Source organism: Pecten maximus, chromosome 18 (genome assembly GCF_902652985.1).
Source record: "Pecten maximus chromosome 18, xPecMax1.1, whole genome shotgun sequence".
In the NCBI taxonomy this organism is placed as follows: domain Eukaryota; kingdom Metazoa; phylum Mollusca; class Bivalvia; order Pectinida; family Pectinidae; genus Pecten; species Pecten maximus.
In genome coordinates this window covers 1,330,260-1,402,348 of record NC_047032.1, presented here as the reverse complement: position 1 = coordinate 1,402,348, position 72,089 = coordinate 1,330,260, and the positions used below count along the sequence as shown (strand labels likewise).

The window sequence follows — 72,089 nt, the reverse complement described above, 5'->3', positions numbered from 1 at the left end:
AAGTATATTTGTTGTTGGTCTTGCTATGTCAATATATCATAAGCATTTCATATGGGTACATGTACATTTGTTTTTATTGTTATTCTAAAAATGTTAGGTTTTATGCCAAAAAGTGCATTAATCCATGAAATGAAATTGACTTTAGGCCTAACCCCATAGGGATGCTACAAGTCAAATATGAGTGATTTCCATTGCTAAGTCTCTGAGAAAAATTTGTGTATATCATTTTAGCTAAATTGACCCTTTTGGCACCGCCCCTCAGTCCCTCAGGGGGTCAGCCCCAACATTTGTACAATTTTGAATCCCCACCCAATAACCAGGCTACCACACAAATGTGAGTGATATCCATTGCTTACTTTCAGAGAAGTTGTTTAAACAAATTGCCCCCTTTTGACCCTGCCCTTTGCCTCCCAGGGGTCAGTCCCATCATTTGTACAATTTTGAATCCCTACCCCAAAGTGATGCTACCAGTCAAATATGAGCGACATGTATTGCTAAGTTTCAGAGAAGATTTTGATTTCAATTTAGCCAAATTCACCCCATTTGGCCCCGCCCCTCAGTCCCCATGGGGGTCAGCCCTACCATTTGTACCAGACGACGACTCAGGACAACACGGTATGGTATAAGCTCACCTTGGTTCTTCTGACCAGGTGAGCTAATAAACAGTAATACTGACTTGATAATCATGGGGAAAGGCAGCGATTCAAACCGCTGTGACAATCACATTCTTTTAACCCTTTGCCACATGCAGGTTATAACACTTCAGCACTCTGTGCCAATAGTGCAAAGATACATTGTTGCAATGCAACATTATTGCGCTGACTGAAATGTACATACACCATCTCAATGGCAGTTTTTGAGAAATTAAGCTTTGTTTTGATTAATTTTTCTAAACCTAATTTTGAAAGTGAAATAGTTGTTTTAGACATTTTTAGTAAGTTACAATTATGTTCAGAATTTCTTAAATTTTAATTCTGTGCTATTTTCTTTATAAAACCAACAACACATAACCACGAAATCAGCTGTATACAAACAGAACAGACAAATTTCAAAATATTTTGACACCGTAATTTATAATTCATTGAATTCCTGTACATGAAATGATTCAACATTAACTCCCAAATGAAACAAACTGAATTTTTAAAGTTTTCACAAGAATATTTCAACAGTTCAGGCTTAAGCCTAAGCTTATATCCGATGTCGCGATGAAGGAATGTGTATCCGACCATTTTGGGTCAAATCTTCTTTCGTATTTCAAATGCCAGCGAGCGTAGTTATTAGTGTGTCGAGCTATGGCGGAAAACTGATTCTCATTGAAAAAAGGTAGATCTAGAAATAATCAATGGGACTTGCAGTATCAACATCAAAATTTTCTGGAAGTACTGGCCCTGTTTCCCTAACAAAATTATTTACTGTGATCGGCGAAAAATCTCGAGTTCAACATTACGTAATGGCGGCAGTACTAGTACACCTGGTCGCCGTTCGTCCTCATTCTCGGACTCGTTATCTGTTGACAGTTCATTTAGAACATCGTTAAGATCAATATCTGACTCAATGTCTTCAGGTCCAAAGCCATCGAACTCTAAATCATCATCATCGTCGTCAAAAATGTCACGCAAAATCGTAGCGACAGACGCCATCACGCCTCGTTGTTGTCACACTTTTCTACACTCATGACTCACACTTTCTAGGTTAATTTATTCAAAAACTTTCGTATGAATGACGTGTACAAATCTGATTGGTCGATGCATTGATATTTACTTAAAATAGTATCGGGGATTTCCAGATAGGTGTCGCTCTCAATCACGGGATTTTCCATGTCTAAGTTTACCAAACCGGCATGGCGTCGAGAGGCGCTTACATTGAGATAACGTAGAGGCGTCGAGAAGCGCTTACATGGAGATAATGCAGAGGCGTCAGGAAGCGCTTACATGTGTCAAGGGGTAAAGGCGTCCAGAGGCGCTTACATGTGGCAAAGGGTTAAACAACAAACCTTTTTTGTAGCCTTCTTTTTCCCAACTTCATCATTTTCCTCCTCCTCTTCATCATCATCACTGTTTTCTTCTTCATCATTCTTCTTTACCTGATAACATGGTTATAATTGCCATTAGTTTGGATTCTTAACTAAGAAACTGTCATGATCTACCACAAAGTTAAGATTCTGCAAGTAGTCAAACTTTTACTCCTACATCATCGACTAGTAGTTCAACCATACAACTATTGTTTTCGGGAACTTTTTATCTATACAATGCAGCGATTTTCCTTCAATTTTTCAACTTGGTCCAAGGTCCAATGAATTGGGAATTTCTATGCCACAAAATGTGACATTGGGAAAACAAAAAATAGTAAAATTCATACAAATTTCAGTTTTTCTTTGATGAATATTGCTTTTGTAATATTTTTGATTTCATTTTGTTATCTATAGCTGTTTTTTATCAAAAGATAAAACTTACTTAATCATTCAAAAGTGACTTCAGAATTGGGAATTTTTCAGTGTCAAATTGGGAATTTTCACAAGACGTTTTTAGGGGAATGGGTCCTTTTAACGGACCCTGTTTCTATTGTAGGAAAATCCCTGCAATGTCTTCTATATCATTGAAAAAGTTAATCACAATCCAACCATTTTTACTGGCAATGAACTGGGAACAGAGGTCGCTGAACTGCCAGTATTGTAGAGCAGTTTTGAACACTTTTAACCGAAGGGTACATGTATACACAACTTCCGACTACTATTTGAACAAGAAGTCCATCGTCCTAAACGGTCATCTGACTTTAACAGACCCTATTACTACTGTAGTAAAAAAGTGGTACCGACAACCATTGGGATCATGCAATACTGCCATCTTAGATTACTGAGTGACCCGAAATTTTTTTTTATATATACTTCTCAAAATCTTTTCAGGCAAGATTGGAGTTGAAACCAACTGTTGGAACTTGAGAAGAAGTTGAAATGTGTTTTTCAAGATGGCAGCAATTGTGGCCATCTTTGGTGAATATTTATGACAATAAGAGATCCAAGAGGGATCTTGGCACCCAACATTAAATGATCTTTATTGGTTCTATGTCAAACTGATCTACTCCTTACTTTTCCCTTCTTTCTTTCTTTTCTCTTAATAATCTGACAAGAACAAGTAGAACCTACATGTGAAGTTTGAGAAACATCTCTTCAGTTTGTTTCAAGAATAAAGCGATAACAAACTTTAATTCTCAAAATCCAAGATGGCCACCTGTCAGATATTTTGTTTTTATGATCAAAAGCCTAAAGTTGATTTGGCACAAAGAGGGACCAAGGGGAACCTACTCATCACATTTGAAAAATGTCCCTCCAGTTTTTTTTTTCAAGAAACAGCAATAATAAACTTCCAAGATGGCGCCTGTCAGCCATTTTGTTTTCCTGATCAAAAATCTAAATTAAATCAGGCACAACTAGGGAACACAGGGAACCTACTTAATCATGATTAAGAAATATCCCTCTGGTACTTCTAAAGAAATAGAGATAACAAACTTCAATTCTTAAAATCAAAGATGGCTAACCGTTGGTAATTTTCTTTTCCAGATGAAAATTTACTTGAATTGGCATAACTAGGTACCAATGGAAACCTACAGATGAAGTTTGAGGAATATCTCTCCAGTACTTTTCAAGAAATAGCGATAACAAAGATGAATTCGGACAAGAGGTCCGTGGGCCTTAATAGTCCCCTGAGTTTTGATACATTTTAACAAATTCCTGTGACCTTGAATTTGAGGTCAATGTCAGATCTATGGGCCTCTTTAATAGTGAGAAGAAGTAAGGCATTTAAAAATTTTAACACATTTAACCCCAGTGACCTTGAATTTGAGGTCAATGTCAGATCTATGGGCCTCTTGAATAGTGAGAAGTCATTTAAAAATTTTAACACATTTAACCCCAGTGACCTTGAATTTGAGGTCAATGTCAGATCTATGGGCCTCTTGCATAGTGAGAAGAAGTCATTTAAAATGTTTAGCACATTTAACCACTGTGACCTTGAATGAGGGTCAAAGTCATTATATTAACAATCTTGATAGCCCTTCACCCTAACATGTTATAGGACCAATATAAGGTCTCTAGGCCTCTTGGTTATTGAGAAGAAGTTTTTTGAAGAAAAGGTAATGCTAGATGCCTGGATAGGCTATGGACACCGCACCACAACATAAGCTCACTTGTTGTTTGTTCAGGTGAGTGTAGTATACTATAGCCTATTCTGTTTTCTTGTTTTCAATCACAATTACTCTTTGTAGTTAATTAGCATCTTTAAACTTATTTATGAACCTTTTTACTAGATCCTTTCTTCCCTCCGACTTTAACTTCCTCCTCACTTTCCTCTGCCTCTTCTTCCTCTGTCTTCATTGCTGCTTTGCGGCCTCTTCCACCCTAATCACATGAAAAAACATCTTTTGTAAAATACATAGTCAAACCTGTCTATAAAGACCGCCCAAAGAGAGGCAGAAAAACGGTCACAATAGACAGGTTGCCTTTATAGACAGGTCAAGATTTTGCACTAACCTGTTTACTTGAAACTGTCATAAATAACTTGTCATTTCAGGCATTCAGTAGACCAGTCAGTTTTAACTGAAGTCACATCAATGCATACACTTTACATATATACATATATTTTTAAAATCTGAAGGGTTTAATCTTTATCAAAAAGTTTTTTCCATTTAAAATCCAAGAATAAAACATAATTTTGTCAAGGCCAAGACAAAACATAACTCAAAATGGTCAAATGGATACAAAAGTAACTTTTTTCCATTTTGTTCTAACAGAAATATTTCTATTTTTATCAACTTATTACTACTTATTCTGTTGTGACAAAAACAAATTTTTAAAAAAATTTTGTTGTTTTTCTGGGGGTTTTTTTCTGATCAAAATCCAGAATTTTGTGGCAGTTTACGACTTTTTATTAGTATTTTCCAATTAAAGATGGTAGCAGTACAAATGTCAGTACCGACAGCTACGATAACAAAAGGCATTATTGGTTTTCAAGTGAGTAAATTTCAGATATGACCAGTGTTTATACAACATTTATATTTGCAAAAGATTATGTGAGTATTTGATAAGGTTTTTTTCACAAATCAATGCAAAACAAATTTATATCTGGTGAAAAAAGTGACTTTTAGCCTATACATACTTTTCTAATGGGTGTCTTTTTGTCGTCCTGTTTCTCAGCCTTTCCACTCTGCAATGCCTCCATTGCCTCTTTCTCTTTTTGTCTGTTTTCCTGTAGGATTTTCTCAGCCATTTCACGCTGCTCATGATCACCAATTCTGGTTGATCTTCTGAAGAGACACAATAAAAAATCTACTTTAATAGCCTTACCTAGTTGTTGTTTTATACTCCAGCCATTTTGGCATAATTCAAAATGTCCTAAGAATCATTCCAATTGTGATTTTAATTCAGTAACAAAATGATGTTTGTGAAACCTGTATGTTCTGTGGCTCATGCGCTGACGGAAATGGTGCTTAACAAAACATTCAAACTAGAGTACCGCCGAAAAAATATTTGCCCACTGAATGCCATAGATACTATTTTGAATTACAATAAGATTTGCATCACATAATCTGCTGAGTCTACTTTCCCCGTCTATTCTTTAAAAAAAAAAATTAATTTTGCTTACTCGCTCCGATTTTGAAATCTCAATTTCCGAAGAACAATCTATCAAATTGGTATGGCCTAATGAATTTCTCCAGGTAGATCATCCTTGCCTAACGTTCTGTAAATTTACTGTCAATACCTAGCCTTTATAAAGATAACCCCATGACCTACCTTATACTAAGAGGAGATTGTTCCACCTTTCGCCCCTTTGGACGTCCCCGCCCCCGGCTTGGGGTTTCTTCCGACTCCTCTGCCTCTTCAACAACCTCCTCTTCATCCAGCTTCACCTCTACTGCAACATCCACAAGTGGTTGGTCAACGTCCTTCACTTCCTCAACATCATCATCTGCATTCTGCCCTTTACGAATAGCAATACGTGCACTCTTGCGTGGAGACGAGGACGGATTCCCCGAAGTTGACGCAGCTGTCTGTAGCACTATTGTAGGCTGTTTTGGCATTTGGTACGACGGTAGGGCGTAAGCATGATCAGAGAAAGATGCCGATCTGTCATCGGATTTCTGTATAACGAAGCATAGTTATCACATAGATACAGCTTCAGGATCCCTCCCAATCTCATTTCTACACAAATAAGAGGCCCAGAGGGCCTTCATCATTCACCTTAAGTAATAATGGTAAAATATAAGCTATATCACAACTATTTCCCTATTTTTGTGAGCTGCCTCTAGATCTTCCAATAATGGTTGTAACCAAATTTGGACGAAATGTTTTTTGCTTTATTTCCCCTAGTGGTGTAAATAGAGGTTACACAACGAGTGATTGTTGGATATGGAATTTATTTCACACGAGTAAGTTATTTTTTCGTGTGACCTGTTTCTACCACAATAATATATCAGCTTGAATCAAAGGGAAACGTGGCCAAGTATAATTTTGCGTATGCAAATAAAGTGTACCGGTGATGTCCGGGACTGGTGATGTGACGTCATTCGATTATTGATGACGTCAATAACAATTGCAGCTTGGGTCAAAGTTCGAATTCTTGACCAATCAAAGGACCGGAAGGTCATATACCACTTGTGGTATATAACATATATTTGTCCAACAGTCGGCACATTTATACAATGGCTTGATAGTGGAATAACACAGCGTATTGAGATAAAAAAAATAGTTCTACTTATCAATGTATAGTAAAGGAAATATTGATCGACGTTGATGCTGCACGGTGACATAAGGTAAAAAAAGTAATCATTGATCAGGGATCCCATGATATATACCCCCAACCCTCATCATCTGACAGATACTAGATATTATATGTTTTTACTTCGTATTATCCAATTCTTGTTTTTGGATCTTTATATTTTACATTATGAATGTCCTTACATCAAACATATCGAGTGCCAGGAGATCATCACTGGTGTTGGCCGAGTCCTGGCTACTGTCCAGTCCAGCCACCTGGGCCATAGTCTCCGTGAAATCACCCTCGTTGGTCTGTTGCAGAATCTTCCTCGCTTCCTCCGAGGACAAAAATTCGTCCAGCTTGCTCATGTGCTCCTCAGAAAAACCACTAAAAGGATTTTTGTCCTAAAGAAAAGTGAAAATAAAAAAGTTTTATCCCCAAAGAGGAATGTAACATGAACATCGGTGATTCATTTGGTTGGAGTCATAAAGAGCTTGGCAGTTCAGTATTCACTGTTTCTTGTGAAAGGAAAGAGAATTTACTTATTTTAACTTCAGGCTGTCTGTATTATGCTTACTTAAATTGTTACTTGTGGTGATTTCTATAAATAGGGTGACCAACGTTAACTATGGCGTACAGTAATCCACCAGGGTGGGCTTTAAGTTTGAGCTATCTTAAACATATTTTAGGTTGTTGAACTAACACAGGGCTCAAAGTGGATATTTTTAACAGGTGGTCTATTTAGCTACCAAGTCATCAAATCTAGCTATAGGCACCAATTGGAAAAGATAGTTGCTCAGCCAATTTGTCTTACATTTAAAAAAAATATCTTAATTCTTAAGTTCAGTGTAACATCTCTCTGTAACTTTTTCAACTGGGAACGTAATTGAAGAATTGACTGAAACCAATCTACACAATGTTTTAGTGGCTATGCAGACCACTTTGAGCTCAGTTATAGTAATTATATAATCTCTTTTTCAAAGTCTTATTTCCTAATCTCTGAATTTTCACTGGACACACTAAATCAATTGTGTCCTTTTTAGTAATATCCAATGTAAGATCTTGTTTTAAATAAGGCCAATCTTGGGCCAGGATTCAATCGTCACTTTGGAGTACTGCCCATAACTCCTCTCAATGGACTAACAGAAGATGTATGTGCCTCACCTCAAATCCTTCTAAATGCCAGCTGCCACCCGGCGGAGCAGGTCCAGACTGGTCTTCTCTGACTGGTTTCGTAGAACTGTTATCATTACCAACAGACACGGTCGGGGTGGGGGGACCAGCACTGTCGGGGGAGGCTTGATTACCACACACAGTCACTGCTATAGCATGACTTGTTTCTGTTCGTTCACTTTCGGACATTTCACTCCTTTGAATTTCTATAAACAACAACAAGAATCATGGCTATCATGATAAAGTTTGGAGAACTACGTAAATATCACGTTAGTATTTCACCGACATCTTTAATTTACTTATAAGGAATTATGTACTGAATTGATCTAATAACATTAACACTCATTATTTGTAATTAACTCAAAAGAAATATCTGAATAATTTAAAATCAATTTAGTAATAAAACAGAGAATATTTATGACGGGGTTCCTTTAAAATTTCCAAATAAATGGGGTCCCTCTCTAGAGTTTGAATGACCAGTCATGATCGGAGGCCAGGAAATTGTAGTCATTTTGTTGAAATATGAAACTGAGAATACGAATGTATACCTATAGCTATAGCTAGCTACATATCAAATTTCAACAAAATCGGACATTATTTAAATTTCGACTGATCAGAAGCCTGCATTTGGTGGCCATTTTGAATCCAAACTCAAATATTTTCTAAAAGAGTCCTGTCCTTTTATATATAATTATCAACCATTTCACTAAGATTCATTAAGGTTCCATAATAGAGCGAATGTTACAATTAGATATAATTTTGGCCAATCAGAGGCATTGGTGGCCATCTTGGATGGTTGATCCTTGGAAAATAGTGAAGTGTACAACTAGCCATCATAAGAACTAGTATAGAATTGCATTGCAATTGCGAGTAATAACATAAGTCACCCCGACCCCTCAACTCGTCTACAAAAACCAATCACAGGTCACCCCGACCCCTCAACTCGTCTACAAAAATCAATCAGAGGCCAGAAAATGGTGACCTTTGTCTTAAAATGTAAAAGTGAGGTTAAGAAAAAGGCCAATGTCCATTCATTCCAAGTTTCATAAAAATCAGACAATATTTGAATTTCAACCAATCATAGAACAGATAATGGCAGCCATTTTTTTTCCAAAAACGAACACCCCCAATATTTTCTTAGTGCCAAAATCAGACAATATCTAAATTTCTACAAATCAGAAGTAATCTTGCAACCATCCCTCCCACCAACTTTTATTAAATTCCATTACATAGTAATATAAATTAGTAATAACTTATTTTTAGCTAATTATATATAATCAGAGGATGTGGCAGCCAAAATGCACAACTAGGCATGCACGCATCATACTGAGTTCAAAGTTTCATGAGGATCCACAGCTGGTAGTTTTTTAAGAAAAGGCGCGCAAAGAAAAACAGCGGGAAAATAATAATAAGTAAAACATTGAACAATAATTATAACAACTTGATGAAAACTTGAATGGTTGATAATATATGGACTTTGCCGGGGTGTATTAGTTAATAACTAGCTTAGACTTGCAATTGCGAGCAATAGCAGAAGTCAACACATCCACCACCTGGCGTGTCAAAGTAGTACGTCATGACCTTTCCTCAAAATCTAAAATTTTTTGGATTTCGACCAATCAGAGACAAGAAAATGGCGACTACTTTGTTGAAATGTGAACCTGAGGTAGAGAAAGTGACTTGGTGTCCCATGGTATACTTAAGATTGCATACTGAATTTCATTAAAATGGGATATCTTAATTTTGACTTAACATATGATCAGACACCAGAAAATGGTGGCAACTTTGTTGAAATGTGAAAGTGAGGTTACGAAATTTACTGGTGTCTATAAACACCAAATTTCACCAAAATAAGAAAATATTTACATTTCAACCAATCACAGAACCTGAAGCCTCTGTATATGGCAGCCATTTTGAATCTAAACTCAAATATTTTTTGGAAAACGAGCACTGTTGCTCTATCTGATCAACCATTTCACAAAGTTTCATTGCAGGTTAATTGCATCAAATAGAACAAAAGTTATTACTTTGTTCAAGGTAACTTAATTAATGGGTGAGAAACAGAACAATAATAAGTCACTCTTTCAGGGTGATTAAGAGTTGATAACAAGAAATGGCGTTGTTTGTACCAACCAAAGTGTTAAATTAATCTGACCAGTAATTAGCTTTGATAAATCATATACATTTTATTGCCTTATATAAATATATATATATGCTGAAGATTTCAGCTACCATGAAGTTCAAATTAAAAAAAAAAAAAGAAAAAGAAAAATTTCAAAATTACAAAAAAAATATTTTCAGCATTTTAATCCTTCTCAAAATGAATCTTAAACACATACCTGCTCACTTACCAGGTATGCACAAATTTTTGAAAATATGAATGGAATTCATTATCACAGTTTATGCTATTAATTGATGTACTGATTTTGATAAACAAAATATTTTCATTCATGTTATAATTAGAATATAGTATACTAAAGGTCACCTTATACTATATTGAGACAATAGTGACTTTGAGTCCCCCCCCCCCCCCCCCCAAGCCTGAAATGCATGGCGCTGCTTCATGCCTTTTTTCCACGACGTCATGCCCCCCCCCCCCCCCCCCCCCCTAATGCTTGCACTACCTCACATGGCTTCCCCCCCGGAACAAAACAACTCATCCTGAGTGAGTGAGAAAGTGCACACAATTACTAATTATGTATTTACAAAGTGCCCTTTTCTGACCAATTACACATGCTTTGGGTCGCCTTTTCCTCACACATTACCATGCCCTTTGGCAACCCTGGGGGAAACACTACAGTTTAATTTGTGTACTAAATGCTCCTGTTACATTCATAACTGCTCACGTTGTCCCAAATCACACCTGCATTTGTTTCATATACAGTCTGTGATTCTACGCTATATGCAGTTCAAAATTTCTAGTATGAGCGGACACATTTATGATTACACTCAAACCTCAGTGATAACAAAACTTAAAATCAAATAATTCCAGGTCTTCCTACTGACTTCGTAGTTTTGTATGGCCCAACTGGAATGTCTGGTGATCGGCCAGAGTTTACAGCTAATTTAAATAAATTGTTTGTTAATTACTGCTGTTAACATTCCATTTTTAATGCAACAACAATTTAACGACAAGTTCAAATTTCACTTACTGAACACTAAAACAAGAACAAAACAAAAATTTATACTTAACCCAGTGGACGCGGAACGTTTGGAGAACGTCATGCTGAGGTTACAACGTTGTGAGAACGTTTTTGTCAAAGTCTGTGCAACGTTAACTTTTGATGTTGTGACAAAGTTGTCATAAAGATTTAATGCAAATCTTGTATCATAATAAGTTGTTTTTTAAGAAGGATTTCAAATAACCTAAATGACTTTAATCACTTTAATCGCATTAATCACTGATAATTTCAAGATCAAATATTGCTGCTATAGCTTACTTTTATACCAATAAATGTGTTTAAACTTAGGACGTTAACGCTAAAATAAATTAATTACAAACCATTATTACCCATGAATGCTACCCATTGACTGTTTGATCTTTCACATGATTTGCCAGGAATTTGAATGCATCCCATGAATTGTTGACTGGTCACAGGGGCCACGGTGGCCGAGTGGATAAAGTGTCCAGGCACTTTATCACTATAGCCCTATAGCCACCTATGGGTTGCGAGTTCGAAACACACGTAGAACAGTTGCCTGACCGGCCAGGTTTTTTTCTCCAGGTACACCAGCTTTCTTCCACCTCTAAAACCTGGCACGTCCTTAAATGACCCTGGCTGTTAATAACACGTAACGTCGTTTAACAAAATAAACAAAACCGGTCACATGCTGCGCAATCAAACGCACCTAGATACAAGTGTTCAGACAACTGTGACTTTGATTAATTACTTGAAGTCTGCTTGACAGTGTTTGTAAACATGGCCTCGATTTCCAGGTTTGAGGAAAATAACAATGACAGGCTTTTTTTTAACCCAATAGGTACATGGACTCATTGAATATTCAAATATAATCAAGGGGGCAGTGATAATTCTCCATGCCTATATATAGATATATAGCTACTGCAAATCAAAGGTGTACCAAGTGTAGTAGGAGTGGTAAAAATAACGGCCAGACCGGGGTTCGAACCCGGGACCTCCGAACACTAGCCAAATGCTCTACCGATGGAGCTACCTGGTAGCCGATGATCGACCCAGTCCAGTTCCGCTACACCAAGCAGCGAGTTCAAGGCAGCGGATATCTAATTTAAATGAAAACCATGCTTGAGGCGATTGTTAAATTATTTTTATATGCATATTAAATTTTTTAATTACAGACTTTTTTTTGTGTGTTACTTATTCACATAATTGGTCATGTAATAAATATAGGGTATGTACGACGTTGTCACAACATCTGTACAATGTGGTAACGATAAATAAAAACGTTCCCAAAACCTTCATTTACAACGTTACTTCAATTATTTATTTAATTGAACATTGCAATTTAATGTAACTGCAACGTTCTCCAGACGTTGTATGACCACTTGGAACAATATTTACCTGACGAATGCTGTATCTGAAGTAATTAATCACATGCAATTAATTACTAACAAAGAGCTGTCACCATAAATTCATAATATAAAATCGTAATAAAGAAACAATTATTGTAACCAAAACATAACTTACTTTAAATATATATGTCCAACATGTTATGTTAACAATGTATATCATGATGTCAACAAAATCACACATATACATATATATTTATTTAGTCCACACCATAACATCACTGTTTCTAAAAATAACAATGACCGGAAAACTACACGAGGTCTTGTACACGATGCATTGCATCAATTTGAGACTGATGACAATGACAATTTACGATTCTTTTTTTAAATATAATTTTTCTGATGTTTCGAGGTATAGAAATGTGTACCGCCAGCAGTGGATTTGTTTCTCCTAATAAAATCACGTGTCCCATGCATATCAAAATAGGCCTACAGAGCCTCATGCGTGAGCAAAGCGATGCTGACGAGGGGAGATGTTGGCAAAATATTTGTCGTGTCTGAAATATACCAACCTTAAGCATCCCACAAATAACGTGTTTGCAGTAGCTAATGCTCTTTTGGTTACTCCCACAGAAGGAATTTTCCATCCAGCGGCAAAATATACCCAAATAGCAGGTGCCCTTGCAACACACTACAGAATCTCATCAATATTCAAGCGCCATGTTTTCCTAGACGTCACGTGACACAGTATTTTTAAGTAAATAATTCTGACACAGGCTGTTTGATATTGAATTTAAGGATTTATACTTGCATCCGATGCTATGATAAAATTTAAAACCTAATATTGTAAAGAACATAACCGATAAAATTAAGGTTTGTTTTATTTCATCCAATCAAAATGTAATATTTATTCATGTTCTTTCGGGACTTTCTAATAATAAAAGAGGAACAATTAGAGACACTACGAATGGGGAAAACACATCATTGCGGGAAAACATGAAAACTTCCCGTTCCAACACGAGAGGTAATTCTAATTTCTAACATGACCGTTGAAGAACGGGAAGAGATGGGAGACTTTTACTTCACATTCCAGCATCGAAAATCCATGTAGGATTAGAAAATCCATTGCCATAGGGTAAGTTGGGTTTAGAAAATAACAATTTACAGTCTAGTTATTTAATTCAATTTTAATCACGAGCTTATCTATCCAATATAAATATAAGTGTTTAAATACCTAGATATCGAGATATTTACTTATAAGCTGAACAATATGATTTGTATAATATCTAGGCCTGATGCCAACTGGATATCTTGCTATAATGTTCACTTTTTGTCTTTTTCCCGTTATGTATATTTGAAAATACTAGATTATATATAGACGCGTTATAGTATTTTTTTATGACTTTATTTGAAAGTAGATTTTGATGAAATTTTATACCCACGGCAAAATTATTCCGTGTATCTACAGTAGCCATCACACAAAAATACTGTGATAAATTAACTAGCATATTCGTGTTACAAGTGCAGGAACGGATAAAGTTCTATATAATTGTCCGAAATTAGTAATATTAAACTTCGGCCTATATCTGTCCTATTATATTGTAACCCTGGTAAATACTAGCCGCAATTTACCGCACGGCTAGAGAGATCTTCTCTTTAGCTCGATCGGTTTAGCGTAAGATTAGTAAGCCAGAGGTCCCGGGTTCGATCCCTAGCGGAGGCAGTGATTTAAATTTAATTAATCTCTGTTACATTGGCGCCCATGTAGGGACCCGGGGAAAATACTCAAGATTGCTCCACAAGCATCGCTGTTACCCCCTGGAAACTCGAGGACGAGTTCTTTCCTGGAGTGTGTAACCCTGGTAAATACTAGCCGCAATATACCGCTCGGCTCGAGAGGTCTTCTTATCGGTTGAGTCTTACACTAGTAAGTCAGAGGTCCCGGGTTCGATCCCTAGCGGAGGCAGTGATTTAAATTTAATTAATCATGCGCTCTGTTACAATATTCTATTGCTAATACTTTCACAGCTATAAATAACTTTCGTATACTATTGATGTCCAAAATTTCGTCAAAATGGGACGTAAAACGAAGTGAGAAAAAGTTTTGAAAATAGTCAACATGAGTTTTTAGCGTTAAACCATTAGTTTATGCGCTATTTACACCGCATTATGAAAAATTCAGAATATGCTGGGGTAGTATTTTACCCCTCCTGTTTCGTTTTTTTTTTTCGAATAGCCAACATATTTAACACTACTATTATCAATCTTAAATCTTGAAAAACTATATACGTATGTATTCTTTTGAAATAAATTGTGACGAGGTAAGGATGCTGGAACAAGTCAAGAGTAACTTAATTGGGATAGCAAACAAAAACGCGGTGTTACATCAGCGACGTATAATTAATCATAATATTTTTTGTTTTAATATACATTGGAAACTGATATTGTGCTATATTTGAAGTAGAGATGATACTTATTGGAGCGAGGTTTTACCGAGTCGTTGATAAATCAGTTGGGTTTGTGTATCATCCATACATTCCCTTGTCAGTAAACAGTTTTACAATAATGATAATAATATGCAACATATATACCACCAGTGACCTTATCAAATTTGCAAATCTATTCTTATGCGCTTCACATTATCATTAAATCTATAACTACAAATGCCTGTGATATAAGATATCAACGTGACTATAACGTACACATGTAACACTATCAATTCTGACAATAGCATTATTAAAGCTTGAGCGAATTGATGAAGCTGCTACGGCCGAATTTGTAAGGAAATGGCGGAAAAATATGACCAGGGCCACTTCCATAGGTCGGGGCGCGGAAGCGATAAACTGTCAAGTTGTAGGAAATTCCAAACTGAATATTGTGAAATATATCTGAAGTGTCAGGTACCCTAGACATGGCGGAGAGAAATTTCGGTGTGGAGTGATGCCGTATTGAGACAGGGATGTGTTCTCGTTGCATGTTCTCTGTCGGTGTCCATTGAACAACGTTTAAGAACTATTGTTTGAGAAACCACAAACTTTTTTAATTTAGAGATCTGTCCGACGATATAGAAATGTGTTATTCTTTATCCAGTATAGAGGCCTGTGTAAAGTTAGTTCCAAAACATGTTTTGATGTTTCAAGTAAGAGACAGAATTGCTTAAATAAGTAGGTTTTTATTATTTGAGCTCGGATTTATTGTTCGTTTTAACTTAATTCGTCAGTTGACATATATATAAAACAAATGCCTCAATGCATAAATCATATATGTTTAGGTAATATAATCATACATATATTGTTTTATTTCAAAAAGAGCATGTGTAAATGATGAACTGTATGTGATAATGTGTAAATGATGAACTGTGTGTGATAATGTGTAAGTGATGAAATGTGTGTGATAATGTGTAAATGATGAACTGTGTGTGATAATGTGTAAGTGATGAAATGTATGTGATAATGTGTAAATGATGAACTGTGTGTGACAATGTGTAAGTGATGAACTGTGTGTGATAATGTGTAAGTGATGAAATGTATGTGATAATGTGTAAATGATGAACTGTGTGTGATAATGTGTAAATGGTGAACTGTATGTAATAATGTGTAAATGATGAACTGTATGTGATAAGTGTAAATGATGAACTGTATGTAATAATGTGTAAATGATGAACTGTATGTGATAATGTGTAAATGATGAACTGTATGTGATAATGTGTAAATGATGAACTGTGTGTGATAATGTGTAAATGATGAACTGTATGTAATAATGTGTAAATGATGAACTGTATGTAATAATGTGTAAATGATGAACTGTATGTAATAATGTGTAAATGATGAACTGTGTGTGATAATGTGTAAATGATGAACTGTATGTCATAATGTGTAAATGATGAACTGTATATGATAATGTGTAAATGATGAACTGTATGTGATAATGTGTAAATGATGAACTGTATGTGATAATGTGTAAATGATGAACTGTATGTGATCATGTGTAAATGATGAACTGTATGTGATAATATGTAAATGATGAACTGTATTTGATAATGTGTAAATGATGAACTGTATGTGATTATGTGTAAATGATGAACTGTATGTGATAATGTGCAAATGATGAACTGTATGTGATTATGTGTAAATGATGAACTGTATGTGATAATGTGTAAATGATGAACTGTATGTTATAATGTGTAAATGATGATCTGTATGTGATAATGTGTAAATGATGAACTGTATGTGATAATGTGTAAATGATGAACTGTATGTGATAATGTGTAAATGATGAACTGTGTGTGATAATGTGTAAATGATGAACTGTACACATCAGTAAACCTGCCTATCAAAGGGCTATATTGATACAAATATCTCTGTGAGAAATGTATACAATGGAAACTAAGTTAAGGCGTTTTATGGTCTATTGTTCGATTGCATGAACAATTTTTAGAGCCTGTGATATGGCTGGTGTATGTACCATTTGGGTTATCTTATCAGGAAAAAAACTAATATGATGCCGCAAATGAATTAACATATCTTATTTTGAAATAAAGTTACTTAAGAACAACATAAATAAAACAAACCTTTATGGAAACTTTCGTTAGCAACCATTTTATTTGGACACCAACTAGGATTTTTGTTGAAACTCGCGTTACAGAATCACACTCTTCCACGCTTTCTTGGTATGTTCCGAAAGAAACATTCCAGCATGCGTATAATTAGATATGATGCGGTTTTTTCTCGTGTTGTATCCAACACAATTGTTTTTTGTAAAAAAAAAAAAAAAAAAAAATCCAACCCCATGACATTGCTTTTAAGCAGTTCCATTTTAACAACTGCCAAGCCAAGACTGATCATTCTTAATTAAACAACGAGTTATTAAAGTAGTTTGATATCCCCTGTCGGTCTGACGATTTTATCTTTGTCTCAGACACCTAGTCATACCTCCTCCTATGCAGACATACCATTCGTGAACATAGTTGTCTTTAGTTTTTATTTTGCAGGCTCCTTTATGACCAAATGCATTTATTCTTTCAAGCATTTGATCTATATATGTGCATGTTTGTCTCTCCCACAGATAATAATGTTTTTAGAAGACAATGAGATTCAGTTCTGTTACATCGTACTCAGCACCTGGACCTACTGAAATCTCGTAAACAAGCCACTAAGACAATGGGCGTTGAATCGGCAAAAAAGGCATCCGACGGAATCTTCCGGAAGGCGACACCACAAAAGAATCAGTTGTCACTAAAGCAAGACAGAGGATGTCGATACAAGCTGGCATCTAAATACATAGACCACATGCCGCACGTGCAGGACAGCAGCTCTCGATTCGCAGCCTGGTCCGATGTCAAGGAAGTGTTATTCCCGTCCTGTTCCGATCCTGATTGTGATATCGTGTTGAACGCCCTGAAGATCGTCAGTAGGTACCCATGGGAAGAGAGCAAAATGCAACCCTGTACTCCAAAGCAACAAATGAAGTTTCTGAGGAACTTCCGATTGGTGCCATCCGGAACACTTCTTGTGGACCTCCAGTTCGTAAAGGACAATATTGATGGCCTTTGGGAGATGGTCTGGCTCAAGCACGGTACTTCTTTGGACGTCTGCAGCAGGAGATGCCACTATGCCAAGTCGCAGTTGAGTCGAGCCGAAAATGTTCCGAGTTCCTATGACAAAGGTATGCAATATGTTACCGAACTATCATTCCCGGAAAAGCTATGATCGGAAACGATAGAGATGATCACGTTGATTACAATATTCAGTGTGAGCGTTTAGTTAGTATGAAGGATATTCGAAGTATTAAAATCAATTAAAACCATATAGATTAATAAATATTTACCTTCTACTGTTAATTTATAAACATATATACATAACGTAAAGGTAATCTGTATACATATTGAGACTTGATCAAGGCATTTTTCTATAGAAGTAGTATGTTAAGTACGTAAGTAACAGAAAAAGTATAATCATTTGTTGTTGCCTTTGTTTATAGAACCTCCTGACAAACACAATGAAACCAAAGAATGTAACACCGACAAATCTGACTGTAAAGAAAAGGAAACCAACAGCGAGGCATCCCACCCGACAGAGACAGACCCCGATACCACGAGAGTCGATGATGATGTCGATGCAGATGTCAATAAGAGCGAATTCGTCAAGAAATCAAACCTTCATCAGCTAGACAACAACTTCTTACCTGGGAAATCGCAACCTTTGACCGAAGAAAAAACTGATAAAAAGAAAGTGTTCACAGGATATAGATATCCAACCATAGAAACTCTCAAGGTTATACCAAGGAAAGTTCAACCATTTATAAACACTTGTATCAACTCGAAACAAATGGGCTATATTGTTCTGCCTGTCGTGAAGTCGAGCAATACGGATAGCGACGAGGAAGCATTCTGTTCCGGAGCAGAAATTTCAGCCACCTTTCCCCAACTCCATGATTACCTAGACAGATTGTCTAGTGAGTATATAGCTGGTCACATAGACTCGTCAAACAAGACAGTCAGACGCTGTACATGTATAGAAGGCAGATGTTTCACAAATTGGAAGATAACGAGACACGGATGGAGTAAGTAAAACAATAGCGGTTCCCTCCTAGTAAATTATCAAATTCTGTAAAGGGGGGTAACTGTGTCAGTTACTCTTACCACGTGTGCGATGATTGGCTAGAATTTGTTGTTTATTTAGTCATATTTTCATTTAAACTGCAGCCCCACTATATAACTTTACCAAGCTCACTTGAAGGTTATGAGTCCATAACTTCCAAATCTTTATTATGACGTCATTATTATAGTTTCTAGTTTCTATAGTTTCCTAGATATAGTCTTTAAAAATCGTTGTCAAATGTAAATATAAGTATTGGACTGCTTTCATTTGGAAGTTATGGGCTGATGAATGCCAACTGGACAAAGGCAAACTCAACATGAAGCGCTCTAGCGCTTCATTACATTTGCCTTTGTCCAGTTGGCTTTCATCAGCCCATAACTTCCAACTGAAAGCAGTTCAATGCTTAAATAATCGCTAACGTGCTATATATTGTACATGTACAGTACTTATAAGATACTACAGTGCCAACAATGAGTAGATAGTTTAAAACAAGAACAGGCTATTTTTATAACAATACCCACAGTTAATTACGTTATGGTATTACCACCCTCAAAAAGTTAAGCTTCTAATAGTATCGTTTGAATTTAAAGTGGAAATAATCAAAAGCATCTGGAAGAAATGCTATCATACCCAGCCTCTACCGACCTGTCGCGTTGACTTTCGTGTGATACACAAAGTAGGAAATCCCATTTGTTCGTATATATATATATATATATATATAAGGGTCAAAGAAGTAATATGAACAGTATAATCCAGATAACACTGGATCCTCACATAAATGTATGGAGGATACGAATTACTTGTAATGATTATATGGGGCAAAGAAGTAATTCAAACAGTGTAAACAATAAGGTTTGTTAAATTTTCGAGGCAATCCGCCCCTTTATCAAAACACAAAAAATCACAAATACAATCACATAATATATATAAGAAGTACTGGAAATACAATAAAATACAATAAGAATAATGTTTTATATATATTGATGTACTCATTGTGGAGTAACTGGCTGCGATACTTAAAAGATATTGAAAAACAGTGATGAGTTTTTTAAGAAATATTGTGATGAATTAATGCTTTTTTAATAGTAATACAATAATAACAGGTTTACTAAGTATGGTCCCTGTGTCACAAACTCGATGTGCCCATACAAACAGGTCAAAATGGAAAAATAAAGTAACGAACCCAGTCATTGGAATGTACGTATCAACATTCATTTGTATAGGTAAAATACCATAACATGTTTTGATTATTGACGTTTCAAAAATCAAATATTATTGGTCGTTAGAGTATCTTATTGGTCGTTAGGGTATCTTATTGGTCGTTAGAGTATCTTATTGGTCGTTAGAGTATCTTATTGGTCGTTAGAGTATCTTATTGGTCGTTAGGGTATCTTATTGGTCGTTAGAGTATCTTATTGGTCGTTAGAGTATCTTATTGGTCGTTAGAGTATCTTATTGGTCGTTAGGGTATCTTATTGGTCGTTAGAGTATCTTATTGGTCGTTAGAGTATCTTATTGGTCGTTAGAGTATCTTATTGGTCGTTAGGGTATCTTATTGGTCGTTAGAGTATCTTATTGGTCGTTAGGGTATCTTATTGGTCGTTAGAGTATCTTATTGGTCGTTAGGGTATCTTATTGGTCGTTAGGGTATCTTATTGGTCGTTAGAGTATCTTATTGGTCGTTAGGGTATCTTATTGGTCGTTAGAGTATCTTATTGGTCGTTAGAGTATCTTATTGGTCGTTAGGGTATCTTATTGGTCGTTAGAGTATCTTATTGGTCGTTAGAGTATCTTATTGGTCGTTAGAGTATCTTATTGGTCGTTAGGGTATCTTATTGGTCGTTAGAGTATCTTATTGGTCGTTAGGGTATCTTATTGGTCGTTAGAGTATCTTATTGGTCGTTAGAGTATCTTATTGGTCGTTAGAGTATCTTATTGGTCGTTAGGGTATCTTATTGGTCGTTAGAGTATCTTATTGGTCGTTAGGGTATCTTATTGGTCGTTAGAGTATCTTATTGGTCGTTAGAGTATCTTATTGGTCGTTAGAGTATCTTATTGGTCGTTAGAGTATCTTATTGGTCGTTAGAGTATCTTATTGGTCGTTAGAGTATCTTATTGGTCGTTAGAGTATCTTATTTGGTCGTTAGAGTATCTTATTGGTCGTTAGAGTATCTTATTGGTCGTTAGAGTATCTTATTGGTCGTTAGAGTATCTTATTGGTCGTTAGAGTATCTTATTGGTCGTTAGAGTATCTTATTGGTCGTTAGAGTATCTTATTGGTCGTTAGAGTATCTTATTGGTCGTTAGAGTATCTTATTGGTCGTTAGAGTATCTTATTGGTCGTTAGAGTATCTTATTGGTCGTTAGAGTATCGTATTGGTCGTTAGAGTATCTTATTGGTCGTTAGAGTATCGTATTGGTCGTTAGAGTATCTTATTGGTCGTTAGAGTATCTTATTGGTCGTTAGAGTATCTTATTGGTCGTTAGAGTATCTTATTGAACGTCGTCTATATGAATGCTCGTGTAATTCAAGTTGCCAGCAAGGGTGACGGCAGTATTGGAAAGTAAAATTTGGAAACAAGGCGGAAGGAGAAATAGATATAAATATATATCATATCCGTAAAGCAAATACAAAAAAAAAAAAAAGGGGGGGGGGGGAGGGCTTTCGATTCTGTAGTACCTGTGTGACAGGCAGTGTATAGACTGTCGGCGCTGTAGAATCTCTATGACAGTGTATAGACTGTCGGCGCTGTAGAATCTCTATGACAGTGTATAGACTGTCGAATCTGTAGTACCTGTGCGACATGCAGTATCTAGGCTGTCGACTCTGTAGTACCTGTGTGACCGGCAGTGTATAGGCTGTCGTCGCTGTAGTATCTTTGTGACAGGTAGTGTATAGGCTGTCGACTCTATAGTACCTGTGTGATATGCAGTATATTGGCTGTCGGCGCTGTAGTACCTGTGTGACATGCTGTGTATAGGTCGTCTGTGAATGAAACATGCGGATACCCTAATAAACACGTTTTCTTGGGTACCTATAAATCTTTATCTTAGTCCCCCAACTGGAACATGGAGGGCTTACAGGTTTGTGTCGTGTCCGTACGTTCGTCTGCCCTTCCGCACATTGGCTTGTATTGGCCCTACCCCTTTACAATACTTGTCACTTCTACTTCGTTTTGGACATTCGTCCACCCAGCTGAGTGACTCATTGTGTCATATATCAAAAGCAGGTCAATATAACCTATATTTTACCCTTTACACTGCATTCAGATGGGTATTGCCGAATCTTCCTTTTGCAATTGTTAATTGATTTCGAGTTTTACGAGAATTACGGTTTTTACAACGAAATGACGGTACGTGCCCAATGTATTTGTACACCGAGAGAATGTAAGCTTTCATGAAACCTGTACGCTTGATAGCACGGAACTGACAACTTATTAAACCTTTATTCTGTTACATTTTCAGACTTGCCATGGCAACATGTAACATCAAAGGATATTGTTGTTTCATGGGGTTCCGTGGTGAAGGAGCTCCAGTGTCTGGCGGGGAAGGCAGTTGCTGATGTAAGCGACATTTTACCTGTTAGTACTTCCGGTTTGATCAATTTCAAGGTAAGTTTATCTATTTTACTCATGTACATCGATCAAATCATTCAAATATCTGAACAAAATCAAGGAGATTTAAACCGATTTCATTGACATATTATACTGATATTATTGAGATACCAGACATGAAGCAGTTAAGGGTCTTTTAAAACGAGTTAAAGATATTGTGAAATATAAAATTAAGTTTTTGGTGTTGCTTAATATCTCTCTTACTTGCAGGATCATTTTTCACATCAAAGAGATGATGAGGATTACATATCGTCTGCAAATCTGATGTCATCGAAGGATTATCCCAAGCAAGAAGGTCAGTCAAATCTTGGAGAATATTTCAGTCAAATCACAGAAATGATACAGAAGCCAGAACAAATGAAACATCCACTAACATTGTACAACCTATGTCAGGCAAAGCTGGAGGTCTGTTCTATACCAAGAGCTTGTAGCATGGAAGGGAAGACAGTTCTTCCCCCTGTAAACAGCCATGTACAGTCTGTTGTAAAGGGCCGAGGTAATCCTTACGTTGCCACTACCAAGAAGAAAGACACGGCTCAACATGACATGAAACAGAGCACACGTGCTAAAGGCGGCAGAAATAATGTTCACATCGCCGTAGCGAATAAGAAAGAGAAAGTAAATGACCCCGTTAGAGATGACCGTCTCTCCTCATTACGAAAACGAACTGGAACACGTTCAGCGAGTCGCAATGCATACACTGGATTACATGCAATGGGAGAAAATGACGCTAGCACGTCGAACACAAAAAATATCTCGAAGCCAAAAAATGTTGATAAAACGACACAGCCGAGAAAAAGACAAAGAATGAAAAGTCCAACAGAATCAACGAAGCATGCGGTAAACACTACAGACATTTATCTCAACAGGAACAAGAACGCATTGGATAATAATGTTACTGATGGTGATATTGATGGCCCGACATTGTTACAGCTGCTCTCGCAGCCGATAGGGAGGTCAAATTCATCAACAGTGTGCGGCAATTCTACGAATCAGAACGCACTCTGTCGCAACATTAGCGAAACACCACCGACATCCAATGTCTTTATACGGCATATGTCACAGCCGTCCCAACAACAAGCAAACCGATCTAAATTGTTTCAATACCCTACCTCGCGAATAACTAACTCTTTGGAAAGAGCTGCTTGTCTGACTGGAAGCAGTTCAACACATGATGAGACATTTCATCATTTACGGACACCATTTCCGAGGAAAACATTTGAAAAATACAGCGGCGTTTGGAATCGAATATCAGCTACTTCAAATGATCAATTTGTTGGCGAATTTCAAAATACAAAACCTGAGCCAATCAGGTCATGCGAAAAAGTCACTACTGCTACCTCCAAGTGTTCAACTAAGTCAAAACCACAATGGGACATTGACCAAATCATAAAAGAACATCCCCGGCGAATCAAAGGTGACTCTTTATATGGAATTAGCATCAATAAAACTCAGGCTCGCAATGCTTCTCATCAACCACAGACCACTCCAGGAAAAAGTGACACGAAAACGCTTCGTAGCAAGCCAGGTCCGGACGGTCTCCAAAGCCAAACTAACAATGAAGTTCTACCTAAAGTAGTCAGGCCAGTAAAGCCGAGGGATTTCCTGCTTCCCCCGCCTTCTGGTAAACCCAGCGAAGAGCACCAATCTCAGAAGAAGGAAATGTGGTTCAGACATGAATCAGTGAGTCATCCCAAAGTCAATATTCATGCAGGGAATTTACTTGAAATGGTGTCGGCTAATCCGTTTAACCAGACGGTTGAATCTATGATCGCTCTTCGGAAATTCAACTGCGAGTTTGATGTTCTACGTGGGGGTATTTCTAACGGGACAATTGGTCAGAGGTCATCACCTTTGCCGAAGATCGACGCTGGCAGAGGGGCTGCAACTCATCCAGTTCGTTCCGATAACAGTTTGTGTTACCAACGTTCGTATAATTTGGTCAGCCATAACAATAGCACGACAGCTAAAGAATCGGAGAAAACCGAATCATCTCTTCTGACAAAGAATCACAATGAGAAAAAAAATACAAAGAAGAAATTTCCATCCGTACACAGTGAAAAGGACATAAAGGCGTCTACTATCCACAAGGATAAAAAGGAACACAAAAACCATTGTTCAAAATACCTTACATCCAAAGACGACATCAAGAAAAGTCCACAGAAGAAAAATAAAGATGCAAATGAGGTAAACCCTGAACCTATGTCGGATGAACTTCCAAAACAGTCAAAAAGTGAAAACTGCCTTCAATCTAAAAACTTTAGAAAGATAAACAATTCCGTTTGCAAAAGTGCATCATCTCCTGGTCTCCGATCAAATAGGTACAAGGTCGAGTTAAACGATCTGACCTTGAGATTTGTACGATTGAAGGACGACAAGAAAGATCCGAAAGGGGACAAAAACGGTCATAAACTTAAACCAACTATCCAAGAATCTGTGTCCGAATCTACAAGAAATGGCAGAGACTGTCCATCTGAGACCATGAGGGAAAATAGTGAGGTAACGCGTCGTAATGGCACCACAACTTCCTTAGAACAAGCAACCACTAATTTGCGACGATCACCTTTATTTGAAGAAAAAGAAAAATACAAACGTGACAGAACAGAGTCCAGCAATCAAAGTCAGACAAAAGACGAGGTTTCGGGTTACAGTAAAAATTCCGATGTTGATGAAATCGCAAAAACAATGGAATCAAAAATTGATGTCTTTAGAACCCCGGCTATTTTAGACAATGAAGTGTACAATTTCAGTAAACTACATATACACAATAAAAAGCGATGGTTGATGGAGTACAAACAGAACAATTGCAACACATTGAATAGCGAAACAGATGATTCTTCTCCTAAACTTTCAGAAAGTTTAGATGTCACTGACTTGGTTCACTCGGTTTCTGATGAACCTCCTCTTGGAAACTCTGTTTCGAGATCAGAATTTCAACCTGCAAATGTACTTCTGGTACCTCAAGGTGGTAGTGTAGATGATGGAAATGAAATAAAGATGATGATTGATGAACGAAATGATGTATGTAAACCACCATCCGAGGGAGAAAATGATGTCATGTTTGATTTTGCAGATGTTGCATGTAGTACATCTAGAGATACCACATACTCTGAAAACACTGATTATTCCATACCAACATCTTCTGATGGAATTCTACTTGTCGATGATAACGAACTGGGCCTGGTAGAAGAAGTCGTTGGTGGTGTCGAATCATTTTCAGTGACAGATGTCACGGACCTGGAAGAGAATACAAAGCGAGGAAATAACCAACAAATCCAACCTGATCTAAACATACAGACAAAACACACAGAGACCAAGGACTCCAGCGTCCAAAGCGATACAGATGACCCATTTGAAGGATCGGTGTATGTTTTTGATGACAGCAAAAAAAGCGGTTCAAGAAAAGGTTCCTCAAGTGGTGTCCAAATAATACGGAGGAGTGTTCGACAGCATCTTAGCCCAAGAAAATCCATGGCAGAAGTATCCGACAAGTCGATATACAGCAGCAGTGAAAGAAAACCACCAACAAGTACTAAAAGGAGGAAAGGAAAGAAGTCGGTAAAAACGAAAACTGTTTCAATGCAACAGACTGGGGCTTCAAAAGAAAATTCACCAGAGGACTTGACATATACCAAAGATATCGAGAATCCCTCTGAAACATCTGTCAATAAATCCACGAAAAGCACACGTATAACAAATACTATTATCACTGATACAGATAAATTCTCGGAACACACTCCAGGTAAATCCTGGGAACATACACCAGGTAAATCCTTAGAACACACACTAGGTAAATTCTCAGAACACACCTCAGGTAAATTCTCGGAACACACAACAGGTAAATCCTGGGAATACACCCCAGGTAAGTCCTGGGAACACACACCAGGTAAATCTTCGGAACACACCTCAGGTAAATCCTGGGAACACACACCAGGTAAATCCTGGGAAGACACACCAGGAAAATTCTCGGAACACATCCCAGGTAAATCTTCGGAACACACCCCAGGTAAATCCAGGACAGATACAAAAGAAATAATCGGAATGATTGCTACGGGTTCAAATCCAAACAAGAAGAAATCATTTTCTGACGTTGAAAAGACGTATATTGAGCCTCCATCTCACTGTACAGTAAAAGAGAGAAACATTACTAAAAAAGACATGTCTTCTGCTAGCAGTGCCATACAACACTTGGCAGCAGAACAAAGAAGAATGATGGTTATAATCAAACAGTCCTCTTCCTCGAGGTCACTTCCGTCCCCAGCATCTTACCCAACACAAGGCGTGAAAAGTAATGTAGACACTTCAAGCATGGGCTCCTCCACGTTTAGGTAAGTCATGTAGTAATGGCACCGTACCTATATCGATTCTGTCAATTGTTCCACCGTCCGGGTTATTGATTCTGGCTTTAGGAGATTTGGTTTTGTACTTGTTTACCCAATTATGTTTTACTTTAAAGATCTGACAGTTATTTGTATTCGCTGGAGAAATTTGAAACATCATAGAATGTACATGGGTATATCAGAAAAACTGTAACATTAAGTTCTTTTTTTGAAATACAAAGCCATTCACATTTAAGCATTGGTGTCATTTTTGTTTAGTTTCATCGTGGTATGAACAAAATTTTGTTTGCAAACAAATTTTTTTTCATACCCCTATGAAGCTAAAAACAATTGACATCAACACTAATCATTATTTTTTGAAAATAATTTTATAATTTAAACATGTTTTATGTACAATTTTACTGGATGTATATGGGATTCTTTTTCTCAAATCAATACGCAACGTCAATTGTCGTATTGTGACGTCAAATTTTTCGCGCCATTCTTGGAATTTTTTTTCATAGAAGAATGAAAAGAATTTTTCGACCAATCAGATTTGAGTATTTACCATGAAAACAAAGAAAAAATAATTATAGTGGTATGAAAAAAAAATCTCAACCAATCAGAAAGCCGCATTCTGCGTACAAACAATGGAAAATTAATAATCTATGTTAAAGCATTGTTTTCTTACAGTTTCGTCCCGGTATACATGAAAGATCAGGCGTGTAAGGGAGGTTATGCTCATATGGAAGGTGTGACGTGTCCGTACGTCATAATGGATGGCTACAAGTTTGTGGCTATCCATGATGTCCTGAGGATGTTCCCAAACTGTGACAAGACGTGCAAAGTTGTCAAGAGAGTTCTCGTCAAACACGGGGGACTGTCGCACACTTTCTGTGACTGGGACCAGGTAGGATGTGAAGCATATTTAATGTTTGATAATGAAAATTTCATGGCTCGAACACAAACACTACGACAACGAGTCCATATCTAACATAATTGGTGTGTTAAAACGAAATTTCATGTGTACGGATACTAGAACATTAGGAATTTATTTTATTGCATTTTTGCCAGTGAAATATAGAAATTTATCAAACTAATAAAACTTATAATTTCACTGCAGCGATGAGCAGTGAAAATATTACATTTTGCAGTGAAAGTATAAGTTTTCCGTTTTTGACAAAACAGAGCGGACCTTTGTATTCACCTCGTTGAAACTTGCCGATTTTTCCAACCGAAGCGGAGATAGATAAATTGGTTTATATTGCTGTATTTCTGAAATTTTCAGACTAGTTTTTGACAATATACTCACTTGACGTTAGCTTTTCATGCACAGATTCTCCTATAACAGCAGAAAACGCTTAAATATGCGTTGATCAGTCCTTTCGAAATGGCGCCGTCAAGTTGACGTGGAGTAACGTCACAAAGAAATGACGTCATTACTGATTCACGCACTTTTTGACGATATTCATTTTTCGATATTTCTAATCTTGTTTTTAAGTTTATGAAATGCAATAAAAAGATAATTGAATATTTTCCCGTTAAATATAACATATATTTCACTCGTATGACAGAATATTTCGATATTTTTCACTCGTGCGATAATATCGATATTCTGTCTTACTGGTAAAATATATGTTATATTAAACGGGAAACCATTCAATATCCTCTATGTACTATGGGACTATTACATCTCCTAATGCAGGTTTTGACATTTTTCTACCTATTTTGAGATTACGCCGTCCTCCCCTACGTACCAACACTTTAGGTCCTTAACTTCACTGACGTGTCCAAAATAAGACGAAATAGATGTATGATGGAGTATCATTAATCCCTAGCTCGGCTGTATCTAACTCTCGGTTGTTATGGAAAGGTGCTCGTATTTCGTCTGCCTTACCTTATAGGTACAGGTAATATATTATTGATGTTATTTCTAGGTGTACTTACTGGATCAGCTGTTTATCCTGAAAGGTAGATCAGTGAAGACGGGGGACATGTTGATCAGGGTCGACTCCCTCGTCAAAAACCTTCAGTCCATCAGAGATCGTGTCGGGGAGGAACATCTCAACCTCCGCCGAAAGGGGAAGACAGATCTGCAGTGTGTTCGGGACCTTGACTGACACTCGAGCTAAAGTCATTGCTGTTTGTGATAATAATTTGGAGGAATAATGGAAAGAATGGAAACATATTATCTTTTTTAAACCCCACCCATCCCTTTTAGATTGTGGATCATATTATGTCATCAGCGTATCAGCGTAAACGAAATTTTTATCATTACATATACTATGTCTTAGAATTGAAATAGATGCATGACAAGGACTGGTGTTATTTTGCTGTATCTACTACACATACTCTGAATCGAAGTGATTAGTATGATCAATGTTTACATAATTCGTAAATCATAACCATACATATGTTTTAAATTAACAAAATACAAAAGTAGCCATTAATTGAACTTGTTGATTGAAAGCATAAAATTAAATGTTACACTACTAGTACGGTGTCTTTTTCTTTCTTGACCAACAATCTACTATGTATAACCAATGTCTCGTTCTGTTTGTCCACAAAGTCTGACCTCTATCTCGACGGCACCAGGTCCAAACGCAGCCCACATTTCCTTATAATGATATAAGTCTACACACACAATTAAAAACAAAACCATATTATAACGATTTAAGCGAACATAATTTAAAGCAATCACATATTTCTGTTATTTCACAGCTTCCTACGAGACAGTAAAACCTATCTGACCAAGATAATGGTTGTCGGCCATGTGTTATATGACTCGGGGGTCAAATGTTTAAAGTTTTTAAAGTACATTTTCCTTTTCTTCTCCTTGCTTAAACTTTTGTTATTCATTGTTAATATACGGTCTTATATGGCAAATAATATGTTGTCCATCCTCATTGTATTTGCTGTTTATGATAAGGTGATAGATTTACATAAGTGTCTGAGACACTTTTTTCTATTTCCTATTCTGTACATTCAATTTTGTAACTATACATGTTTTGAAATGCCTGAATAAAAGAAAGTTTAAACCAAAGTACAGAAATTTTGAGATTAGAACATATGACGTCATTGAGTAGGAACGTATAACACATGTGCTATGGTCCTGTTACACGTGTATTCACAACAGGATATAACACATTATCGGCATGTTACCTAGTGAAATCGCCCATGTAGTTTATTTAAGCACTGAACTGCTTTCATTTGGAAGTTATGGGCTGATGAATGCCAATTGGACAAAGGCAAATTTAATGAAGCGCGCTAGCGCTTCGTGTTGAATTTGCCTTTGTCCAGTTTGAAAAAAAGCAACGAGAGTGAAAGAAATACAAGTTCTGAATTGATATTTTGAAAGCCTGTAAAAAACTTAAATCCAGCAAATGAAATAAATGTGAACAGAACGAAAATGACAACATATACTATTGACAGGAGGTCAGTTTTCATTAAGGATTGGTATAAATAGGGAGTTAATATAAGTGATCCGTTAAAAGACTAAAATTGATATATTCCATTATTCCTTCTTATCTGGAACCGTTTCTTAAAAATTCCAAATGTTCCAAACATTGTCATAGTAGCCTGTTAAAAATAGCATCATTCCGTCTGCTCAGAAGAAATGGAATGGAGTTTTTGATTTTAGTAACTTAAGTTCTCTTGGTACCAATTCTGTAGCCTCCATTTGCTATTACTACTAACACAAAATGTCAGTGGATTCAATACAGAATAAATCACCATATTCTATCAACAGATTGTTTCATGTTTAAAAAACGCTATATCCCCTATGTGTTGACAGTTCTGAGATTGAAACCATTACCCATAATTCATAAAATATATTCTACTGTAATGGCGAAGTAAGTTCTACCAACTTATATTAATCAGTCTTGTTGGCCCGGATTGAAGTGTGCGTGGGATCTTCTGTGGGAGAAAACTGGAGTACTGAGAGAAAAACCACGTGATAAATGTATAATATATTTGTTATTTTCCAAGTGGGTAATACACCGTAGTGTTTCATAATAAATGCACATTTGATACATTTTTTAGGATAAGCGTAGTTGTTTAACCGAGAGTTAACACGACGAAAATGAAACATAATATAATATATACAGTGGAACTTCGTTAACTCGAACTCGGATAACTCGAATACCCCGCTTAACTCGAAGTACCTCGCCGGTCCCGGCCGAATTCTCTCTTTATCTTAGTAAAAAAAACTCGGATAATTCGAATTCGGATAACTCGAAAAACTCGGATAATACGAAGTAAAAATTTGGTCCCAATAATAAAAATCCTACTTGAAATGTTCGAATAACTCGAAGTATAATTTTCGTCGATCGGTGGCAAACGCCGACATTTTTTAAGAGCTAAATTCCGTTTGTAATACTGAACATATCGGCACTACTAACCTACATGCTATTATAAGTGTTTCATAAATTCATAAAAGAAATTGTCGGTTGAATCTTATAACAACAAGTCTTGGTGATAAAAAGTACTGCTTTACTTACATCAGGTAATTTCCCAAGGCGGTCGCCGATATCAGTACACATGATAGTCAACAACTCATCTACCCGTTCGCTCAAGCGGAACTAATCTCTGACACACCGGTAGATCTACACGGCTGATGTTTTTACAGGTGTAGAAATGACACAGTCACCGGCGCCTATTAAATCTTTAAACTGCTGAAACAATGGCGTAATTACTGCCGAGGTGTTCAGAGTACAACTGTAACGGTCAGTGCTGTCTATTATATCGGATAAAACGCCAACTCAGTTACAGTAACATTTTATACGCACATGCGCAGCCCAACTTCCGGTGCTAATACACATGGAAATGGCGTGGTTATCAATAAAAAGTAAGTAGGCCGATCAAACAGTATTTTATATATGTCCAATAAAAGGTAATGGTTCTGTTACGTTTTGTATGCAGTCTGTGTAAAACTTAAACGGTTATTTGTTTTGACATTAATAACTTGTTATTTTGTCGAATTCCGTTTTATCGTGTACATTTTGCAAACATGACTTGCACATCAGATCGTTCTTGAAGTGACTAAGTGAAAGAAACTTTATCGTGACTGTATATCGGCAAAACTACACCAAATTACAAGTGACATAACGAAACATTACATATATATTTACATGTATTGACCAGTCTTCACACTAAACTGATGAGCGACAGAGCGAAGTTATTATGATTATATAATGTTGACAAATATTGACCAAACGTTTCACCAAAAATGATAACTCGCTTAATTCGAACACTCGGATAACTCGAAGTTTTTTCGTGGTCCCGTCGACTTCGAGTTAACGAAGTTCCACTGTATATAATTTGGGGCCAAGAAGTAATTCTTACTGTGTAGACATGAACAATGTAATATTTTCGAGACAATCCGCCCCTTTATCTAGACACAGATAATACAATCACATGATATATAAACAGTACTAAAAATACAATAAGATACAGTAAAACTAGTATGTTTGGTAATAATTGAAATAACAACCATGAACCCCTCGGCTGGCGTGGGCCAAAGGCGGTGGCTAGCGTGACATGTACAAAGCTATGTTCTATGATGGAACGACATTTGAAAATATCCCGCGCGTGCAAATGCCGAAGTGTTAATGGACGTTTCGTCCCAAAATGATTTTATATGGATACAGTAAATGAGCAAGTGGACGATATTGCATAGATACTTGATACATTATCGTCCATGAAATGATGATGGATATTACATATATATTGTGTATAATGTCTTGAGAACTTATATATAAATGTAAAGGTAATGCGCTGTAAAGTCATGCGACAAGCAATGACGGTTTCATCCTTCTCTTCCTGATATCTCGTAGGCTATCAGCATAGAGTATCCAAAACAGAGAGCCAAACCTACCTTTAAAGTAGGAACCTCCGATAAGGAATATTGCAAATGTAGATGACAGTATAGTGATAATATACTGTATTAATCTACATTAGCAGCAGGACAACATACGTGAAGGCCAATAGGGGCTTGGGGGACCTTTGATTACAAATTCAAATTCAAATTGGTTTATTTCTCTTTTCATAACATAATGCATAGAGAAAACATATTTACAATATTATATACAATCATTATTCGTGTAGTGTTTGTTTGTAGATATACAGCACATTCATAATATACATAACTTGTTTTAAGGAGGACAAATAATATTATTGATTATTCTTATAAATGTACACAATTTTTTAAGTGTTTTTATATTAGTAGCATTCATAAGTTCATTAAATTTAATTACATTCGGTCGTAACCAAAAATACTTGTCTATATACAAATTTCTTTCTGTAGCTAAATTTGTACATTCAAGTAAGTAATGAAATTCATCACCAATCTGTTGACTAATGCAATGTGGACATTTTCTATCAATATATTCAATCTGGTGCCATCTGCCTGTTTCAACAATAAATTTATGATTAGTTGTTTGAAATTTACAAAGAGTGATCCTGTCTTTATCATCTAAAATATCTAAATAATCTTCAAAATTAAAATTATTTTTAAAAATTCTATAACATATAGATTTTGATGAGTTACTAACATCACTCTCCCAGTTCTGTAAGTACTGGTCATTTAGTCTTAGCTTAATAACATGTCTAATCCATACAGGATTACATTCGGATGTAAACTGGTTATTCCATAAATAGCTCATTCCACATTCGTTAAGTATAGATTTAACAAAACTGACATATGTAACAGGCCTATTTTCAATATGATGACAGTAACAAAGGAGTTTGTATAAAGTTATATTATATTTACTATCTTTAGAATGTGTCAACTGTGACCAATATGATATTAGTCTTGTTTTAACTGATATTGCAAGTGGGGTAATACCTAACTCCCCATATATCATGTAATTTGGAGTACTGTTTTTTAATCCAAGTAATAATTTACAAAATTTTAAATGTACACGTTCAATTGATTGAAGATTAGTAAAACCCCAGACTTCACAACCATATAATAGAACTGGTTTAACAATCTTGTCAAATAGATCATATATACAATGGACTGATAAATTGTGTTGTCTACCTTTCTTAATAACATCGTACATGGCTATAGTGGCTTTTTTAATGTTGTATTTTTTTGCTTCGTTAAAAGAACCAGTGCGACTGAAAACCGTGTTTTGAAAGGACAAACGCTTTATTCATTGCAAAAACCTACCACTTTATACCAAAGGAAATCGATTTTTTTAAGGTGTAAGTACTTTCTACACATGTTTTATATCACTGCAAACGTTTCATGTCCAACAAATTTGAATAAAAAATAATCTTTTTTAGTGTATTCTAAACAATTACATATTAATTTTGTTTCAACAGTTTAAAGCAAAGTATTGATATATATTATATTTTAATTTATTCTCAGGTAAGTATGTAGGAGGTAACTCTTGATGTGTCTCCTCAGGTAGACTAAGTACAGTTCACCCCTCCCAAGTACAATTACTATAATCCCTACCCAAGTCAGTATCTCTAACTCTGGCAATTATCGCCACCGGTCACTCCTACCGCCCAGATGACGAACTACTGTCAGCACCCGATGTTTGACTGGTTATTCCTATTATTTTTACATTTTATTTCATATTAACAGGAATTTTAACATTAATCACAACTACAGACAAGACATGATAACATCTTTAAATTAACCGACACTAAAATAAAACATTTACAATATATATCTCGCACACACCCTTCACAGAAAACCATATCACATTTATATTATCTATACCTCGTACAAACCCTTCACCGACACCATATTACATTTATATCATTTATACCTCGTACAAACCCTTCACCGACACCGTGTTTAAAACAACACATTGATGTACCTCGTACAAACCCTTCACCGACACCATGTTTAAAAAAAACACAATGATGTACCTCGTACAAACCCCTCACCAACACCATATTTTAAACAACACATTGATGTACCTCGTACAAACCCTTCACCGACACCATATTTAAAACAACACAATGATGTACCTCGTACAAACCCTTCACCGACACCATATTTAAAACAACACAATGATGTACCTCGTACAAACCCTTCACCGACACCATATATAAAACAACACATTGATGTACCTCGTACAAACCCTTCACTGACACCATATTTAAAACAACACAATGATGTACCTCGTACAAACCCTTCACCGACACCATATTTTAAACAACACGTTGATGTACCTCGTACAAACCCCTCACCGACACCATATTTAAAACAACATAATGATGTACCTCGTACAAACCTTTCACCGACATCATATTTTAAACAACACGTTGATGTACCTCGTACAAACCCCTCACCGACACCATATTTAAAACAACACAATGATGTACCTCGTACAAACCCTTCACCGACACCATATTTTAAACAACACGTTGATGTACCTCGTACAAACCCCTCACCGACACCATATTTAAAACAACACATCACATTGATGTACCTCGTACAAACCCTTCACCGACACCATATTTAAAACATCGCAATGATGTACCTCGTACAACCCCCCCCCCCCCCCCCCCCCCCTCTCTCTCTCTCTCAACAGTGTAATTAGTAGTTTTCCATTTTTTTGCATGCAGTTGTAATATTTCATCTGAAATCAATTCATCTGACCTGATTGAACTGATGATAATTATGTTTGCGATACATGACGATGGCTGGTGTGGACGACGACGACGACGATATCTAGTTTTGATTTGTTATAATGTAATGATAATTACTGTTGTGATAGATGATATATTTGAGTAAGGGTATAGCTTGTTCATGTATCAATAAAACTAGAAAAATTACGGAAAAAAAAAAAGTAATAAAGATAGTTTTATGTCACCTGACCCGATATGATTAACGCTTGAGACGGATTTAAATAAGTACCAAGTACTTGTTTCTGAATCCTTCATGTTGTATATAATGTACGTAAAATTTCAATTTACAATAATAAAAAATAAAGTTAAAACTAATTAACGACACAGGTACTTGGGGTCAGGAACTAAAGTTATAATGGAATTGTCCAATTTTAATTTGTAACATCATTTCTTGTCTATTTATGCACCGTTACAACATTGGAATCGATTATATAGCGCGTTCCTGACCCCACGTACCTGTGATTAACGATACACTTTCATCTACATTTGCAATAGCTTGTTCTCGTTTATAGGTAACTTTTCGACGGCTATTGTTTAGTGTTTTGAGAGGTCATTTGTACAATCCCTTGAGATTTCCAATCGCAACATCTCGGGGAAATTTCCGGCAACACTCGGAAATCTAATCGCAACATCTCGGGGAAATTTCCGGCAACACTAGGAAATCTACTAGTAGATTTCCTAGTAGATTTCCGAGTGTTGCCGGAAATTTCCCCGAGATGTTGCGATTGTGAGATTTCGTGTGGTAGACACTGTTGATTTTTCAGTCCTGAAGTTAAACTTATTAGAAAAGTGCAGCGGTTCAGAATATTAACATGTATTTATTGTTCTTCTAAAAGGAAATATAATGAAAATTGTGAAATTCAGATTAAACTGTGTCAGAAACAGATACATGTATATCACGTCTCTAAGGTCAGAAACAAGTGTCAACACACTTATATGAATCTGACATCTATATATTGTATAGGTTTATTTAATTAAAAGTTTTTACCCCATTTATTTTTATTTACCTATTTAACGTGTTTTTGGTTTTGGTCGCCTCCTCAGACTTAAAAGGACGAAACAGTCGCATTCAACAGCATAATTCATGTTTGTTCTATTGTATCGAACTCTCAGTGTATTTTGAAAGGTGCTAATCAATATCTTGTTTGTCTTGTGTAAAACCTTAATTCCATATTGTTCAGATTTATAGTCTAAATCTGGACACAGTTCATCCAATTCCATGGACCTACAATGTAGTTCGAACGAGACATCCTAGCCTTTTTTTTTTTTTTTTTTAAACCAGGTAAATACATTTGTATGCTTTTATGTTTTACTTATTTTTTATTTATTCTATTTTGTATTTGTGGATGCCTTTTACTGTTGGAGTCGGTTTTGATAGAACACTAGGGTTAATGTTGATTTGTTGTAATATGTACCGACTATAAATAAAGTTTTAATAGAATGAATGAAAGCCTCTAACAGCAGAGTCGATGATACAGTACAAGAGTCTAGGATAAATTATAACACTATGAAAAAAACCCAGTTCAAAGCCGCATATGATTATCATTGAATTGAAATTTTCCTCTGAATGTCATATTTTTATTCAATGTTCTGCCTGCTCAAATGATGTGAAATTTAAATTGATCTCATATCACTGCAGCCGAGTGTCTGAATTAGGTGTGTTAACCCTTCTTGTCAATTTGACATGAGTTACCTCCCTTTAAAAATGGCCGCTCCCATGTGTAAACACGCGATCGTTTCATTCTCATAATGAACATCCTGATAACGAAGAAAGATGAGCTCAAAATTGAAAATCAAAGTTCTTTCTAGAAATCCAGACGAATACATAAGAGAAACCAAACGTGATATTCACAAAGGTCAGTATTCAACCATTCATCTTGACTGGCGATGTTGATTTTTTTCTCTCGCGTGCTGGTATCGCAAGTATTTATGGACACGATTATGATTTCTTTATCAGAATGTTACGATATAGACGAGTAAATTATTCTATTGCGATCGTATGTTTATTTTTTTTTTAAATATATCGTACATTGGCCATATTAATAATCATTAATATTTTGGTTCAAAACATCGTATTATAATACCATGTCCACAAGTACCTATGGCTGGTATAAGGATTCGCCCGATCTTTGGAAGGTTCCTACTAACCATTAACAATGATTTAGGTTCGGTATTTATCGCCGGCTAGCCATCAAATTTCCTGTCATACTCTCAAAAAAATGTGTGAACAGAAAACGTTCAAATTCACCATGAACAGCTATATATAGTGTGTTGTCTAATTTTGGTACTAATTTTCCGATCAGATATTACGGATGTTTGATATCAGCTTAAGGAAATCTGCATTTTAAATCCTGCTTTCTCTTCCAAAACAAGGTATGAGGTTTGTTCGTGTTCAACATGTATTTCACACTAATTAGGGACACAAATTATCAACTTAATCACAGACATCAATAGTAAAGAAAAGTGATGGTTGGTAATTTATAAAGTGCTGGTGAACAGGTCTTGTCTTGTGAATAAGAGAAGATTTATTACTGGCATAACTAACACACATATTTGTAGTAATGATGACTTGACCAATGGTGTTGACATGAAGAGGTGCCAGGCAGAAGGTGGATGGTATTAGGTCGAAAGAATGAGAATTTCAGCTATAATCTCTTTGTTTCAGAAATATTTTTAAAGAATAAAGAATTTATTTGACAGTGTATACATGTAGTGTAGAGATGTTTGACATCCAACTGACAGGTTTATCAGGAATGCATTAATATTGCTCATGATATATTATGTAACTTTGTCTTCTTTTGAAATACTTTCTGTCAATACATGCTGTACAAAAAAAAAATGTAGCATGCTTGGGTGAAGGAAGTTTGTTCAAATTATTCAATTGTTCAATTCCATGGCCATTGGTCAAATAGGCTAAAACCCTTAAATAGCTTCTTTTCAATGACCAAGAGGCCCATACAGAGACCTGATATTTGGCCTGTTGCATGTTGGTGCGGAGGAATTCAAAGTTTGTTAAAATCAATGACCTTGACCTACTTTCAAGGTCACAGGGGTCAAATAAATTAAAATCTTTTAAACAACTTCTCATTAACCAAGAGTCCCAGAACCATGATATTGAGCCAGTTTCATTCTGAGATAAAGGGCTACAAATTTTAAATACAATGTATGTTCAAATCAATGACCTTGATGTAATTTCAAGGTCACACTGGTGAAAATTGTTGAATTCTTTAATTAGAAAATAAACACATAACTATCAGTATGTATTTCAGAACTCAGGTGACCGTTAAGTCCCATGGGTCTCTTGTTATGAATTGTAACAGTACAGTGATGTACATTATAGACCTACAAATATAATATATGTATAATGTACATGTCATATTACTTACCTTGAAATGTATCTCAGACCTGATTAAGGCATGTAAACTGTAATTTTTTATTCAGTTCCACGCAACTATGACCCAAGTCTTCACCCGTTCGAAACGCCTCGTGAATATGTACGTGCCTTGAATGCGACCAAACTTGAACGGGTATTCGCCAAGCCATTTGTCGGTGCTCTGGATGGACACAAAGATGGTCTGAACACACTGTGTAAACATCCGACGAGTTTGAGCCACTTGTTGTCAGGTGCCTGTGATGGAGAGGTATGCATAATAACCAAGAATGATTGATCAACCAATAATTTGTCTGACCAGTAATTTGTCCGACTGATAATTTGTCTGACCAGTAATTTGTCTGACCAAAAATTTGTCTGACCAATATTTTATCTGGCCAATTATTTGTCCGACCGGTAATTTGTCCGGCCAGTAATTGTCTGACCAGTAATTTGTCTGACCAAAACTTTGTCTGACAAATAATTTATCTGGCCAATTATTTGTCTGACTAGTAATTTGTCCGACCAGTAATTGTCTGACTAGTAATTTGTCTGACCAGTAATTTGTCTGACCAAAAATTTGCCTGACCAATAATTTATCTGGCCAATTATTTGCCTGACCAGTAATTTGTCTGACCATTTCTGCTGGTAATTTTCTGCTCTTTTCGAAGGGTTCTAGTGTTTTTGTGGCTGTTGAGTCTGCCATCACTTGAGAACCCTTCTGAGTTCAGATAAATGTTAAAAATAGAACCAAGTAGATCATGATGTTATCACCTGGTAGTTATTTCCTCTGATTAAATTATCATGCATAAATGTTATCACAATCCAGTGTTTAATCATTTATTGTTTTGTGAATGCTATTATAAGTTAAAAACTCTAAATTTAATCATTTTGTTTAAATCAAATCCCAGTTTTAGGGACAGACAATGAGTCTATTACTAAAATTCACTTAAGACATCTTGGAATGGTTGTCTTTGTTCTGACACAATTGTACTTTTTTCGGAGTATTTTCACATCCAAAATACAGATTATGTATATATCATATTGATAACAATAATAAAACATTGATTTATTTACAATTATTGTTATATTGGGATGAACAGTTTACTAGTAAACATAGAGACTTCATTTTGTAGTTAGTACAAAACTATTTCTATACTAAAAATGCATAAATTAAAATGTTACTCATTCTTGATTGATGTTGAAGGTACGAGTGTGGAACCTCTCTCACAGACAGTGTGTTAGTTGTGTCCAGGCTCACGATGGCATGGTACAGGGATTAGCCTTTCACTCGACGGGGAGTCGCTTTCTATCGGTACGTATGTCAGGACAGAAAATTCAGTCCTCAGTTGGCAATTGAAAAATAAATCACGCATATGTATATCTTTCTTTAGTTTGGTGTTACATGTAGTCAGTATGGGATGACATGGGATGGTCACCATAATAACAGAAAAAAAACTGTTTTATTTAAGTGAAATACCATTCCCGAAGAGGTCTTCAAAGGAACTTCACTTCGGAATAAGTTGAATTGATCAAGCATTCAGAAACATTTCTAAAACTGATTCTGAACTTTTTTTATGTATTTGTAAAGAGTTTAAGAAATTGCATGTTTCTGTAAACAATTAAATGAAATTGAAATTTATCCTTTCTTTATTTTAGATTAAATGTGAGCTCTATTGGCCAATGTTGACAAACAGTTTCTTTCTACCAGACACCTATGTAAACTAGCAACATGTGTTGGCCGTATGTTACGTGTAGTTATATTTGATTAAATGGAATTGTTGATTACGTTATAAATGTCTGATTTACTGGGTTATGCCTGCCCTACAGTAATGCGATGCATTGTAAATTTTGTAACTACATTTGTTATGTTGGATTAATTGCTGAAAGTTGTTTACCTATTTTTTTCCTGTTATTTCTCATCCGACAACCCTTTCTTGTATTGCTCTCTCTACTGTCCAGTATATCCACTTAGCCAAGTTAAATCTATATATAGTAACAGATGATGTTTTATAATAGTGTGGCAGTGACAAAGTCATCAAACAATGGAATCTATATATAGTAACAGATGATGTTTTATAATAGTGTGGCAGTGACAAAGTCATCAAACAATGGAATCTATATATAGTAACAGATTATGTTTTATAATAGTGTGGCAGTGACAAAGTCATCAAACAATGGAATCTATATATAGTAACAGATGATGTTTTATAATAGTGTGGCAGTGACAAAGTCATCAAACAATGGAATCTAAATGAGGAAGGTCAAATAGAAAAAGAACCAAGGACTACGATCCTAGGCAAGGTAAGTTCACTGGTAGCCATTTTAGGGTATAGAAGGTGTCTGCTTTAACTGTACACTTTTTCTCACCCTACAATATCTGCATATTTTCAAAACATGGTCAAATTGAAAAATGAAATATTCAGAATATATAATTTGAATTTACATGGAATTTAATTTCTCAAAAGCATTATTTTGACTCCTATTTTTGTAACATCACAATGGATATAACATTATGAACAGGAACCTCCGTTCTCAGCTCCTAACCTATATCAAAGGTTTTAAGAAAATGTAGTCTGAACCAAGTTCTTGTAATGGGTGTTTTATATATGTTTTACTGGTAAGAAGAAAATAGATATAGGGTACATGGTTGTTGTACATGTGTTGCCTGTGAAGCATGGTGGACACTTAGGGATCACTTTTTCTCTTACCCTGGACAGGAATATCTGCAATTTTACCGGGGTGAGGTTTTCTTATCTCACCCTAGGGAAAAGACATGCTCTTGTTCTTGATAGGGTGACGTCACTATGACCTGACCCGGAACTACTTTTACAGGGGTCACACACATGCATATGTTCGTCTGCTTGTTTACCTGTGTGCATACTTTTTGAGGAAGATTTAAAATGTAGTAAAAATCTTCAAAATCAGTGATTTGGTAACTGTTGGGTCAAATAAACAATCAACATCGTAAGGTGTAAAGTGTCTGCTGCAGCCTTATCACAACAGTCATCCACCGTCCTCGTGTTGTTATTTACATACGTTTGGATTTGGTTCGCACTAGGATTGGACAACAGGGTAAGAGAAAAATAATCATTCACCCCCTTTTTTGGATGAGATAGGGGGATCTCAACCCTCGGGGGAGATTATTATGTTCCCAAACACTCGCCACGCCTCCCTCGGTTTGAGATCCCCCTACAATGGAAATCTAATGTATAAACAGAGGGTGTGGCTCCCTTGGGGCCGGAGGGGCAGACCCAATACGTCTGTTTTTGACTTGACGATATTCCTCTCTTTAACAGACAGTGTTCCAGTCCATAAGTCACCACAACGCTAAAAACATATTCGCCACATGTGGAGAACAGGTGGATATCTGGGACTCAACACGGACGGAGCCACTACGCAGCTTCACCTGGGGTGTGGATAGCCAGCATTACGTCAAGTTCAACCCGATAGAGGTAAAACACAAAGATTCATAGAGGTCAGAGTTTAAACTCATAGAGGTAAAAAATGAAAACCCATGGACAAAAAAAAATGAAAATTCATAGAGGTCAAAGTGAAAACTCAAGATGTCAAAGTAAAAAAAACTCATAGAGGTCAAGTTAAAACTCATAAGAGGTCAAAGTAGAAACTCATTGACATAAAACTAAAAACTCATAGAGATAAAACTTAAACTTGTAGAGGTCAAAGTTTAAACTCTTAGAGGTAAAAAATGAAAACTAATGGACAAATCCATAAAGGTCGTTAAATCCCAGAAGTAGAATTTTAACCTATCAGAGATATAAATTCAATCTCATGGCAGTAAAAGTTCAACCCACAGGTAAAATATCAATATCAAAGGTATGAGTTTAATAAATAAGCCATCTTTGTTGTACATTTTGGACAGATAAAAAGAAAACAGCTACCTGGTATACCTTTTGGAGAAAAAACAAAAATATGTTGAATATTCCAGAAAGTTATTACTGCATATTTCAGGAATGTGACATCAATTTTACATTTCAGAGAGATTTACTTGCCAGCTGTGCCTCAGACAGAAGTATCATCTTGTATGATATGAGAGGAGCATCACCCCTCCGCAAGGTAATGTCACCGTGGTATCAAACAGTAAGGAGCCTCACCCCTCCATAAGGTAATGTTACCATGGGTATCAAATATTAAGGAGCCTCGCCCCTCCGCAAGGTAATGTCACCATGGGTATCAAACATTAAGGAGCCTCGCCCCTCAGTAAAGTAATGTCACCGTAGTATCAAACATTAAGGAGCCTCGCCCCTCAGTAAGGTAATGTTACCATGGGTATCAAACATTAAGGAGCCTCGCCCCTCAGTAAGGTAATGTCACCATGGGTATCAAATATTAAGGAACCTCGCCCCTCAGTAAGGTAATGTCATCATGGGTATCAAACATTAAGGAGCCTCACCCCACAGTAAGGTAATGTAATGATGAGTATCAAACATTAAGGAGCCTCGCCCCTCAGTAAGGTAATGTCATGATGAGTATCAAACATTAAGGAGCCTCGCCCCTCAGTAAGGTAATGTTACCATGGGTATCAAACATTAAGGAGCCTCGCCCCTCAGTAAGGTAATGTCATCATGGGTATCAAACATTAAGGAGCCTCACCCCACAGTAAGGTAATGTCCCCATGGGTATCAAACATTAAGGAGCCTCACCCCTCCATAAGGTAATGTCACGATGGGTATCAAACATTAAGGAATTAGAAATACTGTATACCGTTTCCCCTAACATCACTGACATATTACTGTCAATATGAAAATTGGAAATAGTAAGTTTCCTATAATTCCTAACTGGCCATGTGAGAGATTAAGGCCTTCTGGGCCTCTTGTTACTATTAAATATACCCCAGTACTTCAACCATCTTTGTAGAGATTTTATACAGGCTTCACCTGTAATGCAATCCAACTTTGTCGAGGAAAAAAATGTTGAATGAGCCTTTTGATTCGCTTTTGTTACCTTTGCCAAAATAAACATTGGAACTCTGACCATGAATATCCTATTTAGAGTACCTGGTTATAGTTATTGATAAACTAAACACTTTATCAACATACATACTTCCTTTTCCTCAGGTGATTCTGAAGTTAAGTTCCAATGCAATAGCCTGGAACCCTATGGAAGCTTTCATATTTACTGTCGCTAATGAAGACTACAAGTAAGTATCTTGAGCCGATGGTGAACGATGTGTTAATAGCAATCTGATTAAGACTTAATGAACTGAATTAAGCTAATTAGAATATCAGAGTGGAATCTGGTCTTAATAATGTTGGTGGTGAAATTTGCTTCACAGCACTTTTGCTTAAGATATTTTCATTTATGGTTAATTTACATGCTTTTCATGCTACGTCAGTAATAGAAAAATGTACTGGTGTAGATTAGCTCTATTACCATTTATGTAAATGATTGATCATTATTGGCAATATGATAGCTATTGTGGTTCCCAATCCCTTCATTCTGTACATCAAATATGACTAGTTTCCAATCCCTCCATTCTGTACATCAAATATTAATGGTTCCCAAACCCTCCTTTCTGTACATCAAATATTGATTGTTCCCAATCCCTCCATTCTGTACATCAAATATTAATGGTTCCCAAACCCTCCATTCTGTACATCAAATATTATTGGTTCCCAATCCCTCCATTCTGTACATCAAATACTAGTGGTTCCCAAACCCTCTATTTTGTATATCAAATATAACAGGTTCCCAATCCCTCCATTCTGTACATCAAATATTAATGGTTCCCAAACCCTCCATTCTGTACATCAAATATTATTAGTTCCCAATCCCTCCATTCTGTACATCAAATATTAATGGTTCCCAAACCCTCCATTCTGTACATCAAATATTATTAGTTCCCAATCCCTCCATTTTGTGTGTCAGATATTATTGGTTCCAAATACCTCATGGTTTTCCTGAACAACACCTATTTCAAAGTTCTTCTCAAGTTCCACTACTGGGATTCAGCACTAACTTACCTGAAATTATCCTGAGATGGTCCTTACCAAGTGGTGTTTATTTTCTGGTCGGTCCAAAATCCACAATGGCCTCCAACAGTGCCACTATACTTTCTGCCGAGTATGTATACTACAATAGTACAACGGTTTTTAGTCAGATGACCGTTGAGGCCCATTGCGCCTCTTGTTATTGGAGATAACTTCAGTTGTTTTTTACTTACAGTCTGTACACCTTTGACATGAGAAAGCTATCCGTTCCCGTGAACATCCACATGGATCATGTAGCTGCAGGTGAGATATTCTTTATTTATTCTCTTCATTTAGCTGGCCTCTTGATGAGAGGGGTAGCTTATGTTGGCAGCCCGGCATTAGTGTTGAATTCTAAATGATAAGTTTTTGGTTCAAGAGTTGAAAGGCATCAGTAAACTCCCTTACAATCGATTGTTGTGGGGTTTAATCATTGCTTCCTGGAGTCTGAATGATTTTTTTTTGGGAAAAAAGTCTCCTTTTTTTTTTTTTAAAGCATTTTGGACTTAGACTTTTATGTTAGATTTAATGTTAAGTTTTTGGTGTAAGTGTTGAAAGGCACCAGTAAACTCCTTTGTAAGTGTACTAGGGTTCTAATATTTGGTTTCAGGGTGGTCAAGGTCACTGGGTCAAAAGTTAAGGTCACATTTTTGTATCTTTTCATTAATGAATATTTTTTGTTATCACAGTATGAAACAAAGTTGGTCACAATTAAACAAGACATCAGCTGATTAAATGTCAAGGTCGCTGTGTCAAATGTGAAGGTCATATTTTGTATCTTTTTGCTAATAAATATTTTGTCCTGACAAGATGAAGTAAAGTTGTTCAGAATTAAACAGGCATCAACTGACCAAATGTCAAGGTCACAGGGTCAGAGGCCAAGGTCAATTTTTTATGTTATCATTGATAAACATTTGGTTATAAGATTACGAATCAAAGTTTATTGTAATTTAACAAGGAGTCCACTTGACAAATGTAAAGGTCAAAGGTCAAGACCCAATTTTGTACGTTTTGTTGATTCAGTTATGGACGTGGATTACAGTCCTACCGGACATGAGTTTGTCAGCGGCAGTTACGATAAATGTCTCCGTATCTTCCCCGTCAACAAAGGACACAGCAGGTCAGTTATCCTACACCAATACATGGTTATATCTAGTCATAGTTATACCTTGAACTCTTGAAGTTCTCTATTAGATCACTCTTAGACTTCTTATATACAATGTCAGTTCCCCTTTTTATTAGGTCAACTGAGTAAAACTTGTTGGCCTTTTCTGATCTGTCTTCATCCGTCGCCGTGTGTCGTCCATCGTTTGTTAACATTTCACATTTTCGACTTCTTCTCAAAAACTGCTGAACTATTTTTAATAAAATTTTGCAGAAACCTTCCTTGATTAAAGGTCTACCATAATTGTAAATTATATGGTCCCTTCCCCCCAGGGGCCAGAGGGGTGGGGCCAAAAGTGGTCAAATTGACTGATTGACAAAAATTGTCTTATCAAGATCCAGATATGGCAGAATGGTATACTCTTTTTGCATGGGAGGTTCTTTAGGTGCTTTATCAAAATTGTAAATTTCGTGGCCTCTGGGTGTCACATTCCCCCTGGGGAGGGGGTAAATTTTACTATAGTTTATATAGAAAACTCACATGTTTTAGCATCATTTGCTTCATTTTCATTGGAAATTGGTAAGTATTTGGTCAAGGCTAACTTTTCTCAATGACATGTTATAAGAGAATGTCAAGGTCAAGGCCTTGTTATGGGGTCAAAAATAAAAATATCAAATTCAGTAATTTTGTTCATCTCATATGAAAGAACAGGATTTACTGAATTAGGTGAAAAATGACAGAGATATGGCACTTTGAAAAAAAAAATACAGCAATTTATTTCCTGCCAAAATTAAAAAATCATCCCAAAATTTTATACACATGAAGGCTGGATGTCTGGCACATAAATAGCATGTTTGTGGCTACAAATTTTATGCTTATCTTTTGACCTTGACTTTCATTCAAGGTCACAAAGGTCAAATGATGAAAAAATAGAAAAATTCAAAATTCTTTCAAAATTAATTATTTGGGTCACATTTTAATTTTACTATAGTTTATGCAGGGCAATAAGATTTTGATGGAAATGATTAAAATTTCTTTAGAATTATGAGGGCGAAACTTTACTATTACATGTTTTTATTTAAGAACTGTTTAGAAATACATTGTAAATTACATAGAAGACAGTTATATGTTTAAGCCTCAGGTGACTGTTAAGGCCTATGGGCCTCTTGTTAATTATTAAGATGGAGAGGGGAAAAAAGGGAAAGTGGAGAAAAGATCAGTTTTTTATACGACTGATTAAGATCTCTCAATGGTTGGTGCCAAGATCCCTCTCTCTTGTTCCTTTGTAAATTGTATTCTATTTTTAACCACAATAGGTTAAATGTATGTATCAAAAGAAATGATTCAATGTAACTGATAAGGCTGACAGGTAAATGGTTGTGATGTCATATCCCTCTGTGATTGTAAAACTCAGACAAAACAAATGACTTTAATTTTATCCATGATCTGATCTGCGAGAACATTTAATTATCAGATACAAAATTTGAAACATTATTAACTAACATTCCAGCACTGCTCCACTAGATGTTATTAGGTTGTATTATTACTGTATTTATCTGAAAATAAGCCCCTGTCCACAAATAAGCCTCCTTCATCAATTTTGCAAAATCATCAATTATTGACCCTAATGAAGTTCACAAATGAGTCCTCCCCAAATTTTGATACAAAACTACTATTACTTACACTAGGGGAGAGGATTATGAGGATAAATATGGAAATGTTTTTTTACTCTAGGTTAGGGGGTTATATTAGGATAAGTATTGTTCTCTTCTCTTTTAATAAACAACAATTGATAAGTTAAATGTAGATGTGTTATATTATTTTTACCGATATAGCCTCTATTATATAATACACATGTTACACTGGGTTTAAGGTACATGTGAGCGATACAGGCCCTATGGGCCTCTTGTTACCGATATAGCCTCTATTATATAATACACATGTTGCACTGGGTTTAAGGTACATGTGAGCGATACATGCCCCATGGGTCTCTTGTTACCGATATAGCCTCTATTATATAATACACATGTTACACCCTCTGAATTCTGTATAGGGAGATTTACCACACAAAGAGGATGCAGAAAGTACGCAACGTACAATGGACACTGGATAACAAATATATCCTGTCTGGCTCCGACGAAATGAACATCCGCATCTGGAAGGCCCGAGCTCATGAAAAAATGGGAGTGGTAAGTCTGTGATGTATTAGTAAATATAGGAAATGTAAGATTTTTATCCTGGGTCAACAGCAGACACAAAAGAAATAGTCCAAACAACACAGGAATGATTCTCATCTTCTGTCTATATTAATGGTGACATAGTGTTGTTTTAGAATAAAAGAAAAAGCAACTCTGTTTATCTGATCCTATATCTGGTACAAGTGTAACAGCAGAACATACTTCCTTGACTACGCTCACTTGAAATTATGTGTTGTTTTCTCTTTATTACATGAGATAAACGATTACGCTCACTTGAAATTATGTGTTGTTTTCTCTTTATCGCATGAGATAAACGATTACGCTCACTTGAAATTATGTGCTCTTTTGTCCCTATTAAAGTGTTGTGACCTTTGTTACAGTTACGACCTCGTGAAAAGACAGCTTTAGAGTATGGTGATAAGTTAAAGGAAAAGTTTGCAGACCACCCGCTGGTGAAGAGGATTAACAGACATCGACATATACCACACGTAGTATACCAGTCAGCCAAGGAACACAGAGTCATGAAGGATTCACAGAGACGGAAGTATGTAACATCCTGTTATATTAACCTTAGTGTTGGATTAGTGTCTGGTAGACTGTCGTCGTTTATCTCCTTTATTAGGTCATGTGAGATGAAGTCTCTAGTGACCTATTCTAATTGCCTTTGGTCTGTGGTTGTGCATCTTTCATCTGTAGACAATTTACATTTTCGACTTCTCAGAAACCCCTGAAACAATTTCAATAGAATTTAGCAGAAACCTTCCAGAGTCAAAGGTCAACCAAAGTTGTGAATTATATGGTCCCTATTTCCTAGAGGGGCAGGGCAAAGAGGGGTCAAATTGACTGAAATTTCAAAAATCAATACAATGTACTTTTAATAGATAGAAGAGTCTTATGTGCTTTACCAATATTGTGAAATTCATGACCCTGGGTGTTTGGTTTCCCCCAGGGGAGGGGATAAAATTTTACTACAGTTTATGTTCGGGAAATCACATTTTTTAGCATAATCTGGTTAATAAAGTCATCAAAACAAAGTTTAGGGACCTATTGTTTTTACCAGACTCCTCTTCCTGTTGTACGGGATTCTGACACTATTCTCAAAAAGTATAAGATCCATCAAAGATGGTCGCCACAGCCTCTGATTGGCTAAAACATTTTGAGCTATAACTTTCGTTTTATTTGGGACATCAAAATAAAAACTTGAGGAATGGATAAGACATGCCCTACCAGTGTACAAAGGGGACTGTGCCTCCAATGTGTTGATAAGATTTTGATCACCACTTCCATTCCATCCTTCATTTTAACTTTAACCTCTAGCCATCTTTGATAATTATCTCAGTGAGATATCATGGCCATGGCTGGGGATCTAAATGACAATTTCCTTGTTTACATGCATACTGAAAAGTGGGTAAAAATCTGAAACAGTTTTATGGGTACAAATGTTTGTAAGCTTGTGCTCTGTGTGGCAAGACCTTTCCATTGGTACTACATATGACGACCTGCTGACCTTTACCTACTTTTAAAAACATTTACCTTGGCTGCAATATATTAACCATACAACATAGGATTTTATATTTGATATATGTTCCTTGTCACACAACCTTTCCATTGCTACTACAATTGCAGATTTGCTGACCTTTGACCTACTTTTAAAAAACGACATCTGAATTTCAACCCACTCTGCAGGCTGTGTTGTCTTCTGACAACTTTTGTTTATTTTCAATAATTTTCCTGAGAGTAATTCCCCTCTTACATTTTATCATATTGAAGTTGGTCCTGTTGTGAGGCTGTGATGTAAGATTCTACTTTTAGAAAATATATGTGGCGACTACTTTGTTTTACAGGGAGACGAATCGCCGAGCACATAGCAAGCCTGGAAAAGTACCGTATTTACCTGAACGCAAGAAACGTGTAATTGGCGAGGTGGAGTGAAATCTTACTTGCTGGTGTTGATGTCACAACAATATCTTCGTCTTCTATAATATTGGACTTGAACTTTCTGGATCTGATTTAATAACTAAAGTGTTTTGATATTAGGTTTGTTGAATGAAAACATGTGACATTGATAGCTCAGCTGGTCTGAAGGGTCAAGGTCAGATTATGTCATACAGCTGGTCTGAAGGACCAAGGTCAGATTATTTCATATGGCTGGTCTGAAGGGTCAAGGTCAGCTTGTGTCGTACGGCTGGTCTGAATGGTCAAGGTCAGTTTGTGTCGTACAGCTGGTCTGAATGGTCAAGGTCAGCTTATGTCGTATGGCTGGTCTGAAGGACCAAGGTCAGATTATTTCATATGGCTGGTCTGAAGGGTCAAGGTCAGCTTATGTCGTATGGCTGGTCTGAAGGACCAAGGTCAGCTTGTGTCATAAGTGGCGTTAGTTTACTTCTCAACTTCTAGCATTTATTGACCTTTACATGAAATCGAGATACTCAGTTCACAAATATACTGACTGAGGTCAAAAATTAGGGTCGGATACAAAATATAGTGGGAGTCAAGTGGTATTATACTCTATACTATATAAATATACTGACCTAGGTCAAAAATCAGGGTCGGATACAAAATGTAGTGGGAGTCAAGTGGTGTTTTACTCTATACTATATAAATATACTGACCTAGGTCAAAAATCAGGGTCGGATACAAAATGTAGTGGGAGTGGTATTATACTCCATACTATATATACAGTGTAAATATATTTACTGAGGTCAAAAATCAGGGTCAGATACAAAATGTAATGCAGGTGGTACTAAAGGTTTAAATCAATCAAATCAACGGGTATCATACTCATGGTATTGTCACTTCTGTTAGTCAAACAAATCTGGAGGTGGAAGGAAACAAGCGTTACATCATAGTAAATGTATAATGTATATTTTGTTTCTTTGCTATTGTTTTTGAAGTCCAATTGTCAAAGGTTTGCAACCAGAAAGCTAAATGTTAGTTAAAAGAAATTCTTGACTTCAAATATTGATACCGAGTTGCAGACTCCAAACTGGGAAAGTAGTTGTGATGTAAATTAATTAGGACTACCACAATCACGAAATATCCAGGTGAGCGATAAAGGCTCTGGGGCCTTTTGTTTTCATTAAAAGTAAATTGAAATCTTTTAATAGAAGCAAAGACATTAAACTTTTTAAAAAATACACTTGTACTTGTGTCTTTTGTACATCAATCTTAGATAAGAATTTTTTCTTTGGTTTGAAGAAGTTGTCTAAAATAACAAGGGACAGGCCATCTTGGTCCAGTGTCACATACATAAAACTACTGTTGTCGAAACAATATATACATATTCAGACAGGAAGCACTCTTTGTTTTGTGTGTAGGGCGCCATTCTAAATGCAAAATAAATTTGTCAACATCAATTTTAAATTGTTTAGAAATGTACGATACAGCAACACTGAAATTTCAGCGTTGATAAAAACATTGTAAAAAATAGGTTTTTGGATGTGTATACATACTGGGTTTTAAGTGTTGTGGCTATTCATTGTCGAAAGCCAGCCTTACAGAGCCTGTGAACATCATCTGCTATCTAGAGCAACGGGAAACCGTCTGATGTGGAATCTGTTTCAAACTAAATATCTTTGAAATCATTGTTACCTACTGTCACAAAAAAAAAACCATACAAAAAAAAAAAATACAAAAAAAATTACAAAAACAAAACGAAAAAACAATCGAACGTTAGACATTTGAATACAGATTGTAAAAGATCCCTAATATTAGATGTAGTTAGGAGTCGTGTTGGGCTGTGACACAAGCAGAAAATAACAGCAACGAGATGAACTATATAGGGGAGATTACTCTGCTTTATGTTATAAAAATAAAAACAAAAATGATATGTTGTAGTATTTTTATTTCCATGGAAAGGTTATAATATTCTTCCATAATCTAATATTTATCATAATTTATCACTTCAAGAAAACTTACCGGTATATGATTTCATTCATGATGAAATTTTGTTATTACAACAAATGTTCAAATTTCTATATTTTGGCGAGATAAAAATGCCCTTAAATATAATTCTTACTTGTAAGTGAAGTTTCTGAACTAAATCATAATTTTCCTCATAACCACTAAACATTTACAGAGAAATGTGTAATTTTTTTTCATCCATATTTTGAAATAATTCCTTTTTTAAAAATTTGCATGTATTTTACAGAAAGCCTAGATGTAGATACATTAGCATGGAAAGGTATAGTAATTTTTTGTTACAAAGCAAATGGTGTCAATTTTCATGCCAATCAGTTCATTGTTTTTTTGACTGTGTTGTATCCCCTAAAATAACCAATCCAGTCTATAGAAACATTATAGATGTTTCTGAGGAAACAATTGGTTCGATCTGGTGCAATGCCTGATAATGGTATATCAATGTGCAAGAAAACGGCTTTAATTTTAAACAACCAGAAATTATGGAATTCTTAACAATTTTGTAATATCTACACATACATGCATATGTGAAATATATAATGATAAAGCTAAAATGGTGTTAAAACCATTTTATAAGCGTGTCATCATTTCTAGGTAACAGATCAATACTTAAATGTCGCACAAATGTTTTGGTAGAGAAACATATTCTGTCCGAGTCGAGATTGGCAAGTCTTGTATACACATGTAGAAATGAACGTTAAGGTGAGAGTTTTAATTTACATCCTATTAATATCGGTAATGTGTTATCATACACTTATAGCTATGTCATATACAGAATTTATTGTTAAATAATTCAATCACTCATCTAAAGACATAGCCGCTTGTGTAGGATCCTACACGATACTACAAAAACATGGAAATAAATGAGGATTTCGCTAGTTTTAATCATAGATACATTGCATATCAGTTCATTAAGAGCATATTTGGTTCCAATTCAATATAGCGCTAAGATTTGAAAACTCTGAAAATAAAAACAGTATTTCTTCTTTTCTTTGACAAAATTCACACAAACTTGCAATAATTTATATCACCAAATATTGTGCATATTTAAAGAAGAAAATTTGAATGTTAAAAAGTAGCATTTTATGAAAATCTATTTCACTGTAATCTATTCTTGCTATTAAAATTTTGGCATCAAAGTTCAGATAAACAAAAAACTTCATCGATTGAATATAACTAGTTCCTGTCATTCCTTTTCAAGCTGCACCTAATTTCTAAATAGAAATGATTTTCTTCTGATATACAGAACGACAGACTGGACAAACATGGCGACCATCGTGTAAAGAGAGTTCCTCAAAAGTCTGTAAACACTGTTCATGAAAGACATGAGAACAAGACAGTAAAACTGTTTTTCTCTTTTTAGTTGTAGGTTCGTGTCCCGCTTTAGTTGTAGGTTCGTGTCCTGTTTTAGTCGTAGGTTCATGTCCCCTTTCGGATGATTTCTTAGAAGATTTCACCTTTGGTCCTCCAAAAGATTGCTTACTTGAAGAGGTTCTGTTTTTATTTAACTGGGTCTGTTTAGTGCTTGAATTTGTAGATGGTTCTGCCATAGATTCCAAGCTTTTGTCCAGGCCAGATGGTTGAACATAGGTCTGTGTAAGTAAACTAGTCAGACATATTGGGCAGTCCTGTGTCTCTCTTTCTACCGCCTGAAACAAAAATATAGGGATAAAATGTCTCTCTTTCTACCGCCTGAAACAAAAATATAGGGATAAAATGTCTCTCTTTCTACCGCCTGAAACAAAAATATAGGGATAAAATGTCTCTCTTTCTACTGCCTGAAACAAAAATATAGGGATAAAATGTCTCTCTTTCTACCGCCTGAAACAAAAATATAGGGATAAAATGTCTCTCTTTCTACCGCCTGAAACAAAAATATAGGGATAAAATGTCTCTCTTTCTACCGCCTGAAACAAAAATATAGGGATAAAATGTCTCTCTTTCTACCGCCTGAAACAAACATATAAGGATAAAATGTCTCTCTTTCTACCGCCTGAAACAAAAATATAGGGATAAAATGTCTCTTTCTACCGCCTGAAACAAAAATATAGGGATAAAATGTCTCTCTTTCTACCGCCTGAAACAAACATAAGGATAAAATGTCTCTCTTTCTACTGCCTGAAACAAACAAACTGAGTCAACTGAAGGTTGCTAGGTCAAAGGTCAAGGTCATTGGAGTTAATAGTCAAGGTCATTTTGGTATCTTTTCAATGATGAATATTTTGTTATGACACTATTAATCAAAGTTGCTCAAAATCAAACAAGGAGTCAACTGACCAAAGCTAAGGAAGGAGTCAACTGACCAAATGTGAAGGGCACTAGGTCAAAGGTCAATGTCATTGGGAGATCTAGCTCAAAAAGTTTAGAAAATGCTTGTTGAAAAAAACTTAAATGAAAGTATTTTGCCATAATTACTGAAATATCAAGGTGAGCAATGCAGGCCCTCTGGGCCTCTTGTTCTGGTGTGTCTCTGCCAAGGGAAAGAACCAAAGCTTTCCTCAAAACGGTAAACACTCAAATTAAAGGTTAAGATGCTGTATATATCCTAGACATTACCTTTAACTGTATGGCCTCCCAGTCATCATCGCTAATCGTGTTAAACGTCTCATCAAAACGTCGGAAGATGTCCCGACTTGCCTCTAAACTCTGGTCGATCTCCGTAAGGAAAGTATTCACGTTAAAGTCACATGACCTCACAATTCTGTCTGTGATTGTGGACAACTGTGGAGGAAAAATACAAAAACATTGTCCACTTAAATTAATATGTATAAATAATGTTATATTGAAAAAAAAATATGAAACTTTCTTTCACGTTGAATATTATGCAAGAATTGTAATTTTTTGCATTTTCCAAAATCAGTAAGTAATCATCATTATGGGAATGATAATAAAACAATGTAAGATATTTTTGAAATCCATTTATACAACTTGACATTTGTTTCTCTGAAAACTGGACACTGATTTTTTACATTGTAAATCTTATGACAGTTAAAGTGGCATTCCTACGTTTGAATAAAGTTTAGGTCATTAAAAGTAAAAACTATGTAATTTTTCCAAGTAGTAAAAGTTGAAATCTTTACATTAATAAGGCAGTTTTACTCTCAAAATAAACCAAAGTTCTTCGAGTATTAAGTCCTGAAAATTCTTTATTCATCCTGAAGCATCACTTGTAAACAAAGACATACGGTATTTGTCTACAATCTACAATATGCCTTTTTCATGTACATTTCTGCTTTAATTTCATTACATGTAGGCACAAACACTCATATAATCATCGTTCGGACATAGATTTCATCAATAGAAATTGTGTATGACGTCCCAACGAAGGGATGCCCTTTTAATACTGTACCTGCATTATAATCTGTGTCATCTTTCAGGACATGAACCAAAAGTGGAAATCAGGGATGAAAAGTACATATTACCAAAAAGAGATTAACTATAATGAAAAAGGGAGAATCACTATGATAATACTTAGGTTTGATGATTTATAGGAAAACCCTAACAATACTAACTTGTATAATCTAATATATATATAATATCTACGAACCTTCTCCTCGTAGAACTTCTGTCTTAGTTTAGGGTCGTTGGGCGGAACTGTTTCCCTTAGTTTTCTATACCAGCTCTTTACAACATAGCCTCTCCATGCAGCCTGTATTCTAAATAGCCAAGTAAGAACAATCTGGCATATAGATCACATATTGTTAAAATTTAATTTAATCTGTTCATTAACCGTAAAATAAAAAACTATGTATCCCCCATAAACATCAAAAAGACATCTGCCTCTATCACTGAAGTTGACATTGGACATTTGGGTTTTCAAACAATCGCAAGGATGTTTGTTTGTTTGTTTGAGTTTTACGGCCCATCAACACAAGGAAGCAAAGTATATATTATACATATAAAATGATTCGACAATTGGTTCAATCCACCTTCATATTTACTGGAAATATAAAATGAAATGAAAATCTAGGAACACAAATGATTGGTTGACTTTGATTTGTTTTATTTAAACTTTAGATACCTCCACATCCGAGGGCCATAGTCAGAGATCCACTTTGACCTTGACCTTTGACACAGTGATACTGATCTTTGGTCAGATGATTTCTTGTACAATTCTGACCAAATTTATTTCAAAATGCAAGAACAAAATGTTCACCAGTGAAAAGATACAAAATTTGACCTTGACCTTTGAACCTTAATGACCTGAACCTTTGACCATGATTTTTGACCTCATGTAATTTTTTAAGTGAACATCTGCACCGAATTGCATGTAAATCAATCAATATTTACTAATAATTTTGGAACAAAATTTGTGAACAGAGAAACAGACAGACTGTTTATTATATATGGCACACATATCTCCATCCGTATCTTCAATATGGGGGCCTAATGAGGTTTCACTTTTAATTATTCTTGCATATTCACTTTAAATGAAGTTATGGGAAAGTGCTTTTTTCCTTGAAAACAATAGATGCTTGTTCATTTTGTTTAACGTCGTATTAACAGCCAGGGTCGTTTAAGGACGTGCCAGGTTTGGAGTTGGAGGAAAGCTGGAGTACCCGGAGAAAAAACCACCGACCTACCTGGCAATTGCCCCACGTAGGTTTCGAACTCACAACCCAGAGGTGGAGGGCTAGTGTCGGGACACCTAAACCACTCGACCACCGCGGCCCCTAGTAAAGACATACTTACTTTGTGGCACAAATGACCCTGTACTCCTTAGCGCCCTCATGTATAACCCTTGTCTGGTACTCAGCCCTCCGACACATAGGGCATGTCTTACGTCCGGTGAACCTCTCAAACGCCTGCAGGCACGCCTGAAGGGACCATCCACATACAGTTTTAATTCACATGAAATATCTTAAATTGAGAGTTAGGCCACAGAAATCAATAAGTTTTCTACTTTATACTGTAATGAAATACCATCAGGATAGCATCAATTATGTTTCCTTGGCCTCACGGTCAGGTGACGCTTTGTCTCAATAATGACTTCCTGTTAAACATAATATCATGAATGAACAAGCATATTCATGTAATTTATATCCCCCTCTCTTCCTCGACATTTTGTAAGTTAACATATTTGAGGTTAGGAGTAAACATATCATTATAGCTGAACAGAAGGATAATTAAATTAACAATATTTTTCCTATAAATCTAAGGACAATAACTCACTAAGTTTGATGATAATCAGATAATATTTGTGGAAGTTTAGCAGAAAAAAAATTCTTTTTGCTAATTGAGGGGCCATAATTCTGCCAAATGATGTCTGGCAAAAGTGGCAATCAAACTTTGCCAAGCTCTTAAGGAATTTAATTAACCTTGTGATGTTTTTAGTTAATCAAGGGGCCATAACTCTGTCAAATAAAATCCTGCAGAAAGGGCAATTAAACTTTGCCAAGCTCTTAAGGAATTTAATTAACCTTGTGATGTTTTTAGTTAATTAAGGGGCCATAACTCTGTCAAATAAAATCCTGCAGAAAGGGCAATTAAACTTTGCCAAGCTCTTAAGGAATTTAATTAACCTTGTGATGTTTTTAGTTAATCAAGGGGCCATAACTCTGTCAAATAAAATCCTGCAGAAAGGGCAATTAAACTTTGCCAAGCTCTTAAGGAATTTAATTAACCTTGTGATGTTTTTATTTAATCAAGGGGCCATAACTCTTGTCAAATAAAATCCTGCAGAAAGGGCAATTAAACTTTGCCAAGCTCTTAAGGCATTTCACCCGTCAACAGTCCCAGTTATTTCACAGAAATGAAACATGACTGACGGACAGAAGGACAGCTGAACGGACGGACAAACCCAAATTAATATTCACGGTTTCAATGAAAGTGGGGGGTAAAAAAATAAGCACTGTTGAAATTGTACAGAATTATGTAAATTTTCTGTGAGCTTACCTTATGAAAAACATGTGTGCAGGAGAGGAGAACCTGTGAATAGAAATAAGATAAACAACAACAATGTATAACATATTGTCAAGAAAATTTGTCAACATGACCATTAATTCTTCTTCCTCGAAAATTTTTACCGTTTTTCATAAATAGCAAACCCAGATAAGGTTAAAAACTTTAACTCGAGCTACGGGACAATGAAATAACATTAAATTTGTATGCATTATCACTGAACCGCAATAGACATATTGGGCGTAATATCAGACATGGGCTTATTACTGGGTAAATATGGTGATACATTCAACATGTCAATATCAGACATGGGCTTATTACTGGGTAAATATGGTGATACCCTCAACATGTCAATATCAGACATGCATGAGCTTATTGCTGGGTAAATATGGTGATACATTCAACATGTCAATATCAGACATGGGCTTATTGCTGGGTAAATATGGTGATACCCTCAACATGTCAATATCAGACATGGGCTTATTGCTGGGTAAATATGGTGATACATTCAACATGTCAATATCAGACATGGGCTTATTGCTGGGTAAATATGGTGATACCCTCAACATGTCAATATCAGACATGGGCTTATTGCTGGGTAAATATGGTGATACATTCAACATGTCAATATCAGACATGGGCTTATTGCTGGGTAAATATGGTGATACCCTCAACATGTCAATATCAGACATGGGCTTATTACTGGGTAAATATGGTGATACACTCAACATGTCAATATCAGACATGAGCTTATTGCTGGGTAAATATGGTGATACCCTCAACATGTCAATATCAGACATGGGCTTATTGCTGGGTAAATATAGTGATACCCTAAACAAGTAATATCAGACATGAGCTTATTGCTGGGTAAATATGGTGATACATTCAACATGTCAATATCAGACATGGGCTTATTGCTGGGTAAATATGGTGATACCCTCAACATGTCAATATCAGACATGGGCTTATTGCTGGGTAAATATGGTGATACACTCAACATGTCAATATAAGACATGAGCTTATTGCTGGGTAAATATGGTGATACACTCAATATGTCAATATCAGACATGGGCTTAATGCTGAGTAAATATTCTTCTAGAATTTGCTATATTTCCCCTAATGGGCCTCACCCCTCGGGCCACTCGGGGTCAGAACCACAGTTTATACACAATTTGTTTTTACTTAACCAAATTATGCTTCAGATAAAATATGGACCAAGTCCTTTCATTTGTACAGAAGAATAATTTTAAAGAATTTCTGATATTTCCCCTATTGGGCTCTGCCTCTCCCTTTTTACCAAATTGGTTCCCCTTCCCTCAAGGAGATGCTTCAGACCACATTGGGTAAAAATCCATTTACTCGTTTCTTAATACAAGCAACTTTTAGGAAAAGTTAATAGACAGATGATGAATGACAGATGCAAAGCCATGCCATAAGCTCACCAGCCTTTTGTGTGAGGTGAGCTTAAAACTGCACTATACAGCAGTTTTGTCCTTCTGTTTGAATCCATCGTAATTTATGGATATCAAAATAAATCCAAACAAGGCTAGATATAAAAAAAACACCTTTTTCGTCTGCTCATTGTTAGAATATGGAACGCTCTCCCAGAACATGTTGTCTTAGCACCAACAGTAAATTCTTTCAGAAACAGACTACAAGGTAGATAATCATTGGGAAAAGCAGGAATTTTTATATAACTATAAGTGTGAAATTATATAGGAATTGGAACTGTTGTCACAATTTATTGATTTTATTTATTGTAATTATCATATTTCGGAGTCCGGTATAGAGGATCAAAAGGTCCTGCACTGGTAATAAAATTGATCATATCTTATCTTATTTTATCCAAACAAATGAGATAACAGATGGACCAATAATGTTCCAATACATTTTTTTTTTGTTTGTTCATGGAATGACATATTTTACCTGTTCCTGTGTGCCGAAGTCTTCCTTACAGATGACGCACGGCTGTTTGGAGTCGTCTCGTTTGTTTGATTTTTCTTTGACAGACTTCCATTCCTGTTCTGTAAGTGGCAGTTCTGGTGCTTCTACCAGGCCCATTTTCTGAGCTAATAACAACAAATTTAGAAATGTGAAAGTATATTTACGTACAGACAACAAGTTTTAATGTGAGTCTAGGGACAAAGGGCAGAATTGTGTACCTTACCAGGGGACCCAGGGCCGAAGTGTGTGCCTTACCAAGGGACAAAGGGCTGAAGTGTGAGACTTACCAAGGGACAAAGGGCCGAAGTGTGAGTCTTACCAGGGGACAAAGGGCCGAAGTGTGAGTCTTACCAAGGGACAAAGGGCTGAAGTGTGAGTCTTACCAGGGGACAAAGGGCTGAAGTGTGAGTCTTACCAGGGGACAAAGGGCTGAAGTGTGATCCTTACCAAGGGACAAAGGGCTGAAGTGTGAGTCTTACCAGGGGACAAAGGGCTGAAGTGTGAGTCTTACCAAGGGACAAAGGGCTGAAGTGTGAGTCTTACCAAGGGACAAAGGGCTGAAGTGTGTGCCTTACCAAGGGACAAAGGGCCGAAGTGTGAGTCTTACCAGGGGACAAAGGGCTGAAGTGTGAGTCTTACCAAGGGACAAAGGGCTGAAGTGTGAGTCTTACCAGGGGACAAAGGGCCGAAGTGTGAGTCTTACCAGGGGACAAAGGGCCGAAGTGTGAGTCTTACCAAGGGACAAAGGGCCGAAGTGTGAGCCTTACCAGGGGACAAAGGGCCGAAGTGTGAGTCTTACCAAGGGACAAAGGGCTAAGTGTGAGCCTTACCAGGGGACAAAGGGCTGAAGTGTGAGCCTTACCAGGGGACAAAGGGCCGAAGTGTGAGTCTTACCAAGGGACAAAGGGCTGAAGTGTGAGCCTTACCAGGGGACAAAGGGCTGACGTGTGAGCCTTACCAGGGGACAAAGGGCTGAAGTGTGAGTCTTACCAAGGGACAAAGGGCCGAAGTGTGAGCCTTACCAGGGGACAAAGGGCTGAAGTGTGAGTCTTACCAGGGGACAAAGGGCTGAAGTGTGAGTCTTACCAAGGGACAAAGGGCCGAAGTGTGAGCCTTACCAGGGGACAAAGGGCTGAAGTGTGAGTCTTACCAGGGGACAAAGGGCCGAAGTGTGAGTCTTACCAAGGGACAAAGGGCTGAAGTGTGAGTCTTACCAAGGGACAAAGGGCCGAAGTGTGAGCCTTACCAGGGGACAAAGGGCTGAAGTGTGAGCCTTACCAGGGGACAAAGGGCCGAAGTGTGAGTCTTACCAAGGGACAAAGGGCTGAAGTGTGAGTCTTACCAAGGGACAAAGGGCTGAAGTGTGAGTCTTACCAAGGGACAAAGGGCCGAAGTGTGAGCCTTACCAGGGGACAAAGGGCTGAAGTGTGAGTCTTACCAAGGGACAAAGGGCCGAAGTGTGAGTCTTACCAGGGGACAAAGGGCCGAAGTGTGAGTCTTACCAGGGGACAAAGGGCTGAAGTGTGAGTCTTACCAAGGGACAAAGGGCTGAAGTGTGAGTCTTACCAGGGGACAAAGGGCCGAAGTGTGAGTCTTACCAGGGGACAAAGGGCCGAAGTGTGAGTCTTACCAGGGGACAAAGGGCTGAAGTGTGAGTCTTACCAGGGGACAAAGGGCTGAAGTGTGAGTCTTACCAAGGGACAAAGGGCTGAAGTGTGAGTCTTACCAGGGGACAAAGGGCTGAAGTGTGAGTCTTACCAAGGGACAAAGGGCCGAAGTGTGAGTCTTACCAGGGGACAAAGGGCCGAAGTGTGACCTTTACCAGGGGACAAAGGGCTGAAGTGTGAGTCTTACCAAGGGACAAAGGGCCGAAGTGTGAGTCTTACCAGGGGACAAAGGGCCGAAGTGTGACCTTTACCAAGGGACAAAGGGCTGAAGTGTGAGTCTTACCAAGGGACAAAGGGCCGAAGTGTGAGTCTTACCAGGGGACAAAGGGCTGAAGTGTGACCTTTACCAAGGGACAAAGGGCTGAAGTGTGAGCCTTACCAGGGGACAAAGGGCTGAAGTGTGAGTCTTACCAAGGGACAAAGGGCCGAAGTGTGACCTTTACCAGGGGACAAAGGGCTGAAGTGTGAGTCTTACCAAGGGACAAAGGGCTGAAGTGTGAGTCTTACCAGGGGACAAAGGGCTGAAGTGTGAGTCTTACCAGGGGACAAAGGGCTGAAGTGTGAGTCTTACCAAGGGACAAAGGGCTGAAGTGTGAGCCTTACCAGGGGACAAAGGGCTGAAGTGTGAGTCTTACCAAGGGACAAAGGGCCGAAGTGTGAGTCTTACCAGGGGACAAAGGGCTGAAGTGTGAGTCTTACCAGGGGACAAAGGGCTGAAGTGTGACCTTTACCAAGGGACAAAGGGCTGAAGTGTGAGCCTTACCAGGGGACAAAGGGCTGAAGTGTGAGTCTTACCAAGGGACAAAGGGCTGAAGTGTGAGCCTTACCAGGGGACAAAGGGCTGAAGTGTGAGTCTTACCAAGGGACAAAGGGCTGAAGTGTGAGTCTTACCAGGGGACAAAGGGCCGAAGTGTGACCTTTACCAAGGGACAAAGGGCTGAAGTGTGAGCCTTACCAGGGGACAAAGGGCTGAAGTGTGAGTCTTACCAGGGGACAAAGGGCTGAAGTGTGAGTCTTACCAGGGGACAAAGGGCTGAAGTGTGAGTCTTACCAGGAGACAAAGGGCTGAAGTGTGAGTCTTACCAGGGGACAAAGGGCTGAAGTGTGAGTCTTACCAAGGGACAAAGGGCCGAAGTGTGAGTCTTACCAGGGGACAAAGGGCCGAAGTGTGACCTTTACCAGGGGACAAAGGGCTGAAGTGTGAGTCTTACCAAGGGACAAAGGGCCGAAGTGTGAGTCTTACCAGGGGACAAAGGGCCGAAGTGTGACCTTTACCAAGGGACAAAGGGCTGAAGTGTGAGTCTTACCAAGGGACAAAGGGCCGAAGTGTGAGTCTTACCAGGGGACAAAGGGCTGAAGTGTGACCTTTACCAAGGGACAAAGGGCTGAAGTGTGAGTCTTACCAAGGGACAAAGGGCTGAAGTGTGAGTCTTACCAGGGGACAAAGGGCTGAAGTGTGAGTCTTACCAGGGGACAAAGGGCTGAAGTGTGAGTCTTACCAAGGGACAAAGGGCCGAAGTGTGACCTTTACCAAGGGACAAAGGGCTGAAGTGTGAGCCTTACCAGGGGACAAAGGGCTGAAGTGTGAGTCTTACCAAGGGACAAAGGGCCGAAGTGTGAGTGTTACCAGGGGACAAAGGGCCGAAGTGTGAGTCTTACCAGGGGACAAAGGGCTGAAGTGTGACCTTTACCAAGGGACAAAGGGCTGAAGTGTGAGCCTTACCAGGGGACAAAGGGCTGAAGTGTGAGTCTTACCAAGGGACAAAGGGCTGAAGTGTGAGCCTTACCAGGGGACAAAGGGCTGAAGTGTGAGTCTTACCAAGGGACAAAGGGCTGAAGTGTGAGTCTTACCAGGGGACAAAGGGCCGAAGTGTGACCTTTACCAAGGGACAAAGGGCTGAAGTGTGAGCCTTACCAGGGGACAAAGGGCTGAAGTGTGAGTCTTACCAGGGGACAAAGGGCTGAAGTGTGAGTCTTACCAGGGGACAAAGGGCTGAAGTGTGAGTCTTACCAGGGGACAAAGGGCTGAAGTGTGAGTCTTACCAAGGGACAAAGGGCCGAAGTGTGAGTCTTACCAGGGGACAAAGGGCCGAAGTGTGACCTTTACCAGGGGACAAAGGGCTGAAGTGTGAGTCTTACCAAGGGACAAAGGGCCGAAGTGTGAGTCTTACCAGGGGACAAAGGGCCGAAGTGTGACCTTTACCAAGGGACAAAGGGCTGAAGTGTGAGTCTTACCAAGGGACAAAGGGCCGAAGTGTGAGTCTTACCAGGGGACAAAGGGCTGAAGTGTGACCTTTACCAAGGGACAAAGGGCTGAAGTGTGAGCCTTACCAGGGGACAAAGGGCTGAAGTGTGAGTCTTACCAAGGGACAAAGGGCCGAAGTGTGACCTTTACCAGGGGACAAAGGGCTGAAGTGTGAGTCTTACCAAGGGACAAAGGGCTGAAGTGTGAGTCTTACCAGGGGACAAAGGGCTGAAGTGTGAGTCTTACCAGGGGACAAAGGGCTGAAGTGTGAGTCTTACCAAGGGACAAAGGGCCGAAGTGTGACCTTTACCAAGGGACAAAGGGCTGAAGTGTGAGCCTTACCAGGGGACAAAGGGCTGAAGTGTGAGTCTTACCAAGGGACAAAGGGCCGAAGTGTGAGTCTTACCAGGGGACAAAGGGCCGAAGTGTGAGTCTTACCAAGGGACAAAGGGCCGAAGTGTGAGTCTTACCAGGGGACAAAGGGCTGAAGTGTGACCTTTACCAAGGGACAAAGGGCTGAAGTGTGAGCCTTACCAGGGGACAAAGGGCTGAAGTGTGAGTCTTACCAAGGGACAAAGGGCTGAAGTGTGAGCCTTACCAGGGGACAAAGGGCTGAAGTGTGAGTCTTACCAAGGGACAAAGGGCTGAAGTGTGAGTCTGACCAGGGGACAAAGGGCCGAAGTGTGACCTTTACCAAGGGACAAAGGGCTGAAGTGTGAGCCTTACCAGGGGACAAAGGGCTGAAGTGTGAGTCTTACCAGGGGACAAAGGGCTGAAGTGTGAGTCTTACCAGGGGACAAAGGGCTGAAGTGTGAGTCTTACCAGGAGACAAAGGGCTGAAGTGTGAGTCTTACCAGGGGACAAAGGGCTGAAGTGTGAGTCTTACCAGGGGATAAAGGGCTGAAGTGTGAGTCTTACCAAGGGTCAAAGGGCTGAAGTGTGAACTTTACCAAGGGACAAAGGGCTGAAGTGTGAGTCTTACCAGGGGACAAAGGGCTGAAGTGTGAGTCTTACCAGGGGACAAAGGGCTGAAGTGTGAGTCTTACCAGGGGACAAAGGGCTGAAGTGTGAGTCTTACCAAGGGACAAAGGGCTGAAGTGTGAGTCTTACCAGTGGACAAAGGGCTGAAGTGTGATCCTTACCAAGGGACAAAGGGCTGAAGTGTGAGTCTTACCAAGGGACAAAGGGCTGAAGTGTGAGTCTTACCAAGGGACAAAGGGCCGAAGTGTGATCCTTACCAAGGGACAAAGGGCCGAAGTGTGAGTCTTACCAGGGGACAAAGGGCTGAAGTGTGACCTTTACCAGGGGACAAAGGGCTGAAGTGTGAGTCTTACCAAGGGACAAAGGGCCGAAGTGTGAGTCTTACCAGGGGACAAAGGGCCGAAGTGTGACCTTTACCAAGGGACAAAGGGCTGAAGTGTGAGTCTTACCAAGGGACAAAGGGCCGAAGTGTGAGTCTTACCAGGGGACAAAGGGCTGAAGTGTGACCTTTACCAAGGGACAAAGGGCTGAAGTGTGAGTCTTACCAAGGGACAAAGGGCTGAAGTGTGAGTCTTACCAGGGGACAAAGGGCTGAAGTGTGAGTCTTACCAGGGGACAAAGGGCTGAAGTGTGAGTCTTACCAAGGGACAAAGGGCCGAAGTGTGACCTTTACCAAGGGACAAAGGGCTGAAGTGTGAGCCTTACCAGGGGACAAAGGGCTGAAGTGTGAGTCTTACCAAGGGACAAAGGGCCGAAGTGTGAGTCTTACCAGGGGACAAAGGGCCGAAGTGTGAGTCTTACCAGGGGACAAAGGGCTGAAGTGTGACCTTTACCAAGGGACAAAGGGCTGAAGTGTGAGCCTTACCAGGGGACAAAGGGCTGAAGTGTGAGTCTTACCAAGGGACAAAGGGCTGAAGTGTGAGCCTTACCAGGGGACAAAGGGCTGAAGTGTGAGTCTTACCAAGGGACAAAGGGCTGAAGTGTGAGTCTTACCAGGGGACAAAGGGCCGAAGTGTGACCTTTACCAAGGGACAAAGGGCTGAAGTGTGAGCCTTACCAGGGGACAAAGGGCTGAAGTGTGAGTCTTACCAGGGGACAAAGGGCTGAAGTGTGAGTCTTACCAGGGGACAAAGGGCTGAAGTGTGAGTCTTACCAGGGGACAAAGGGCTGAAGTGTGAGTCTTACCAAGGGACAAAGGGCCGAAGTGTGAGTCTTACCAGGGGACAAAGGGCCGAAGTGTGACCTTTACCAGGGGACAAAGGGCTGAAGTGTGAGTCTTACCAAGGGACAAAGGGCCGAAGTGTGAGTCTTACCAGGGGACAAAGGGCCGAAGTGTGACCTTTACCAAGGGACAAAGGGCTGAAGTGTGAGTCTTACCAAGGGACAAAGGGCCGAAGTGTGAGTCTTACCAGGGGACAAAGGGCTGAAGTGTGACCTTTACCAAGGGACAAAGGGCTGAAGTGTGAGCCTTACCAGGGGACAAAGGGCTGAAGTGTGAGTCTTACCAAGGGACAAAGGGCCGAAGTGTGACCTTTACCAGGGGACAAAGGGCTGAAGTGTGAGTCTTACCAAGGGACAAAGGGCTGAAGTGTGAGTCTTACCAGGGGACAAAGGGCTGAAGTGTGAGTCTTACCAGGGGACAAAGGGCTGAAGTGTGAGTCTTACCAAGGGACAAAGGGCCGAAGTGTGACCTTTACCAAGGGACAAAGGGCTGAAGTGTGAGCCTTACCAGGGGACAAAGGGCTGAAGTGTGAGTCTTACCAAGGGACAAAGGGCCGAAGTGTGAGTCTTACCAGGGGACAAAGGGCCGAAGTGTGAGTCTTACCAAGGGACAAAGGGCCGAAGTGTGAGTCTTACCAGGGGACAAAGGGCTGAAGTGTGACCTTTACCAAGGGACAAAGGGCTGAAGTGTGAGCCTTACCAGGGGACAAAGGGCTGAAGTGTGAGTCTTACCAAGGGACAAAGGGCTGAAGTGTGAGCCTTACCAGGGGACAAAGGGCTGAAGTGTGAGTCTTACCAAGGGACAAAGGGCTGAAGTGTGAGTCTGACCAGGGGACAAAGGGCCGAAGTGTGACCTTTACCAAGGGACAAAGGGCTGAAGTGTGAGCCTTACCAGGGGACAAAGGGCTGAAGTGTGAGTCTTACCAGGGGACAAAGGGCTGAAGTGTGAGTCTTACCAGGGGACAAAGGGCTGAAGTGTGAGTCTTACCAGGAGACAAAGGGCTGAAGTGTGAGTCTTACCAGGGGACAAAGGGCTGAAGTGTGAGTCTTACCAGGGGACAAAGGGCTGAAGTGTGAGTCTTACCAAGGGACAAAGGGCTGAAGTGTGACCTTTACCAAGGGACAAAGGGCTGAAGTGTGAGTCTTACCAGGGGACAAAGGGCTGAAGTGTGAGTCTTACCAGGGGACAAAGGGCTGAAGTGTGAGTCTTACCAGGGGACAAAGGGCTGAAGTGTGAGTCTTACCAGGGGACAAAGGGCTGAAGTGTGAGTCTTACCAAGGGACAAAGGGCTGAAGTGTGAGTCTTACCAGTGGACAAAGGGCTGAAGTGTGATCCTTACCAAGGGACAAAGGGCTGAAGTGTGAGTCTTACCAAGGGACAAAGGGCTGAAGTGTGAGTCTTACCAAGGGACAAAGGGCCGAAGTGTGATCCTTACCAAGGGACAAAGGGCCGAAGTGTGAGTCTTACCAGGGGACAAAGGGCTGAAGTGTGAGTCTTACCAAGGGACAAAGGGCTGAAGTGTGAGTCTTACCAGGGGACAAAGGGCTGAAGTGTGAGTCTTACCAGGGGACAAAGGGCTGAAGTGTGAGTCTTACCAGGGGACAAAGGGCTGAAGTGTGAGTCTTACCAGGAGACAAAGTGCCGAAGTGTGAGTCTTACCAGGGGACAAAGGGCCGAAGTGTGAGTCTTACCAGGGGACAAAGGGCTGAAGTGTGAGTCTTACCAGGGGACAAAGGGCCGAAGTGTGACCTTTACCAAGGAACAAGGTTCAAAGTATGATCCTTACCAAGGGACAAAGGGCTGAAGTGTGAGCCCTTCCAGGGGACAAAGGGCCAAAGTATGATCCTTACCAAGAAACAAAGCCCCAAAGTGTAAGTCTTACTAAGGGACATTAAGCTTAAGCATGAACTTTATCAAGGGACAATGAGATTAAATTTGAACCTTACCGAGGGATAACTTTGGAACTTTTTGCGGATCCAGAACATACTCTTCATCTTCTTCTTTCTTCTTTGGTTTGGTTCTTTGAAATCTGTCTTTAAAAAGAATTAATATTATAATATGTACACATGTGCTGTTTAGATCAGATAGTTCATTATACAACAGTGTGAAGAATTAACAAATAGCACTTTTAAAGGAGTTACTTCCGAAATTTCTGTTATAATAAATCATCATAAAATCCATATTGTACAATTGTGCCTGGAAATCATGCATGTCACTAATTCGACATTTACTAAATCCACTAATTCTATTGGTTAAATATACCCTAAGGAGGCGGGACTTAACTTATTGGGACTGAAGTCTTTGATGACCATTTCCCTGTCGAAGGTTCCAGATTACACCCATCAACTGATTAGTCTAAATGAGCCCTACATCCACACACCATTGTCCACCAACCCTTCACACAGACAATACCACACTCTTCATTCTCTTTGACTTCCTACCACTGTGTGTGGCCTGCTCTGCTAATAGCTCAATCTCTTTTTGATATCTTTTTAATTACTATCTTCTTACTTTTCTGATCTAACAAACTGTCCCTTTTCTACCTGTCATATATGCCTCCTCCTCCTTAAGTTTGTTCCACAAACTTTTACATTAATAACTTTCCTAATATGAATGACATTAATAAATTCATAACCTGAATCAAAAGCTAAATATCATATACTAACCTTCATGATATTGTATGCAACTACATTATTAAGCCAAAACAAATTATACGTACAGTAACTACCATTTCATATTTTGTACAAATACATTGTTCATATAAAATAAATTGTCAATGTTTTTTTTTTTTTTTTTTTTTACATGTATGCCACATGCTAGTCCTACATTACCCCCACCCCCTTATTTTGATGTGTGGCCCTTAAGGATTTATTACAGTATAAAGATGGCCATACTTCTCCCGGTATCCACAACAGGTCTAGGTTGTGACCTCTGTTTGGATCGAGCCGCTGGGCCGAGCCCGATATTCCGTGGACCAAATGTTTTCACACTGCCAAAGTTGAGATTGAGACTTCGGACCAAATGATCCTGTAATGCTACAGCTGCTAAGGCTGTCGAATCTCCTCCTCCCTGGAATAAAAATGTTGGAACATGTATTTGATAGATATGTAGCTCAGGTTATCATAAAATTAAAGACATGGACTTATTGTGTAACAGGTGTAGCGGGACAGGACTGGGTTGATCATCGGTGACAAAGTAGCTCAATTGGTAGAGCATCTGGCTAGTGTTCGGAGGTCCCGGGTTCGAGCCCCGGTCTGGCCGCTACATTTTCTCCTCTCCTGTTACAAAATTGGTGCCCAGCTAAAATACCCATGATGGTGGTATAAGGGTCTCATGTGACTTCGAGGGCGAAGACTTGGAAAAAAGGAGGGAGGTGTTCACGAGTGGGACAGGACTGGCTCGATCATCGGTGACCAGGTAGCTCAATTGGTAGTGTTTGGAGGTCCCAAGTTCAAATCCCGGTCTGGCCGCTAAATTTTTCTCCTCTCCTGTTACACAAGAGCGAGACAAGCCGAATTTGTAGTGTACAAACTACACTCGACTCACTATCTATATCGTCTGTCAACCCAGGTTTGTTGGTTTTACTTGTCAGGATTGGGACATTAACTGACTCTTGCCTAACACATTAACATAGAACACAAAATGTTCAACAAATACAAACATCACCCGCTACAATTGTAGGGGCCATGGTGGCCGAGTCGTTAAGGTGTTTATCACTAGCCCTCCACCTCTGGGTTGCGAGTTTGAAACCCAAGTGGGGCTGTTGCCAGGTACTGACTGTAGGCCCATGGTTTTTCTCCAGGTACTCCGGCTTTCATCCACCTCCAAAACCTGGCACGTCCTTAAATGTCCCTGGCTGTAAAGAGGACGTTTAACAAAACAAACAAACCAAACCGCTATGATTGTATGAAAGACATTGTGACACAAAATTACATGGTATATAGGGGCAGACAAGCAGGAACCCAAATGTAAAAATGAAAGGTGGACAGTACATGTACAACTGTACAGGTAATTCATTTCAACTATAAATACATAAGCTGACTTTCCTCTGGCCCTGACATCATACTTGCACATTCCAACAGATAATCAATACAATCGGGGATTGGAGACACAATGTCCCAGATCTAGAAGTTGTAGGAATCCAGACAAATCTGCTGTGGATACATACATATACACGAGATCTCACCAAAAATCCAGGTAATGTGTGTGTAAAAAAGGTGAGTCTAACACGGAGATTCAATCAATGGTCTGATTTATTGGAGAGAGTTGTTGACATGTTTCGGCTATAGGGTGGCCGTCATCAGAACAACCTAAGATGACTATTAGCCCGACTTTCCTCTAGTCCTGATGTCACACCAGACATCAACCTGTCAGAATGTCCAAGTCTGGTTTCAGGGTCAGGGGTACTCAAAACAAAGTAAGAACATTACACAAAACTTCTGAGAAACTTCTGAGCACCTTGTTAGCACCTTGTTGTACAGTAATGTCAGAGAGTAAATCTATCAAACAACAGCCTCTTATATTATACTGTTATAGAAGTAAACGAGGAGTTTCTGTGGAGATATAAAGCTACTGCACTGCAGTAGGGTGTAAAGTAGGGTGTAAAGTAGCCCGAGTTTCCTCTGGCCCTGACACCATGTCTAGTGTATAGTGTCAGAGTCAGAGGAAACTCGGGCTAGGTGTAAAGGTCAGTATAATACACTATGAACAGCTTAAAATGTTGAACGAGTATTCATACCCTGCATGCCTACACTGCTGACGAGACGACCATCTGTCAGAAAGTGTCTGTCCGTCGTCCACAGCTACGTTATCGCAAATATTGTTGCTTTCTGGTTATATATTATAAATACAACTACATGTAGGCATGTTGTTTGTACAACATAACTCTTTTTAGGCTTTGACTTAGTAGCAATACTTCAGAGAAACGTTTTAATATTCCAAAAAGACCACAATCGATTGTAAATCTTAAGCACAAAACCACGCACCTGCACAAAACCGAATATGTTAGCATGTAACTTACGTTGCTAACGTTGTCTGTCAGACTTTTATAAATTTTTTATGAAAATGTTGCCAAATTATCTTACCTTTAGTTTTTCAGGTCTATTCCTAGACATTCCGATTAAGACGTAAGAAGAAGTTTTCCTATAAGTAATACACATTCGCTATACAGCTACAGAATTTTAGACACGAACTTGGAGTGGTTTCTGTGTGACGCCATATTGTAAACATTACGATCCCGCAGTAAATAAAATTGCGGACGTCTTCCTAAAGACCGACATCGACAGGCAAATGCATCTAAATTTTGACACAGCCTGGGTATATTTTCGTTGTAATTAACGATTTGCCAGATAAAAGGCGGATCAAGGGGAAATATAATCTGTACACGTCCATAAAAAGTTTTTTTTTGATATATATGTAAAACAACTTCTATGTTCCTTCCATGTAAAAGGTAACTAGACTGGATTACCTGCCGTAGTTTTCAGTCTCGTCAAAAGGCTTAGGGTACAGTAGTTGGAATACTCTACGGGAGGTTTTTTTGTGAGTTGTGTCCCTTTGTCAGAAATGTGTATTTTTGTATACATCAAGTATTTTATCAAACCATGAAGAAATTATTGATGTGCAGCGCGTAGTTTTGTGCCCAATAGGTAGGATATATGTAACAGTGACAGTCTTTGGGAGAACTGCCAGTGATAATACGTTTGTATAATTATTTATGCGCACCATTGTGATTGCAAAAGCTTGAAAACAGTTTTTAGGACAGTAGATAGCTAAAAACAGCTGAATGCTTTTATTATCAAAATTTAAATAATTTTAATCTATAATGAAAGGCGGTTGAGCTAACTTTCCTATTAGTGTTGAAGTAGCTTTTGGTGTTTTTGGTGTAGACTATATAGTGTGGATATTTTTCTCTGTGTGGCTATTTTTTTTTTTTTTATATTTTAATACATAAAAGACACTT

General features: G+C 38.0%; 4 protein-coding genes across 7 annotated transcripts in view; 2 read left to right on the top strand and 2 right to left on the bottom strand.

The window, feature by feature from the left end:
- The window catches only part of LOC117317151, a 43,839-nt gene extending 30,697 nt beyond the window's left edge, over positions 1-13,142 (bottom strand). Inside the window, exons 1-8 of one of the 2 annotated variants that reach the window (XM_033871948.1) lie at positions 12,981-13,129; positions 12,461-12,476; positions 7,914-8,128; positions 6,953-7,153; positions 5,786-6,132; positions 5,151-5,298; positions 4,292-4,393; positions 1,994-2,083 (exon numbers count right to left, since the gene is read on the bottom strand). In XM_033871948.1, the coding sequence (XP_033727839.1) occupies positions 1,994-2,083; positions 4,292-4,393; positions 5,151-5,298; positions 5,786-6,132; positions 6,953-7,153; positions 7,914-8,128; positions 12,461-12,476; positions 12,981-13,055 (1,194 nt within the window). In that variant the 5' untranslated portion in view covers positions 13,056-13,129. Of the gene's footprint in view, positions 1-1,993; positions 2,084-4,291; positions 4,394-5,150; positions 5,299-5,785; positions 6,133-6,952; positions 7,154-7,913; positions 8,129-12,460; positions 12,477-12,980 lie in introns of both variants that reach the window. The other variant, XM_033871949.1, reaches the window with a different exon arrangement.
- A 305-nt stretch (positions 13,143-13,447) lies between these two features.
- On the top strand, positions 13,448-29,983 carry LOC117316871. The gene is made up of 7 exons (XM_033871659.1): positions 13,448-13,543; positions 17,473-18,072; positions 18,388-18,969; positions 22,473-22,618; positions 22,832-26,949; positions 27,634-27,850; positions 28,878-29,983. Exons 2-7 carry the CDS (start codon positions 17,568-17,570, stop codon positions 29,058-29,060), a joined length of 5,751 nt encoding a protein of 1,916 aa, XP_033727550.1. The 5' UTR covers positions 13,448-13,543; positions 17,473-17,567; the 3' UTR covers positions 29,061-29,983.
- A 7,304-nt stretch (positions 29,984-37,287) lies between these two features.
- Positions 37,288-51,389, top strand: LOC117316431 (DDB1- and CUL4-associated factor 13-like). Of its 2 annotated transcripts, XR_004529858.1 has the most exons (13): positions 37,288-37,445; positions 39,031-39,230; positions 40,167-40,274; positions 41,177-41,263; positions 42,259-42,414; positions 42,959-43,036; positions 44,038-44,120; positions 45,146-45,213; positions 45,973-46,069; positions 48,108-48,243; positions 48,633-48,796; positions 50,097-50,706; positions 50,788-51,389. XR_004529858.1 is itself a non-coding variant. In XM_033870998.1 (12 exons), the coding sequence occupies exons 1-12, from the start codon at positions 37,364-37,366 to the stop codon at positions 50,182-50,184; spliced, it is 1,347 nt and encodes a 448-aa protein (XP_033726889.1). In that variant the 5' UTR covers positions 37,288-37,363; the 3' UTR covers positions 50,185-51,389. The 2 variants fall into 2 exon arrangements, 1 of the variants encoding a protein (XP_033726889.1); XM_033870998.1 differs by having other exon boundaries at positions 50,097-51,389.
- Positions 51,390-52,081: 692 nt separating this feature from the next.
- LOC117316432 (RING finger protein 32-like) lies at positions 52,082-71,371 on the bottom strand. 2 transcript variants are annotated; one of them, XM_033870999.1, is made up of 9 exons: positions 71,215-71,371; positions 69,025-69,199; positions 68,077-68,163; positions 59,998-60,140; positions 58,066-58,098; positions 56,863-56,987; positions 55,718-55,826; positions 54,727-54,891; positions 52,082-53,819 (listed from the first exon to the last, which is right to left on the bottom strand). In XM_033870999.1, the coding sequence occupies exons 1-9, from the start codon at positions 71,287-71,289 to the stop codon at positions 53,385-53,387; spliced, it is 1,347 nt and encodes a 448-aa protein (XP_033726890.1). In that variant the 5' UTR covers positions 71,290-71,371; the 3' UTR covers positions 52,082-53,384. The 2 variants fall into 2 exon arrangements, with proteins under 2 accessions (XP_033726890.1, XP_033726891.1); XM_033871000.1 differs by lacking the exon at positions 52,082-53,819 and adding an exon at positions 53,838-54,247.
- Between the last annotated feature and the right edge of the window lie 718 nt (positions 71,372-72,089).

Excerpts from the sequence above, each read along its gene's own strand:
- LOC117316431 (XM_033870998.1), top strand. The coding sequence starts at position 37,364 with ATGAGCTCAAAATTGAAAATCAAAGTTCTTTCTAGAAATCCAGACGAA. Across the intron at positions 45,214-45,972 it reads CATGGATCATGTAGCTGCAG|TTATGGACGTGGATTACAGT; the intron begins GTGAGATATTCT and ends TTGTTGATTCAG. Across the intron at positions 48,244-48,632 it reads CTCATGAAAAAATGGGAGTG|TTACGACCTCGTGAAAAGAC; the intron begins GTAAGTCTGTGA and ends CCTTTGTTACAG.
- LOC117316432 (XM_033870999.1), bottom strand. The coding sequence starts at position 71,289 with ATGTGTATTACTTATAGGAAAACTTCTTCTTACGTCTTAATCGGAATG. Across the intron at positions 60,141-68,076 it reads AGTTCCAAAGTTATCCCTCG|CTCAGAAAATGGGCCTGGTA; the intron begins GTAAGGTTCAAA and ends TGTTGTTATTAG. Across the intron at positions 53,820-54,726 it reads GGGAGGCCATACAGTTAAAG|GCGGTAGAAAGAGAGACACA; the intron begins GTAATGTCTAGG and ends TTTTTGTTTCAG.
- LOC117316871 (XM_033871659.1), top strand. The coding sequence starts at position 17,568 with ATGGGCGTTGAATCGGCAAAAAAGGCATCCGACGGAATCTTCCGGAAG. Across the intron at positions 18,073-18,387 it reads TCCGAGTTCCTATGACAAAG|AACCTCCTGACAAACACAAT; the intron begins GTATGCAATATG and ends CTTTGTTTATAG. Across the intron at positions 27,851-28,877 it reads CTTTCTGTGACTGGGACCAG|GTGTACTTACTGGATCAGCT; the intron begins GTAGGATGTGAA and ends TGTTATTTCTAG.